Source organism: Pteronotus mesoamericanus, unplaced genomic scaffold, assembly GCF_021234165.1.
Source record: "Pteronotus mesoamericanus isolate MK-2021 breed Mesoamerican mustached bat unplaced genomic scaffold, CSHL_Meso_final contig_166, whole genome shotgun sequence".
Lineage (NCBI taxonomy): Eukaryota > Metazoa > Chordata > Mammalia > Chiroptera > Mormoopidae > Pteronotus > Pteronotus mesoamericanus.
In genome coordinates this window covers 1,808,041-1,880,129 of record NW_026555066.1, presented here as the reverse complement: position 1 = coordinate 1,880,129, position 72,089 = coordinate 1,808,041, and the positions used below count along the sequence as shown (strand labels likewise).

At 41.1% G+C, this 72,089-nt stretch overlaps 2 protein-coding genes across 3 annotated transcripts; one reads left to right on the top strand and one right to left on the bottom strand.

The window, feature by feature from the left end:
- Positions 1–23,516: 23,516 nt before the first annotated feature.
- MAGEH1 (MAGE family member H1) lies at positions 23,517–57,918 on the top strand. 2 transcript variants are annotated; one of them, XR_008528506.1, is made up of 4 exons: positions 23,517–24,275; positions 45,119–45,246; positions 46,721–46,778; positions 57,864–57,918. XR_008528506.1 is itself a non-coding variant. In XM_054565745.1 (1 exon), exon 1 carries the CDS (start codon positions 23,730–23,732, stop codon positions 24,387–24,389), a length of 660 nt encoding a protein of 219 aa, XP_054421720.1. In that variant the 5' UTR covers positions 23,517–23,729; the 3' UTR covers positions 24,390–24,984. The 2 variants fall into 2 exon arrangements, 1 of the variants encoding a protein (XP_054421720.1); XM_054565745.1 differs by lacking the exons at positions 45,119–45,246; positions 46,721–46,778; positions 57,864–57,918 and having other exon boundaries at positions 23,517–24,984.
- On the bottom strand, positions 56,136–58,734 carry USP51 (ubiquitin specific peptidase 51). The gene has a single exon (XM_054565744.1). The coding sequence runs from the start codon at positions 58,732–58,734 to the stop codon at positions 56,503–56,505; it is 2,232 nt and encodes a 743-aa protein (XP_054421719.1). The 3' UTR covers positions 56,136–56,502.
- Between the last annotated feature and the right edge of the window lie 13,355 nt (positions 58,735–72,089).

The window sequence follows — 72,089 nt, the reverse complement described above, 5'->3', positions numbered from 1 at the left end:
CCTCCCTCCTTCCCTCTTGTCTCTGCTGATTTCTTTTCCTTTCAGTGTTGCTGGTCTTATTTTCCTTGCATCTTTGTATTGTTGGTTAGGTTCCACTTATAGATGAGATCATATAAATAGAATCTTTTAAAAAATGATTGAGGAACTAAACCAAATTAAGAGTTAATACTAAAGAATGATGAATAAGATTGTTGGCACAATGCATTCCTATGTGTTCTAGAAGTTAAGAGTCTGGTTTCCACCAAGATATCCCTGGTTGCTTATTTTTACATTTTCATTAAAGAATCTTACATAGATAAGAGATGAAGTTTGCTTTTTATTTTTGTGAAATTAATTTTTAAGCTTTTTATTGTAGGTCCTTTTCAGAAAGCTCTGCAGAGTTATTCATTCATTTATTCAACAAATATTTATTGAGAAGCCAGAAACTACGTTAGATGCTAGAAATACAAACATCCCTGTATTTCAGGTCCCACTGCCTATCAGTGCTTCTATCTAACACCTACCCCCACCATACTCATAGACACATAAACATTCACATAGCAACACATCAGATCTCACCCCATATTTTTTTTCAATCACCCATCTCAGCAAGTAAAAGTAGTATAGACCCATAAGATCCAATAAGATACGTTTCCTTTTACAATTTTAATTGATTTTGTCATTTTTATCCTCAAACACACCCATGAGTCTCCAATTCTCAATCTGTCCCTCATAACTTCCCTGCCCTCCTTCTCCTCCACCCTTCCCATTCTCCTCTGATCCCATAGTTATCACTGTTACTTCTCAGAACCCCATGAGTTTATTCCTATATCCTGCTGGCAGCTCTTTTCTGCCCATTCCCACTCCTTTGCTTCAAATATCAGGAAATTACCTTTCAGTTAACTAAATAATTTGATAAATACTTTTTTTCTCATTAAAGAATGATAATATTGCAATGGACATGGCATCCATATATCTTTTTTTTAATTTATTTTTTTTAATTTTTCAACTACATTTGTCTCCATTTACCTGTCACCACTTTTCCCTGCCCCATCCATCCCCACCTCCCATGATAAATATATTCTAATGGAGGGACTTTTTGGTTTCCCTCCTAGCATGTAAGGAGCTTAGAGAGTGCCACTCCATACTAACAACAAACAAAAGGCTGACCAAACTGAAAAATCCATAAGTCTTCCTCAGTTCATCAGAGAAGTAAGTCACAGGGAAAACTGATGCCCGTAAAAATTAGAGAAACAGACAGATACAGAGAATGATGATAACTCCTCAGAACAGAAGCCTCCACACAGAAACTGTATGGGAACCACTACTGGGGTAAAAAACCTGAATTGTAATTGGTAATTTTCTAGACAGGTCTGAGAGTTAAAAACTCCAGGGCAGCTCAGGCATAGAGGTCCTACACTCTTTGTTAATTTTACCTCCAGGAACTCTACTTGATCCTCACAGCAAGTAGCAGAGGAAAATATTCTCCTGCCACTGCAAGTGGGAGGGAGAAAGTAACCATGTTTAAGTAAAGCAGATTTTCTTTTCATCTCAACAAGGCCTGCTCTCAAAAGAAACTAATTTACTACAGCCTAACTTTCCAGGATTTTATCAGTGCCCCGCCTACCTGAGGAAAGGGAAATACCCAACTCCAGCCTACTCTAAATATCCTGTCCCACTTAAAACGGGGGGGAACCTGAGAAGCACTAGTGAAGTTCACAGTCTAGGGACAAATACTGAGACCTAATTATAGGGCTATAAATTAATACCCCACTTCCCCACACATTATCACCACATTCCTAAAGGCTTATTTATCAAAGTTCCTTTCACCCAGTACATAATATCTACCTTTCAACAGAAAATTACAAGGCATACAAAAAGACAAAAACACACACTTTGAAGAGACTGAACAAGGAACAATACCAGTCACATATGACAAAAATGTTAGAAGTACCCAACAGTGAATTTAAAATAACTATGATTAATATGCTAAGGGCTCTAATGAAAAGAGTATATAACATGCAATAACAGATAAGTGATGTAAGCAGAGATGGAAATTCTAAGAAGTAAAAAGATTAAAAAATACTATATCAGAAGTAAAGAATAAGTTGGTTTGACTCATTTAGTAGGCTGTACACAACTAAGGAAAGAATCTATGAACTTGAGGATATATAAAAAGAAGTTCCAAAACTGAAAAGCAAAGAGAAAAAGACCAAAAATATTAGAAAACACTACCTAACGACTGTGGGATAACTGCAAAGGGGATAACATATGCATAATGGGAATACCCAAAAGAAGAAGTAAAAAGAAAGGAACAGAAGCAACACTTGAGGCAATGGTGGCTGAGAATTTCCACCAACTTAATGTCAGACAACCAGTCAAGACATTTGGGAAGCTGAGAGAACACCAAGCAGGATAAATGCCAAGAAAAGAAAAAAACTACACCTAAGAATAAAATTTTCCAATTACAGATAATGATAAAGAAAAAATCTTGGAAGAAGCCAGGAAAAAAATACCTTATCTATAGAGGAAAAAAAGATAACTACATCTCACATCTCCTCAGAAGCCATACAACAAGAAGAGAGTGAAGTGAAATATTCAAGGTGTTGGAAAAAAAAAACCCACCAATGTAGAACTGTGTACTCTACAATAGTCACAGGGATGTAAAGTACAGCATAGAAAATATAGTCAATCATTTTAATAACCATGTATGGTTCCAGGTGGGTACTGGGCTTATCAGAGGGATCACTTCATAAGCCATATAAATGTCTAACCAGTATACTGTAAACCTGAAACTGATTTAATATTTAATGTCAACTCTAACTGAAAAAGAATAAAAAGAAAAAAATTAAAATGAAGGAGAAATACTTTTCAGACAAACAAAAACTGAAGTAATTGGTGGCCTATCAATCTGCCTTGCAAGAAATGTTAGAACATCTTCAGAGAGAAGGAAAATGATATCGATCAGGAATTCAGATCTAGATACAGGAAAAGAAAAACATTAGAGAAGGAACACAGGAAAATGTATTTTTTTAATTCTTTTTGATTTAATAGATAACAGTTCATTCAACATAATAGCAGCAATGTATTTAGTGATTATCGATTATGTATAAGAAATAAGTAACAGCAATGATACAAAATATGGGAAATAAACTGGGGTTATTTTACTATTATAAGTGCTTGCACTACCTGTGAAGTGATACAATGTTATCTGAAAGTGGACTTGGATTAGTGGTAAGTGTATATTGCAAACTTTAGGGCAAACAATAAAATATACTTAAAAATAAGTAAAATTGCCCTGGCTGATGTGGCTCAGTGGATTGAGCATCGTCCTGCAAACTGAAAGGTCGTTGGTTCAATTCCTGGTCAAGGCACATGCCTGGGTTGCAGGCCAAGTCCCAGCTGGGGGCGTGCAGGAAGCAACCTGTCGATGTTTCTCTCACACATCGATATTTCTCTCCCTCTCTTTTCTTCCTCTTTCCCCTCCCTCTAAAAATAAATAAATAAAATCTAAAGATTAAAAATAATTAGTAAAATACATAATACAAAATTCAAAAAATAAAATTATACAAGAGGGAAGGAGGGAGGGGTGGGTGGGGGAAAAGGAAGGGAAGGGGCACGTCAAGGAACATATAGCAAGGACTCATGGACAAAGCCAAAGTAGGGAAGGACTGAGGGGGGGGGGGGCAGGGGAAAGTGGTGGGGGGAAGGCAGAGACAAATGTATTTGAAAAAAATAAATAAATTTTAAAAAAAGACAATGGAATGAATTTAAATCACAAATGGCAGGAATAGTCAAAGATAAAAATAGGAAAAAATAAGGGAAATAAATAGAAAAGAGTAAAAGGTATGTTAGATCTCAATCTAACTATATCAATAATTACTTTAAGTGTCAATGTATAAATATATTAATTAGAAGACAGAGAATTTCAGAATGGATCAAAAAACAAGATCTGACCACATGTTTTTTGTAGGGGAAAAATAGTTTTCCTTAACCCTCTTAGTTACCATGGCTGGGTCTAAAAATTAAACTGACAAAGTCAAATTAGCAGGAGAAAAGCATACAAATTTTTTAATATTAGTTCATTGTGACACAGGAGCCTTCATAAGGAAATGAAGACTCAAAGAAACAGTTATACCTGTGTATTTTTTTCCTCTAGACCTGTGTATTTTATTTTCTCTAGACCTGTGTACTTTTATGCAAGGTTTGATGAAGAGTGGAGATTCGTGTAGAAATACAATAGGTTAAGGGGTATAAGGTAAGTGTAGTAAACTGGGGAAAACTTAGCAAGGCATTCTTCTTGGCATCCCTTTGTCTTCAAAGATAAGGATGCCCCTTTCTTTCCTCATATAGGGAGAGCACCATTCATAGGAAGGTCTGTGACCTCTTTATGGGAGAAGGGTGGAAGGGAGGCCAGAGTGACATTCCTGCTTTTGTTGTTTTCTCAAATTATTTCAGGTTAAAATATTGAATATACTAAGGTATCACATTTTGGAGTCGTGTATCCTGAACCTCATCATTGTTAACAATATACACACTTTAAAGACATGTATAAATTAAAGGGTTGGAGAAAAATATGCAATGCTAACATTAAACAAAAGAAAGCTAGAGTACTTATACTAGTTTTAGACAAAACAGATTCCAAGCAAGGAGAATTATCAGAGATAAGGAGGGACATTTACATAATGATAAAGAAGTCAGTACTCCAAAAATACATAACAATCCTTAATGTATATGCACCTAACAATAGAGCATCAAAATCAGTGAGGCAAAAAAAAAAAAAATGATAGAACTGGAAGGAGGATCAGATGAATTCACTATTATAGTTGAACACTTTAATTCTTCTCTATGATAAATAGATCCAGCAGGAAAGAAAAATCAGTAAGGATACAGATAACAGCAGTATCAATCAAATGGGTATAATCAATACCTATAGAATAGACTATTTCATTCAACAACAGAATACACATGCTTCTCAAGTTCACATGAATAATACAAGATAAGACTTTTTGGGGGGCATAAAACACACATTAACAAATTTAAAAGAATCAAAAGCATACAGTGTAGACTCTCAGACCACAGTGGAATTAAACTGGAAATCAATAGCCAAAAAATATTTGGAATATCTCAAAATACTTGATCAAGGGAACATAATAGAGAGCCCAGAAATAAACCCAAGTCTCTATGGTCAATTAATATTTGAGAAAAGGAGCAAGAGCATAAAATGGAGTAAAAATAGCCTCTTCAATATGTGGCGTTGGGCAATCTGCCAGGTACATGCAAAAAAAAAAAAAATGAAACTAGACCACCAACTTACACCATACATCAAAATAAACTCAAGATGGATAAGAGACTCAAATATAAATTGTGACACCATAAAAATATTAGAGGAGAACAGAGGCAGGAAAATTTCAGAGATCCCACAGAGCAATATTTTCACCAATATGTCACCTAGAACAAGGGATATAAAGGAAAGAATAAATAAATGGGGCTACATCAAATTAAAAGAAAGCTGTGCTAAATCTGCATGGCTGAAGAAAACATCAGCAAAATAAAGAGGGAACCAACTGCATGGGAAAACATATTTGCCAACGATACCTTACACAAGGGCATGATCTCTAAAACATATAAAGAACTCATGTGACTCTACTCCAGGAAGACAAACAATCCAATTAAAAAATGGTTAATAGGCCTGAACAGAGACTTCCTCAAGGAGGACATACAGAAGGCCCATAGGCACATGAAAGGATGCTCAACATCACTAGCCATTAGAGAGATGCAAATTAAAACCACAGTGAGATACCACTTCACACCAGTAAGAATGGTCATCATAAACAAATCAACAAACAGCAAGTGCTGGTGAAGTTGTGGAGAAAAGGAAACTCGTGTACACTTTTGGTGGGAATTCAGACCGGTGCAGTCACTCATGAAAACAGTATGGAATTTCCTCAAAAGACTAAAGATGGAACTGTCTTTTGATCCAGTGATTCCACTGCTGGGATTATACATACCCTAAGAATCCTGAAACACCAATTCAAAAGAACCTATGCACCCCTGCGTTCATAGTTACATTATTTACAGTAGCCAAGCTCTGGAAACAGCCTAAGTGCCCATCAGTAAATGAGTGGATCCCAAAACTGTGGTCCATTTACACAGTGGAATACTATGCAGTAGAGAGAAAGAAGGAACTACTATCCTTTGGGACAACATGGATGGAACTAGAGAGTATTATACTAAGTGAAGTAAGCCAGGTGGTGAAAGACAAATACCATATGATCTCACCTATAACAGGAACCTAATCAATGAAACAAACAAACAAGCAAAATAGAACCAGAGACATGGAAATAAAGAACAAACTGACAGTGACCAAAGGGGAGTGGTGAGGGGGATAATGAGCTAAAGAAGGGGAAGGGTCAAGTCACGAAACATATACAAAGGACACATGGTCAAGGACAATGGGATGGGGATTGCCTTTGGGGGCATGGGTTGGACAAGTCAGGGGAGAGAAAGGGGGTGGGGAATGGGGACAACTGTAACTGAACAACAATAAAAAGAAAGAAGTGAAAGAAGGCACATTACTACAGATCCCCTGATCATTAAAAGGATACTATAGGAATACTATGAACAACTTTATGTTCACAGATTTGATAATGTAGTTAAAATGGGCTATTCCTTGAAAGACACAATCTACCAAAACTCACACGAGAAGAAATAGAAAATATGAAAATGCTTATATAAAACACATTGAATCATTGATTAATAAACTTCCAAAACAGAAAGCACCAGATCCAGATGAGTTCCCTTGTGAATTCTATCATGTTTAATGAAGAAATTGTATCAACTCTCTATCATCTCCTTCAGAAGATAAAGGAAGAGAAAATACTTCCTACACCATTCTATGAAGCCAGTTTCATTTGGTACCCTAATACCAAAATCAGACAAAAACATAACAAGAAAATTACAGACCAATAGCCTTCATTAGCATAGAGCTAAAACACTTAACAAAATATAAGCAAGTCAAATCCAATAGTGTATAGAAGAATTATACACCATGATTTAGTGCGATTTATCCCAGCATTCAAGCCTATGTCAACGTTTGAAAACTAAAGTAATCCATCACAGCTGGCTAAACAAGAAAAATCACATTATCACATCAATAGGTGCAGAAAAGCATTTAACAAAATCCAACACGCATTCATGATAAAAAAAACTCTTCAAACTAGGAATAAAGGTGAACTTCTTCAACTTATTAAAGAACATTTACATAGAACCTACAGATAACATCATACTTAATAGTGAGCAACTTGAATCATTCCCACAAAGATCAGGAAAAAGGCAATATGTCTACTTTCAATACTCCTTTTTACTATCATTATGGAAATCTTAGCTAGTACAATAAGACACAAAAAAGAAATATAGTGTATACAGATTTGGAAAGAATAAATAAAATTGTCTTTGTTTGCAGTTGACTTGATCATCTAGATAGAAAATCTGAAAGAATCAATATAAAAGCAACTGGAACTAATAAGCAACTATAGCAAATTTGCAGGATACAAGGTTAATATTCATTAGTTAATAAATTCCTAATGTACCAGCAGTAAAGAAGTACTTTTTTAAAAAATTAAAAACACAATGTGATTTACATTACCACAAAAGAAGTATACAGTTAGGTAAAAATCTTAAAAATATATGCACAATATCTATATGAGTAAAACTTCAAACCCTGATTAAAGATATTAAATACCTAAATAACTGTTTAGTTATTCCAAGGTTATGGATAGAAAAAAGTAGTATTGTCAAGATGTCTGTTCTTCCCAACTTGATCTATAGATTCAATGCAATCCCAATCAAAATCACAACAAGTTATTTTGTGGATATTGAAAAACTGATTCTAAAGTTAGCATGGAGGGAGAAAAGATCCAGAATAGCAAATACAATTTTGAAGAACAAAGTTGGAACACTGACACTACCCAACATCAAGATTGATTATAAAGCCACGCTAATCAAGAGTGTGGTTTTGACAAAAGAAAAGACAAATAGACCAATGCAACAGAACCAAGAGCCCAGAAATAGACCTATATTAATATAGTCAACTGATCTTTGACAAAGGAGCAAAGGCTGTGCTGTGGAGAAAGATAATATTTTCAACAAATTGTGCTGGAACAACTAGACACCCACAAGCAAAAAAAAAATTCTCTCTCTCTCTCTCTCTAAATATATATATATATATAGAGAGAGAGAGATACTCAAACCTTACACCCTTCACAAAAATTAACTCAAAATGGATCAGGAACCTAAATTTAAAATGCAAAACTGTAAAACTCCTAGAAAATAACATCAGAGAATACCTAGATGATTTGGGGTATGGTAATGCCTTTTAGATGCAACAACAAAGATATAACCCACAAAGGAAATAATCGGTAAGCTGAACATCATTAAACTTTTTTTTAGAAACTTCTGCTCTGCAAAAGACAATGTCAAGAGGATTAAAATATAAGCCACAGACTGGGAGAAAATATTTGCAAAGACACATCTGATAAAAAACTGTTATGCGAAATATACAAAGGACTCTCAAAACTCAATAATAAGAAAAAAACTTGATTAAAGTTGGGCCAAAAATCTTTATAGACACTTTACCAAAGACAATATAAAGACAGTAAATAAGTATATGAAAAGATGCTCCACAATATAATGAAAGAAATACAAATTAAAACATCAACATACCACTATACACCTCTTTAAAAAGGCCAATATCCAAGATACATACAACACTAAATACTGGCAAAGATATGGAATGACTGGAACTCTCATTCATTGCTAGTGGGAATGCAAAATGTTATAGCCACATTGGAAGACACTTTGGTGGTTTATAACAAAACTAAACATTCTGTTTGGATTACCATGTGATACAGCATGTGTTTGTTGGCATTTACCCAAAGGGCTGAAAATTTATGTCCCCACAAGAACCTGCAACAGATTTTTATAACAGCTTTTTCATAATTGACAGAGCTTGGAAGCAACCAAAATGTCCTTCAGTAGGTGAATGGATAAATAAACTGGTACATTCAGAGAATGGAATATTATTCAGCACTAAGAAGAAATGAGTTATCAAGGCATGGGAAAACATAGAAGAATCTTAAATGCATATTACTAAATGAAAAAAGTCAATCTGAAAAGGCTACATATTGTGTGATACCAAGTATATGACATTCTGATAAAGTCCAAACTATTGAAACATTTAAAAGATCAGTGGTTGCCTAGAGCCAGGGAGAGGAAGGGATGAATAAATAGAGCACAAAGGATTTTTAGGTCAGTGAAGCTAGTCTGTATGATACTATAATGGTGGAAATATATCATTGTACATTTTTCTAAACTCATATACAACACCAACAGTGTAAACTGTGGAGTTTGGGGGATAACAATAGGTAATGTTGGTTTATCAGTTATAACAAATGTATCACACTGGTGTGAGGTGTTGATAGTCAGGGAGGCAGTGAATATAGATGGGGGGAGTGTAGGAAATACATGGAAACTCTCTACACCCTCTGCTCAATTTTGTTGTGAACCTAAAACTTCTATAAAAATAAAGTCTGTAAAAGGGAAAAAATTAAGGAGAAATTAAGACATTCCAGGGTAGAGAGGAGGAAAAGATGGCAGCCAAGTGCGTGGAAGCTGAGTCCACTTGCTCTTACCCCCAACTAGGATACTTGTCTGATCTTCAAAATAATAAACTGAATATTCAATGGACTCTTAGCTGATGTGAAGTTTGGAAGCCAAGGAGTACAGAAGATGGTTCACAATAGGTGGTAAGGAGGTTTTATAGATTGAAAGGGAAATACCCCATGCATTGCACCTGCAGCCACATAGAGCCTGGTCAGAGATTGCAGCTTTGCGGCTCCCTCACCTCCCAGGGCAGAAACCCCAAACCTGGGGCCAGGAGTGACTTGGGTACACAAAGTCAGGGAGACCCAGGCTACACATACAAACAGCAAGCAGTACACCCATAGCTGCAGTGGCAGATGCTAACCAAGAGAGTGCTAGAGAGAGAGGGATTCTATTTGCGTGGAGGAGGCAGGCCACGGCCAGCCACGACTGTAAGAGACTCTTGGCTTTTTGAAGAGGTGGTGTGTATGGAAAGCCAGGCAGTGACACAGTGCTGCAGTGGGCATGTCCAGAGAGACTTTTTAAAAGAGGGAGCTGATGTGTGCTAGGCAGGGACCCCATGCACAGCTGGCCTACCAGCAAAAGGAAAGGATTGAGCGTGCAGTTTGCTCCTACTGAATGCATCTGGGCAGAGAGATCAGAAAAGTGCAGTGAGGGGATTTCTCAGCCCCAACCCAAAGCAGCTGGTAGGATGGAGGCTGCGCAGAGTGGAGAGTTCAAGACTGGCTTCTGCAAGGGCAGTGGACTGGGAATTGGATAGGCAGGAGTTGAGCACTTGCAATTATTTACAGCCAGATAGAGCACTAGTGTCTGGTGGAGATAGAACCTCTGAACCTCCTGGAAGGGAAGAACCCACCCAGCCCCCACCTCCTGCAGGATTACAAGAACCACCAATGGGGAAGATCTGCAAAGCAGGTAGAACAGGCTCAAGAACCTCCTGCAGGGTGCATACCCACGAGAGAAAGACAGAAAGAGAAATGCCTAAAGGGCCCATTTTGAACTTCTCTCAGGGAGACAAAATACACTGGTTCCTAGGGCCCTATTCTACTGAGGCCAGCAAAGCAGGGAGACCAGAAATTGGTGAAGTGAGGGGGAATCAGGGCCCTGCCCAGCCTCAGTTTGCACACAGAGCTGCCATCAGCACCAAGCATGAAAGAGCAGACTCTCTTACACAGATTGGCCCCTCCCTTGAAACAGACAGCTAATTCATCAGAAAGTATACATTATTGGAAATAAGCTGGGACAGACCAAGACAGGTGGGGCAGGGGGAGAAGGAACACACCCACAATTTTCCCAGAAGACTGAACAAAAACTCAGGGCTCCCACCCTGCCGATTGCAACAGAAGCCCCCTCTAGAGGCAGTGAAGGTGATCCAGGCGGTGCTGCCAGAAGTTGGATGACCCACACTGGGACCTTGAGCTGATAAAAAGCCAGAGGTGGATCCAGAAAGAGAAGACAGAAGGCAAACACCAAACTGCTAAGACGAATTCCACCTTATTCTCCTTCAGTATTTGTGTTTTTTTCTTTCCTTCACATAGCCTTTTAATATTTCTTCTATTACTTCGATTGTATTACAACAAATTTGCTATTCTTTGTCTTTTATTTTTTATTCTTTTAATTCAGATTTTATATTATTTTTAATTTTATTGTTATTTCAAATCTTACATTGTACCCTTCCCTTGTCTTACTCCATTTTGCCTCCTTCCTGACCTTTCTTATTTTCATTGTAAATTTTACTTTCCCCCACACTATGCCTTGTTCCTATTCCTTGCTCTTATTATTTCTCCTTCCTTTATCCTCTCAAAAACATTCTTCCTTCCTTTAGTCAGCTCACATTCTTTTCCCCTTCCTATAATATTCTTATTTTCTTTCCACTTTTATAAACTGTACCTTGTTTGGTGTGGATATTATGATTATTGCTGTTCTTCTTCAATTGTATTCCTATTTGTTCACTGTTTTTATAATTTCAGATCTCAGAGGTTACTCTCCCCCTGTCTTACTCCATTTTGCCTTCCTCCTGCCCTTGCTTATTTGAGTTTGGGATTTTATTTTTCCCTTTCTTAGCCTGGATTCCTTACTCTTATTATTTCTCCTACCTCTATCCTCTCAAAATCATTTTTCTTTACTGTAGACAACTCATTCTCTTTTCTCTTTTATATCATATTCTTATTCTCTTTCTACCTTTATTAATCTTTGCTCAGCTGTCATTGTAATTGACCCTGTTGTGGTTCTTCTGCAATTTTGTTCCTTTGATTCACTACCATTTTAAATTTATTTCAAACCTCATCCTATAATCCTCCCTTTTCTTACTTCATTTTGCCATTGCCCTTCCCTGTTTTACTTAGGTTTTAAATTTTACTTTCTCCCTTTTTCCACTTTGTTTATATTCCCTACTCTTAATATTTCTCCTCCCTCTTCCAACTTGAAATCATTTTTCTCTACTTTAGTCATCTCATATTCCCTTTTTACGATCTTATAATATTCTTAATCTCTCTCCACCTTTATTAATATTAGATCAATTGTTGTTGATACTGCAGATGTTGTAGGGGGTATTTTTGCTGGTGTGGGTTTGGTTTTTTGGGTAGTGTTGCTTTGTTAACCAGCACTTCTGCAACAGCATGCAAGACATGGGGGAGGTTTAAGTCCCAGTAAGCCAGCTGGAGGGGAGAACCCAACAACAAATGAGCCACTAATAATTAAAGGCCAACTACAACAAGAGAGCCCACATAAATTTAATAAAGGGAAACCTTAGAGCATACAGATCCAGAGATCAAAGAGGCTGTACCACTAAGTCCCACAAAACTCCTACCAAAGAACTCTGCCCCACAAAGTCAGGCAGGCAAAGGAGAGCAATCTGAGACAAAGAAACAAACAAAAAGAGTCACCTATGATGGGGAGACAAAGAAATAACCTCAATCTAAAGGAAAGGAGGAATCCCGAAGAAAAGAGCTAAATGAAATTGAGGTAAGCAAGCTATCAGACATAGATTTCAAAATATGGGTTATAAAGATGCTCAAGGAACTCAGTGACAAATACATGGAATTTTTTGGGAGCTATGAGGAACTTAGTTCCTCATAAATACGTCAGCATGAAAAAGGATATAAAACTATGAATAAGAACGAGGAAGAAATGAAGAATACAATATCTGAAATGAAAAAATATACTAAAATGAATTAAAAGCAGGCTAGATGAAGCAGAGGACTGAATCAATGAGCTGGAAGAGAAGGTAGAAAGAAATACCCAGTGAGAGCAACAAAAGGAAAAAAAAGTGTCAAAAAGAAGGATAGTTTAAGGGAGCTTCAGGACAACATTAAATATAACAACATTCCCATTATAGGAAGATCAGAAGGAGAAGAAAAGGAGCAGGGGATAGAAAACCTGTTTGAAAAAAAAAAAGACAGAAAATGACCGTAACTTGGTGAGGGAAAAAGTCTTGCAATTTCAGGAAGCACAGAGGGCCCCAATGAAGATGATACAAGACACATCATAATTAAAATGCCAAATGTTAAAGACAAAGAGAATCTTAAAAGAAGCAAGGGAGAAATAGCTACTAGTATACAAGGGAGTTCCAATGAGGCTATGAGATGATTTCTCAACAGAAACACTACAAGCCATAAGGATTTGGCACGAAATATTCCAGGTAATGAAAAGCAAGGACCTAAACCAAGACTACTCTATCCAGCAAGCTCTAATTTAAAATTAAAGGTGAAATAAACAGCTTACCAAACAGAAAGTTAAAAGAGTGCATCTCCACCCAGCCAGCACTTCAAGGGATGCTAAAGGGACTGCTCTAAAAAGGAGGAGAGAGAGAGAGAGAGAGAGAGAGGAAGAGGGAGAGAGAGAGATGGAAAAAATGGCAATGAAAAATAAGCACCTATCAATAATAACCTAAAAATTAAAATTAAATGGGCTAAATGCTCCAATCAAGAGACATAGGGTAGCTGAATGGATAAGAAAACATGAACTACATATAAGCTATCTACACGAGACCCACCTAAGAACAAAATATTTACAACAGACTGAAAGTGAAGGAATGAAAAAAATATTCCAAGCAAATGGACATGAAAAGAAAGCTGGAATAACAATACTTTTATCAGCTAAAATAGACTTCAAAACAAAAGCCATAAAAAGGGAAAAAGGAGGTCACTGTATAATGCTTAAGGGAATAGTCCAACAGGAAGATCTAACGCTTGTAAACAAATATGCATCCAACACAGGAAACACCTGAATATGTAAATAAAATCTTGAAGGGCTTCAAGAAAGATACCGACAACAACAAAGTCATCATAGGGGATTTATCCACTGTCAACAATGGATAGCTCTTCCAAAAAAGAATCAACAAAGATATTCTGGCACTGAATGACACTCCAGATCATGGACTTAACTGATATTTATGGAACATTTCACCACAAAGAAGCAAAGTATACATTCTTTTCAAACGCACACAGAACATTTTCAAAGATGGACCACATGATAATACACAAGCACAAGCCTTAACAAATTCAAAAAAAATTGAAATATTATCAAGCATCTTCTCAGATCACAATGGTTTGAATCTAGAAGCCCACCTCAAGGGAAAAAACTCAAAAACATTCAAATACATGGAGTCTGAATAACATGTTATTAAATAATGAATAGATTAACAATGAGATCAAGAAAGAAATAAAAAAGTATCTGGAAAAAAATGAAAATGAACACAGAAAAAAGCCAAAACTAATGGGACACAGTGAAGGAAGTCCTGAGAGGGAAGATTATAGTGACACAGGCTTACCTAAAGAAGATAGAAACATTTCAAATAAACAGCCTGATCCTACATCTACATGAATTGGGGAAACAATAACAAACAAAGTTCAGAGTGAGTGGAAGGAAGGAAATAATCAAGATCAGAGCAGAATTAAATGACATAGAGATTTAAAAAACAATTCAAAGGGTCAATAAATCCAGGAGCTAATTCTTTGAAAAGTTAAAATTCACAAGCCTTTAACCAGACTCATCAAGAAAAAGAGAGAGGACCCAAGTAAATAAGATAAAAAATGAAAGAGAAGAAGTTACAACCAATACCACAGAAATACAAAGGATTGTAAGAAATTGCTATGAACATCTATATGCCAAGAAATTGGACATCCTGGGTGAAATGGACAAGTTTCTAGAAACATACAATCTTTCCAAACTGAACCAAGAAGAAGCAGAGAGCCTGAATAGATTGAAAACAACTAGTGAAATTGAAGCAGTAATCAGCCATATATGCCAAAAGCGGCAGGGTTGCTCTCTGCCAGAGATAGGTGGCTGGAGATGCAAAGAGCTGTTTAAAGGGCCAACACATACATTTTTGTCTGCAGCCACTTACCCTGGTCTCTGGCAAAGGTGGGTGCAGAGTGGGCTGGAGACGGCTGAGGAGAGACTGGGGAAAGAGGCTTTGGGGAGAGAACTGAGAAAGTAGCTGGCGGAATCCCGGTGCTGACTCATCCCCCATGCAGCAGCAGCCATCTTCCTCAGGCAGACTACTCCCCTAAACAGAAAAAGCATGAGAGTACCCAATAGCCCTGCCCCCAGGAGGGATTCTGTCCCACCCTGTGGTGTCTCTTATCTGGCCTGCAAAGTGCAGAATGACTAGATCAACAGTTGAAGGAGACAGCCACAGACAGTAGATTCCTGGAAGTCTCGAACAGACTGCCTAAGGTCAGACAGGGACAAGATCTGCTATCATCAGAGGCAGATCCATTAGGAAAGAAAAACAGCGGTCTCCTGCCATAGAAGTTCACACGATGAAGTCAGGAAATCAAGACAGATCAATTTAAGAAGCAGAAGCAAAAAAGAAGGGTGTCACAAATAATAGGAAGACAAATAAACACCTTCCAGTCAAAGGGAAAGGAGAATCCCTAGAAAGAGAACTAAATGAAAAAGAGGCAAGTAAACTATCAGATATTGAATTCAAAACAACAGTTCTAAGGAAGCTCAGTGAGCTCAGAAAGAATTACAAAAAAAAAAAAAAAGACAGAGAAACTACAAGGAACTTGCTGTAAACTATATCAGCATGAAAAAGGACATAGAAACTATCGATAAGAAACAAGAGGAAATGAAGAATACAATGTCTGAATGGAAGAACACAGTGGAAGGAATCAAAAGCAGGCAGCAGAGGAACAAATCAATGAGGTGGAGGATAAGGTAGAATAGAGCTCCCAGAAAGAGCAAGAAAATGAAAAAAGACTCAAAAAGAATGAAGAGGCATTGAGGGAAATGCAGGACAACCTGAAACGTAGTAATAACCAGATAATAGGGATACCAGAAGGAGAAGAGGAGGGAGGGATAGAGAACATCTTTGAAAAAGCAGTGATGGAAAACTTCCTTAATTGGAGGAGAGAAAAAGGCACACAAGTCCAGGAAGCACAGAGGGTCCCATTCAAGAGGAACCCAATGAGGCCCATTCCAGGACACATCATCATTAAAATGGCAAATATCAAAGACAGAGAATCCTAAAGCAGACAAGGGAGAAACAAGTAATAACATATAAGGGAGCCCTGATACGGCGAGCAGCTGACTTCTCAACAGAAACACTACAAACCAGAAGGGAGGGCCAAGAAATATTCCAAGTCATGAAAAGCAAAGGCCTGCAACCAAGACTGCTCTACCCAGCAAGGCTCTCAATTAAAATGGAAGCGAAATAAGGAGCTTCTCAGACAGAAGAAGGCTAAAAGAATGCACCTCCACCAAACTAACATTGCAAAATATGCTGAAGGGACTGCTTTAAGAAGATGAAGAGAAAGAGTCTATGAATACCCAGTTCCTTTCACAGTCATCCGTACTTGATATTACTAATATTTTTAATACTTACCAATCTGATTGTGACAATGATATGTTATTTTAAGGGTTACTTTATTGTTTTTTTAAACTAAACCTTTTTTGTATATTTCTTGCCTATTTCTATTATTTTTAAAGCATGCTTTAAATGACTTTTTGGTATTCTTTATCCATTTTTTTATTAAAATTTTGTATAATTTTTCCCTAAAAAAACTATTAACCCTTTTATAGATGTGTTACAAATACTTTCTTATTCTATTACTTGTCCTTTAACTTTTTTTACATGAATATTACTGTACAGTCTTAAATGTTTAATATAGTCATATTGTCAATATTTTACTTTATAGCTTCTGGGTTTAAATATTTTACTTCAGGGTAAGAAAAATACTAGTTTGTATTTTCTCCTAATACTCCTTTGATTGTACATATTGATTTATAATGCACCTGAATATTTTTTGTATAATGTGTGGAATAGGGCTCTCTATTTGTTTTATTTCTAGTAATAGTGGTCCATGTGCCTTATTTGTTGAATAAGTCTTAGTTATCCCATGGAGTTGAAATATCAATTTAATCATATATTACACTGTTAGATATATTCATTTGTTTCTAGAATGCTCATTTTATTTCATTGATCTACTTGATTATTTCTGTGCTGGTGTCATGTTTTAGTTGCTGAGACTTAATAATGGATTTAAATTTTTTAGTATTTTATATTGGATTTTGACATTTAAAAAAATAAATAAAATCAATCTGCATTTAAAAAAAAAGAAAAAGAAGGAAGGAACTCCTACCTTTTGTGACAACATGGATGGAACTGGAGAATATTATGCTAAGTGAAATAAGCCAGTTGGTGAAAGACAAACACCATATAATCTCACCTGTAAGTGGACTCTATTCAACAAATTAAACTAATGAACAAAATAAATGACAGGCAAGGAAACATATAGCAGACTGAAAGTTACCAGAGGGGATGGGGAAGGAGGACAATGGTGGAAAGGAGGAGAAGGGACTAAACAAAGAACAGGTATGAATGACCCATGGACAGGGACAACAGAGTGGGAATTGACTGTGGGAGCGGTGGGGGGGGAGGAGTGGGATGGGTGGAGAAGGGAAAAGTGGTAAAAATTCAGACAACTGTAATAGAATAAACATGATTTTAAAAATCAAAATAAAAAATAAATAAATAAAAATATGACCCCCAAAAAACAAAAATGGAATTGATAATTATGTGCAGAATGACCTGTCTCTATGTTGAGAGAGTAATAAAGTAATATAAGGTCCCAAAACTAATTAAAAAGCGATAGAAAGGAAAAAAAACCCACAATGAGATACCACTTCATACCAGTCAGAAATGCCATCATTAACAAATCAACAAACAAGTGCTGGCAAGGTTGTGGAAAAAAGGGAACCTAGTACACTGTCAGTGGGAATGCAGACTGGTACAGCCACTCATGAAAATAGTATGGAATTTCCTCAAAAAACTAAAAATGGAACTAAATATAGTCTATCTAACCACATGTTCATCTCTAACACTGTCCACTGCTTTCCATCTCTACTGTCTCCACTGTAACACAAGTACAAGAGGATATTAAATGGGACATTTACAGTTGGAAATTAATTCATTATTAATAATCCAGTGATTTCGCTGCATAATCCAGTGATTTCCCTGTGGGATTATACCCTAAGAATCCCAAAACACCAATTCTAAAGAACCTATGCACCCCAATGTTCATAGCAGCATTATTTACAATAGCCAGGTTCTAGAAACAGCCTAAGTGCCCATCAGTAAATGAGTGGATCCAAAAACTGTGGTATATTATACAATGGAATCCTGTGCTGCAAAAAGAAAGAAGAAACACGTACCCTTTGGGACAGCATGGATGGAGCTGGAGTATTATGCTAAGTGAAATAAACCAGGTGGTGAAAGACTTATCATATGATTTCACCTATAAGTGGAACTTAATCAATAAAACAAACAAGAAAAATAGAATCAGAGACATGGAAATAAAGAACAAACTGATAGTGACCAAAGAGGAGTGGGGAGGGTGATAACAGGGTAAAGAAGGGGAAGGGTCAAGGAACATGTATAAAGGACCCAAGGACAAAGACAACGGGGTGGAGATTGACTGTGGGAACATGGGGTGTGGGAACATAGGGTGTGGGAACAGGGAAGTGAATAGCAACAGGGGAGGAAAATTGGGACAAGTATAATTGAAAAACAATTAAAAAAAGAATAAGTGTTGTTTCATTTAACAGCTGGGGGAATCTTGATGTAATTGCATACTTTATTTTCGGGAGGCAGATATTCCACTCCCTTCTCAGTGTCATTCCAACACTTAAACAAAAAGCATGAAGGACTAAGATTCCCAATGGAAAAAGGTTTGGGCATGTCTAGCAGTAACCAGGGAGAGACCCTAAAGCCTACTAGTGGTATGCAACTAGGGTCCACAAGAGCACATGGGCTGATGTCATGGGTATTTTTGGCACCTTTTGTTCATATTATCCCTGATAATCGCTCGAGGTAAGTCAGTACCTTGAAGACATCAGAGAAACCAGGGTGAATTTTATGAAGCTCCATTACTCCTGTGATAATGCAGAGTTTGCTAGTGTTCTCACTTTGGGGTTTTGAGGGGACTTATGCTTCTGAGGAAGAATCTGTGAGAAACCCAGTATGGGATTACCCTTGAATCTGTTACAAGACATAAATTCCATGGACAATATCCAGTCTTCCCACAATTCTGAGGGCTGGCCACACCTTTATTTACTCTGTGGTTAGTGTGTTAGGAAAGGCTGATTAGAAAAGCTCCTGGAGGCATTTCAAATCCTGTCATTCTGCAGAGAGTGGCCCAAAACAAAAGAGCCACTGCAGGAGGCCAAGGCACCTAACCATAGAGAAAGACGGCCAACCTGCATCTCCTCCTGCATTCCTCATCTTATCACCTGCCAATGCCAGAACCCTGAGAGGCCCACTTAACCTGTTTCTTTCCTTCACTGCCCAAATGCAAGCAGTCATGAAGACTTGTTGATCAGCTCTGATATCCATTCCCATCTCATGATCTTCACTGCCATCACTCTATTTCAGGCCACCACTAACATTAGCCTAGATGAGGGCAACAGCCTCTTAATCAAATCTCCCATTCCACACTCTCTCATCCCCAACAGTCCATTCTCCATAATACAGCCGAACCTCTAATCAGACCAGTCCCTTGTTGGAAACCATTCAGTAATGTCTCATTCAGTGGCTTTGGTGTAATGTTCAATCAACCTTATATATCATAAAATTATTTAGTCAGGCAAGATGTTGCTTCTTGTTTAAGATTTAGGAAAATGTCATAAATTACCTTGGTTTCAACTGAAGAAGGAAGAATTTTAAATTGTTCATCATAAACAGAAACTAAGCTCTCATACTCAGTTGAATAAATTGCTCATTTTTTAAAATCCATGTAAACTAACAACTGAACATTTATTGCAACATTGTTTGTAGAGGGGGAAATGATTTGGACATACATTGCACCCAGCCAAAAAATGGATCCCTGAAAGATTATTGTAAAACCACTGCATGGAACACCACTCAGCCTATATAAAAAAAACATTAGAGGTATGGGTTGAGGAAATTTTGTTGTTGATTAGAAAAAAGAAAAAATGGAAATTGTGTGTAGAATGATTCAATTTTTATAAATGGAACAAAGCACATGTATGAAGATATACCCAGAGACTCTACTCATAGATGGTGATCCTAGATATCTAGGCACATGTTCTCAGGAGATGGGTACAAAAATACTAATTGTTTGTTCTGTAAACATGGAAATGGCAAAACCCCAGAAGATCAGGAGAAACATAAATTCCAAATACTAGAAGATATCATAACAATATTAAAATGAGCTAGCTAAATTAACCAATTCAGTTAAACAACAGGTGAAAAAGGTGAAAGGAATTAAGTACAAACTGCTAGTTATAAAAATAATTACAGGGATGTAAAGTATAGCATAGATAATACAGTCAATAATATTGTAATAACTCTGTATGGCATCAGAGTTATCTGGTGAATATTTGTAAGATGGATAAATGTCTAATCACTATGATGTACACCTAAAAAATATAATATTGTATATCATATATAATTGGAAAACAAATTAATTTATAACATGAATATAAAAATAAATTCACTAAAAAATCCTATACAATATTTATGGACACAGAAATGTCACCTATCCTCAGTCAGCTAGTTGGCGAGCAGAGGCAATCCAGCAACAAGCATGCACTGCCCCAGACTGGATTATGGCTAGGCTTTCCCCACAGGAGGCCTTGGTAGGCTCTGGATATAAAAAAACACGGCAATTAGAAAGTGACTGTTGGGAAGAAAATTAGTTTGCTGCGTTCAGTCCCATAAAATCCCGTCAGAACGGAGAAGCTATTTGAAAGAACACAGGTAATTTCGCAGTCCTCTAGGCACATAGATTTGCAAGCAGCAAACGTAAAACAAACATCTAACAAAAAACAGCTGAACTCGAAGGAACCTGCTCTAACCCAGGGTCACTGGTATGTGCTGTTGAATTCCCAGAGAGCCTCACAACAAGCCTGGCAGACAAGACTGGAGAAATTAGACTTTTCATTTTTGTTTTTTGTTTTCCAGAGGACAAATGACAGGACACAGAGGCTAGGAAAATCATCAAGGTTAAGGAGCTTGTAAGTGACACAGGCTGGGCCAGATCTCATGTTCCCAGGCCTGAGTTCCCAGACATGTTCCCCGGTCTATACGAGGCATCCTCCTTCTACACATGTACAGAGGACTTGGCCTCATTGGGTGCAGTTCAGCTGGCAATTCTGCTTTCCAAAGAGGTCACATTGCCCAACCCCAGAATTAGTTCACCAGGCATAGAACTTATTCCAGAAACCCTACCAAGTTGGGCTGGGAGACATCAAGGGGCTAGACAAGAATCTTTCCCTCAAGTAGGATTAGTCTTCGGTTCTGACAGGCAAGCATTTAATCTTTTCCAGCAAAATGGTAAAGAGTATTCACTTGCTTTTAAAAGTTCGGGTGAAAACACATGCAACGTCTTTTCCATCGTGTATTCTTTCAACGTGCATTTGTTAAACGCCACTCTCACACATTGCTGAAACACCTTGAGTGGCAAAGGCTGTGCTTCCTACATGATAAGCACTTTTCACTTGTTATCTCATTTAATTCTCACAATCCTATGAGACCAGCTCCTCAATTAACCTCACTTTAGAGATGAGGAAAAGGAGGCTCACAAACGAATAAACTAAATAGAACTATGATCTCACCTATAAGTGGACTCTATTCAACATAATAAACTAATGAACAAAATAAACCACAGGCACGGAAACATGGAGCAGACTGAAAGTGACCAGAGGGGATGGGGAAAGAGGACAATGGTGGAAAGAAGGGGAAGGGACCAGACAAAGAACATGTATGAATGACCCATGGACATGGACAACAGAGTGGGAATTGACTGTGGGAGCGGGGGTTGGGGGTGGGATGGGTCAAAGGGGATAAAGGGGCAAAAATTGAGACAACTGTAATAAAATAAACATGATTTATAAATGTAAAAAAATAAAAATAAAAACATAAAGATGAGGAAAAGGAGGCTCACAAACAAATAAACAAAATAGAAACAGACTCAGATACAGAAAACAGACTGACAGTTGCTGGGGGGTGTTTGATTGAAGAGCTTAGCTAAAAAGGTGAAGGGGTTAAGCAAAAAACAAAAACAAAAACAAAAAACCTTCCTAGACACAGACTACAGTGTGGTGATTAGGAAAAGGAAAGGAGGGTGAGAGGAGGTAGAAGAGGGTAAAGGTGAGGATAAATGGTGATGGAAGGAGACTTGACTCTGGTTGGTGAACACAAAATACAAGATGATGTATTATAGAATTGTACACTTGAAACCTATATAATTTTATCAACCAATGTCACCCAAATAAATTCAATAAACTTTTTTTAAAAGAAAGATGCACAGTACTTGCCCTAAATACTCCTTCTCAGGGAAGCAAAAATTGACTCATTGCCCTTTTGGTCAGACTAAGACAAGCTTCAGGGACAGAAAGGCCTGTGAGCAGGCAGATGGAATTTAGGTATTTGGAAATGAGAAGAAAGGCAATTTGGGCAGAGGAAACAGTGAGCAAGACCTGGAGTGGATCAAGTTCAGAATATGCTCTGAATTACATTCAGATTACCAAACGAAAGAAAGAAGTAAAATAAATCAGGTATTTGGGTAGACTGGAGCCTAGAAACCTCAGAGCCAAGCTACACTCCTCCACCTTCTCCCCATTTTCTACTTTCACCCAGACTCTAAAGCCTGTCAATCATCACCCTTAAAATGCCTTTCTGCCTCTCCATCACCATGGCAACCACCTTAAGGCTCATTTTCATTCCCTCTTTCTTCTTATTCTTTGAAGTTCTTAAGTGACCTGCCAGACAATAGTCTGCTTCTCTGTAAGGCTATACAAATGCAAGTCCCTTCCAGTCTGTGCCCTGTTTAATAATCCCGTGAATATTCTTCAGCACTAGGCTCTGCACTTCTTGCATGCTGCTCGCTTTTGCATTTCCACATCTCCTTTTGTTGTCCAGCCCATCAACCATTGCCATCTTATCTGGGACCTAGATGGGCCCTATAATTGATTAATATACACACGAATTTTTTTTTTCTGAAAACATGGCGAGTGAATGAATGTGCTGTGTAAACCAAGACAGGAAAGGAAAGCTGGGACTAGCTGAATCCATCCACGCTCCCTCCCTACCTCCACACAAACACACCCAACCTGCCTTCCATGGGAATGGAAAAAGAGACACATTCTTTCCCAAGACCCGAGAGCAAATCTTGTACTACACTAAAAAATACAGGAACCCTATGCATTTCTTCTTTGTATACTGCTGACCTTGCCAATCCCGAGCCGTCATTTAGACTCAAGTCCCACCCCTGCAGTAGCCAGTCCCTTTTCCTATGTGACAGCGGAAATCTGGGTTAAGAAACCACCCACTTCCTTTCGAGAGTTATGGGAGTGCGTGGCAGAGGAGGCGGAGCCAATTCTGCTGAGCAACCTCGCGCGGTTGCAGTTGGGGCGAATGCAGGTAGCAGTTGCTCACTCAAGTCAGCTTGCGTGGGAGTGAGCGCTTAGCAGGAAACGTCTGGCTTCTTGATGCAAAGACTGTATTGACGTTGGTGGCTTCAGCAGTAGCCTCTTAAGGTAGAGATAGTTGCTTTCTGCAGAGGTTACAGGCATCTTTCCCTAGGACTGCTGTAGGCTCAGCGCCCCTAGCAAGAAACATGCCACGGGGACGAAAGAGTAGGCGCCGCCGTAACGCAAGGGCCGCTGAAGAGAACCGCAACAATCGTAAGATACAGGCCTCGGAAGCCTCAGAGACCCCGATGGCTCCCCCTGTGGTCCCGTGCACCCCTGAGGACGATCTTAGTGGCCCGGAGGAAAACCCAAGCACTCCAGAGGAGGCCTCCACTACCCCTGAGGAACCCTCTAGTATGGCTCAAGCACAAAAGACCTCGGTAGCCCGGAGCAATTTTCAAGGTACCAAAAAAAGTCTCCTGATGTCCATATTAGCCCTCATTTTCATCATGGGCAACAGCGCCAAGGAGGCTCTGGTCTGGAAAGTGCTGGGGAAGTTGGGGATGCAGCCTGGCCGGCAACACACCATCTTTGGCGATCCAAAGAAGGTCGTCACAGAAGAGTTTGTGCGCAGAGGGTACCTGATTTACAAGCCGGTGCCCCGTAGCAGTCCCGTAGAGTATGAATTCTTCTGGGGACCTCGAGCACACGTGGAATCCAGCAAGCTGAAAGTCATGCATTTCGTGGCAAGGGTGCGTAACAGATGCTCCAAGGACTGGCCATGTAATTATGATTGGGATTCAGATGATGATGCAGAAGTTGAGGCTATCCTCAATTCAGGTGCTGGAGGTTACTCTGCCCCTTAGGGAAATCTGGTGCAGACCCTTGGGGGAGAGGGGTTGTAAAGAGCTTCACAGGTACCCCAAGGAGTACAAAACCTGGGTTCTCAGTTGAATATTATGGTGAAGGAGGTGCACTAGTTTGGTATTTGTGATCAGTGCTACTAGTTTAACTGCGAAAGAAGGCATTTGCTTTAGATATTGTAAAATTTTATTAATTTTAATATAGTGTTCATTAAGGTCACAATATGTTTAAAATATTTGAAGAAAAGGTATTTTTTCTCTTTTTTCCTCTCACTGAGATTTAGTGTAACAGTATTGCTAATGTTATAAAATGAAATCTTTCCATTATTTTCCATGCTGGAGTGCCTATTTTATATCAGTGACTAGGCTGTTCTTTGAAACTTTGAAAAAAAAAAAAGTAAAATGTGAAAGGAGGATGGGGAGGAATCATTTCTGTCTGACTTTTTGAAAACTTTGTGTCTGCCGCTGTGTAAAGAAGACTTAAAACTACCATGACATTGCTAAGTTACTGCAAATATAGGGGGAAAATAAAAGCATAATGACGAGGACACCTTGTTCATTTCTTGACCACCAGGTATGTGTGAAGCACCAGCGTATATTCTGAAAATACTACTTAGCACACAGCCTTCGGTACTAAAGAATGTCCTAGATTACACGGGAGAGAAATATGTAAACTGGCAGGTGGTAAGTGCTGCAGTAGGGATGAGCATGAGGTACCATGAAATATAGAAAAGCTAATGTGACCTGCCTCGGGGTTGGGCCAAGAAAGAGGACATCGTAGGGTGCTATGAAAATCCAAGAGATGCTTAAGTAAGCTTGGGGAGATCTGAAAGGGGCATCAGAGCATATTATGGAAATATTGTGTATTAGGTATTTTTGAATACTTAACCCAGGTTGAGGGAGGGGACATGGGCAAAGGGAAAGGAAATTCAGGGTGCAGTGGAAATAGAAAATACACTTAAATCAGCTTGACAGGCGGGCAGAGGGGAGAGGGGCGGTTGCAGGCAAATGGACATTGTGAGGCCGTACAGAAATTAAAAATATGTGACTGTGAGGAAATTCTTGGTCGTGTGACACGAGGTCTGAAAATAGTATTGGAGTAGGGAAAAGAGTAAATAGGGAGACACTAAAGGCAGCATGGACAATAGGGAAAATACATCCTTCCCTGAACTATTAAGCTTATGTCAAGGGAAGTGGAGAAAAAGAAACGAGATGGGGAAGAGGCGAGCAGGGTCTAGAACATCAAAGGGTGGGAGTCATGGCTGGTTGTAATGAGAGCACTAATGATTAATAATAAGGATAATTCTGGAATAATGAAAAAAATGGCCACGGCAAAGCATAGACGGAGCCTTGGATGAGGCAGAGACAAGATTTGACAGGATGGGGCATCTCTGAAAGGTAACCTGGCCTTTTCTGCCGGGACTGTCAGGTTTGTTAGGGTGTACAAACTGTTTTGAAAGTGCCGGGTGTGTGAGTCCAGGGGGTGGGGCAGAATTAGCACTTTGACTGTCTCCCTCAGCCAGTGTGGTAAGTACAGAGGGCTATCTGGCATGGCGGTGGCCCATGGTATATAGTAAGTCATGTGGTATCAGGTTTCTTCCCACTTCACTGTACCAAGGAGTTCAATGCTTTTGTCCTCACCTCACTGTACCAAGGAGTCCCATGCCCTTTCCATCCATTCTATCACCAGGGCCTTTGGAAGCCTCTACCTCACCCTGCAGCAAATGTGGAGATGTGGGAGTCACCTCTTCACATTGGCATTGGCTACAAGCAAAGAACACACATAGGAAGCTCTCGCCACCCCCAGAGTGACCACATTCACCCCTGGCACTCAACACGTTCTGAACTAAGTGCACTAATAGGGAACACCAAGGAAGGGTGCCTCACCGAGCTTTGTGGTGCTCACAGGGAGCAGCTATCACACGTGAAAGAGTGGCCAGGGCACTCTGCTTCCAGCTGTGTGCAAGGTAGAGGGTTGGCTAACAAATGGCTTCCTGACAAAGGCTCAGACACCCATAGACATAAGCCTATAAGTAAAAGAGGCTTCAAATAAATGTAGGAACTGCGGCCTCTCAGCAGCTTCAAATTCATTCAGCCACCAGGAAAATAGAGAAAGCCTTCTATGATTCAGGCACAGTGACAGAAATTGGGCTGCAAAAAAATCAAAAGGCGCATGTCTGGTCCTGGAGGGGCCGTATTTGTCAATACCACCTCCAGAGGTGGACAGGTGTGAGTCTGCGGTTCAGATTACCAAGTGACTTTCCTGTCTAGAGCCACAGGGGTGGCAACTGACCTATCCTAGACGAGACTCCGAGTCTGTTCCCTGCAAATCCAGAGTGCTTTCCTATAGGCCACCCTGTAGTCCCTCTCTGCCTGCCAATGCACTCACAAGGTCTCTGACTTCAAAAGAAACTGGTGAAGTCAGTGAAACAGGTCTCAGTAACCCCAACTGCAGCCTCAAATCCTCTTGGAGACAAAGCTGATGTTAAATTCTCCCTCTTTTATAGGAAGAGGCTCATAGAAGTCAGACAGCTCCAGGTCAGTCAGTGAGTGGGAGAGCCTACAGAGCAAGGGTGTACTGAGCATCTCCTCTGTACCAAGGGCTTGCCACATACTATCTCTGCTAGGTCAGTAAAATTACATCCCCTTACCCCATTTTATAGGAAGCACCAGCTAGCTCAGGGGAAGAAATAACGTCCTTCCAGAGCCTGTCAGAATCCGTTTTCTTCGGCTCTGGTGGGGAATAATTGTCCAATGGTCTAAAATGGTTATTTGCTAGTGTGAGTCGAGAGGCTCAATGCAGCCACAGAGCCAGTATAAAGGTAGAAGGGTGGGAGCGTATGCCAAGCTACACTGTAAAATGATGGCTGCTGGAAATCTGAGGGCCTCAGGCAGGAGGCTCCACAGGGCAGCACAAAGGAGTGGGCGGCCTGGCCTAACCCAGCCAGAAAGCAATCAATGCCCCAGGCTCATTCTCCCCCACCCCTTGGCCTGGAGGTTTAGTATCTCCCACCCCTCCCCAGCCCCCAACACACTGCATTGGTAGTGCAAGCAGTTAATTTTCATTTGATTAGCTCAACACTAAACAAGGGCTGGCTTTCCAGTGGCTGTAAAATGGATGACAGGGCTGAGGGAGAGGCAGGTAAAGGGGCTTCTGGGAGGTGGTGAGAGAAAGAATATTCATCATTTCTTTTCCATAAATTCTTTGAGCTTTGTGCAGTAACTAGAGGGCAAACAGGCTGGGGGCCTCTTGCTGTGTAAATCAGCAACCTGAGCTGCCCCCACCCCCCAGCAGAGTTCCCACAAAGTGAGTTTAAAAGCTGCAGTTGTAGTTGGCCAGCACTTCTCTAAAGAGAGTTGAGTTTCTGGGTCCTAGAATCCCCCAGTTGTTTAGGAAGCTCAAGAATGCAGAGCCCCAAAGTCTCCGGTGCATAGCAAGACTGGCAGCTGCCATTTGCTGCATGCCTAAATTATGCCGGACACTTCGATGTTGTGTCCGGCTGCTTTCATGCATTGTCTCTAACCTTTGCAGCAGTCTGGCAAAGTAGGCGCCACCAGGCCAAGTTTACAGAGGAGGAAACTCAGGATCAGATATGAGAAGCAGGTTGCTAGGGTCACCTGGTTGGTCACTGAAGCCTTGGACATCAACTCAGGACCAACCAAGCCTGAAGCCAGCACTGTTTTACTAAAACAGCAGGCTGCATCACCAGGACACCCGGGGCTCCGCCCAGCCTTGGGGAAGACTTCTGTCTTCAAACCCCACCGCAACCCAAGGTGAAAGTGAGAAAGAGCATGCTGGGGTGGGGTGAGGAGGCTTGGGAAAATAAAGTTAGTAATCCATTTGGGGATTAGATGCGGATGTCCCTTCATGCTGACCTGTTGCAGCCCCCATCACCACGTATCCTTGAGGGGTTGCTATGTGTGGGATGAGTATTTCCTTCCAAGACAAGCGTGTCTTTCCCATCACAGCACATTGCTCAGAAACTTGGCCACCCCAAGCACTCCATCAATCCTCAAATTCTAGGTCCTGGCTGTCACACAGTGTATCAACCAAACAGCAAACTTTCTGGGCCTGCAACATTGTTCACTGATCACATTTTCAATCCAGAAGGTACAAGGGCCAGCAGAAATCTTACCTTGAACAGAGCAGAGTGCCTGGGTCCAGACACAGGCAGTGAGCAGTGGATATCATAAAGATAGGCTGAGGGGCGTCTTCCTGGGACCCATCGTTGGGGCCTTGGCCTCAGCAGTCAGGGGCAGGGCAGAGCAGACCAAAGCCATGGTGAAAGGCAGATATGGATTCTGCCTGGGCTCTCATGCACCCCTGTGAGGTGGGTAGCATCCAGGATTCCTCTGTCTCCTTCTTTTGGCAGAAGCACAGCATTCCAGATCTCTGAAGGAAATGATTTTGACGTAGTGGTGGTGTTGGAGAATACTGATTGGTATGAGGGTGCACTGAGCTCTGTACACAGGTTACTCCAGGGCTTGCAATCCGTGAAACAGTTAAACATCGAAGAGCCTTAAAGAGGAATAACTGTGGAGCCATCCAGGGTTTGGAGGAAATGTTTTGGAGGAAAAGTGGACCCTAGGCTTGTACCACTCATCACCCAGCAGGCATGAAGCTCACACAGGGTAGTTTAAAGTGGAAGGCAGAGCCCATAACTAGCTGGTGAAAATGAGGCCTGGTTCTTGACTGGTCAAATTCTGCCTTGGCTTGTGACTAATGAACAACACCCTTGCAAACGTTATCTATCCCAAAGTAAGCGATACGTGAGAAGTGCCTGAAATTCCTCCTGTAACTCTGACCGAGGAGGCTCTTGGGTCATTCTTGGCCTGCGAAGTATCAAAAATAACTGGGTCCACATTATTTTGGATGTTGAGATTATCTGACAATTCACCCATTCACTCATTCAACACATGCTTTCAAAGGTCTGTTTGTGCCAGTCACAGCTCCAGTTGCCTGGGAAACATACATGAACAAATCACAAGCTCTCTTGTGTGGAAACAGAAAATAAAAGGTAAATCTTTTCAATAACAAATTATACAGTGATTAGAAGGTGATAAGTACTCCGGTTGGCTGGAGTGGGAGTAGTAAGCCCACAGAACACAAAGAAAGGCACACTGGAAATGCCAGGAAAGAAAGGGAGTAGTATTACATTCAAAGCTACAGGGTGGTCAGGGTTGTCCTCATTGGGGGGGGGGGGGCATTTCAGCTAAGAAAGGAAGAAGGTGAGGGGGTTCACTTTACTGATATATAAAGGAAATATTGTTCAGGCAGAAGGACCAGTGAGTGCAAAGGCTCCAAGGCCCAGAAGCATCTAGCAGGTGTGAGGAATGTTGGAGAGGCGAGTGTGACTGGCATGTTATGAGCAAACAGGACAAGAGTTGGAGATAAGGTCAAAGAGATTAACAGAATCCCACATTACTTAGGGCCTAGTAGACCATTTTAAGAAACTTGGCTCCTGATGGAAATGAAGTGTGGGGGGCAGGGGGAGGGAGGCAGTGTGGGATTGAGCAGAGGCGTAGCACCATTTGACTTACCTTTTGACAGGACCACTTTGAATACTTACTATATTGAGAATAAAGTGGAAGCAGACAATGGTGGGGGCAGGGAGACCAGTAGGAAGCCATAGCTGTAAGTCCAGCCAGAGATGATGGTGATTTGGATCATCCTGGTCACAGTAGATAGGATGAGAACTGCTCAGTTTCTGGATATATTTTGAGGTTGACCCAACAGAATTCCTGATGGTTTGGATGTGGAGTGTCAGAGAGGAGTCAAAGATGACTCCAATTTTTTTTTTTTCTCTCGAGCAACAACTAGAATGGCATGACAGTCAACTAATATGGAGGAAAGCTGTGGTTGGAGTAGATCTTGTAGTTGGGAGAGGGGATCAAGGATTCAGTTTGGATGTGTTGAATTAAGCAAATGTCTCTTTGGCACTCATCTGTATTGAAAAGCAGTTGTATACAATTCGGTTGTATAGAAGTCGGGAATTTGACTGAAAGTTTGTGCCTAAGAAGCCGTGAGGCTATAGGTCATCAGCTAGGGGGTGAGTGTATATAGAGAAGAGCAGAAGATCATGGACAGCTGCCTGCAGCATAAAGGGGTCAGGGGGAAGAAGAGGCACCAGCTGAAGAAAGTGAGAGGTGTCACCAGTGCTATAGACTGAGAGTGAAGTGCCCCGGGAGCCATGTGAAGCAAAGTGTATCAAGGGAGAGCCAGTGGTCAGCTAATGCACAAAGGGCTGATGCCGGGTGGAATAAGGGGGAGAGTGAGAAGTGACCATTGGACTTAGTGAGGCACAGGTCCCAGGTGACCTTGATGAGGGAGCAGCTTCATGGGAAGGCTGGGTGACAAAGCTTGCTTTGGACAGTTTAAGAGAGACTAGGGGGAGAGGGGTCAGTGAATATAGACATGTCTTTAAAGGAGTTTTGCTGCAAAGGGGAGGAATGAAATTGGGCAGTGTCTGGTGGAGGAAGAGGCAGTCAGGGGGAGATGTATTTCAGATGGAAGAAATAGCATTGTGTTGAAGGGCGGTGCTCAGTGCAGAGGAGTGAAATCAACAGCACAGGGGAGGCAGAGGGGACTGTTGGAGGTGTCACTTTGGTAGACAGAGGGGCACTTGGACCTCGCATAAAGAGGAGGGCTACAGCATGCACAAGGAGTTGCAAATCATGTCGTTGCTGGATCGTGGGGAGCTCAGCCAGGCTTTTTGGCCCCCCTGAACACCTCCAGCTGAGGTCAGGCACCTGCCTATTTGATGTGCCTCCATGTCTGTTGAGCATCTACTATGTGCCAGGTACACTTCAGAGCACCTTAGTAGCATTTAATATTCCCAACAACGCAATGTAGGTAGTATCGTGATCCCCGTTTTACAAGCTAGAGATGTGCTGCACAAGGTGGTCAGATGGACTGGCAAGGGCACTTAGCCAAATGATCAGAGGAGGAAAGTTTTGAGCCCGAACAGGCTGATTCTCAAGGCAGACTTATGACCACAGGCTCGGGCCTGCTGGCAACTCAAAGTGCGTGGTTACGCTTGCTGGCCCTCACCGCTGGTAACAAGGCTCCCCACTGAACCACAGCTGTTTTGGATGACCGTGCGATAGGCAGCCTGTATGTCTGAGCACCTGCCTCAGGTGTCTGTATGGCAAGGCCACTTCAGTGCTGGAGCTCTGTCCTGGGTCTGAGACTGAGCGCGGCATAGCCCCTGTGATCTTGACTTGCTTAAACCAGACCCTTCGTCTGAAGGCTGGCCCACCTGCAAGTGGAATTGACATCCCAGAACCACAAAACTGTCCTCTCCTTGACTTTTAGAACATACTTATCACAGGAAGGCTCATTGCCTGACCAAGCCAAGACAGGAATTCCCTGGGAACATTAACAACTCTGATCAAACTAAAAGCCACTGTGCCATTTGGGGCACTATCCTTTAGACTGCTGGGGACACACACACACACACACACACACACACACACACACACACGCATGCACGCACACACACGCACGCACGCACGCATGCACGCACGCGCACACACTCTGTGTTCACCATTCGGGGCTTTCTCCCATTGGCTTCATCCTGTTGTCTACCCACTCCCTTACCAAATCTGTCTGGCAAAAGATCCCATCTGATAGCACCTCAAGCATGAGTTTCAAGATGGGGGAGGCCCATCTGCAGGGTAAGCCTGAGGCTACATAAGGCTTTCACAGGATTGGATCTCGGGTTACAGGGTCTAGGCCTATCCCGGGAGAAGAATAATGACGCGGCTGACCTGAGCCAGTGAGAATGAGTTCAGACTCTATGACAAAGAAAGGAAGAAGAGATGGCATTGGGACCATTGGAGACCCAGATTGGGAAGGCAGCTTAGTTTATAGATGAGCTCCTGCAAGGCGCTCACCCACGTTCTACCCACCCCAATAGCCCTGACCCAGAAATGGCAATCAAAGGCCTGAAGGTGCCCACTCTGCAAATGGACATTTAGTATCTTCTTACTGTGTTTTCCACTCAAACAGTGCTTTAGCTAACATGTTTGAAACTGTGCGCCTCTTTCCAGAGAAGAGCTCCTCCGAGATGCTCCCCAGCCCTGCAGCAGTGACTGCAATTTAGGCTATGGTCGAACTGATCTTGAGGGCATCACTGCCCTGTATGATGTTGTGAGGTGGAGAGCAGCCACCGGGATTGTGTAACAGGCACTTTTGAAGTCCCATTCAGAGACATTCAATTGGTGGTTACTATGGCAAAGGAATTATTACAAAATATGGCTCTTATAGTGAAGATGGTTAAATAACAAGAAATTGCCAGTAAGAAGAAGAAATATCAAGTAATTCGATTGCTGACGAAGTGTCGAGTTATGTGCACAAGAAGTAGTACAGGAGCTCAAGAAAGAAGATACCGCAGGGGCCGAGACTTCTGCTGAGCCATGGCGGTCAAGGAAGGGTGAAATTTATTTAGTAGCTTCTTGTTTTTCATGATTGTAGGGAAGCTTCATGCTCATTGCACACTTTTCTGCAAGCCCTGAAAGTATAAAGAATTTGGGAAATATCTAGCCTTAATCCCCACATGCAGAGGTTACCTGTGCTAACATTTGTGTGCATACTCTCAATGTGTAGGCAGGAAGATAGTAAAAATTAATATAGTAAAATTATAATAACAGCTATATGTATATACCCTGAATGCTATACATACATATTTATAAACATTTATATCAGTTTTCTGTATATTGATACGAGTATATACCATGATTCAGAGCCTCCTCTGTTATCACTGTTGACCTCATCAGCCCTCTTGGCAAAGATTCCCACAATTGTTGAGTCTGGGAGTCCCAAAAGGGAGACACGAATCGCTCTCAAGACCTATCTGTTCATCACAGTCTCCAACGAGCAATATTGAAGTCCCCGAGAGAGCTTCAGTGTAGCCTCCAAGTTAGGGTGATGACTCTGCTGATGTGGACATTGTCCCCAAGCATTTGATACAGCTGCCAGTGGCCAGGTGCCAGTGCCGAGCTCCATTTTGTGTGGAGGTGAGTGGCATGGCCCTGTCCAAGACCCTGTACAAAAACGTAGACCCTGAAGCAGCTCTGCCAAAGCCACACTGCCCCTCTCGATACCAGTCCCCGCCTCCCCTCCAATCAAGGCTATCTGCAAACAAGCCTCCAGCCTCTAACACGATGCACTACCAGACAGGTGAAAGCTCTAAACCTCTGATCTGGGGCAGTTTACAGCGCGCGCACCCACGCTCCTTCTCTCATACATACGCATATTACTGCCTCGCTGAGAAGGAACTGCCCAGTTGTGGAGAGAACAGTTACCACAGCTGCCCCTTTCCACATCCACCCCGGGAAGTTCAGAGGAGCTGGCTGCTCCCAAACTCTGGTCTCCCCACCCTTGTTGTAGAGGAATCCCCTCCCTCCTCAGCTCATAAAGGACAAAATTATTTGCTTCAAGGGACTGTACTAAGCGGCAAAAGGAAAGACCAAACAATAAGTAAAATAAGACCCTGCAAACACCGAGATAGCATTGCTCTTTGTCCCAAGGCTGATCGCCACAGTCAGTCCACATGTCACTTTAGGCTGGTGAGCATCTCAGCCACACAGACTGAGGACTTGGCTTGGGACTAGTCCATGCAAGTTTGATCCTCAGGCTGAGGTTAAGTGAAAGGCGGCACCACAGCCCAGCCTGTGTGTTTAGGGGTGGGGGGAAATCTACTTTTCCTCACAACCTGTTTCCTTTTCTGCTCTTTGGAAGGGCCACGCCTCCCCCACTGCTCCTCTGCACCTTGTCTACAGCACATCTTCCTGTCCACTGCCCTGTCTGACCTTTCTTCTGGGTTACCCCTCTTACTCTAGTCCCTGAGGCAACTCACAGAAGCCAGGATATCATGGGCTGCTCTAGCATCGTCACGCTTTCTCCTGACACGGCTGCTCTGTGCTCCCAGTCCTGGAAGACTGTCTGACTACTCTTATTTTTATGTGCTCCTCTGACCCTGTTGACTCTCTGATGTCTCTTCCTGTTTCAACAGCCCCAGCTCTCATTCTCAGCTGATTGACGAAGGAGTTCTGACAGGCATATCCTGGGCTCCCAAAATGAGAAAATAAGCCTCCCTGCCCCAAGAAGGTGACATCTCTACCTTGCCTCTGAGGCCATACTGCTAGGCATCAACCTCTCTGTACAGGTGCACACAAAAACCCCCATGGCCGCAGACAGCCAGATGTTCAGATTCTCCTAGAAGGCACATTATCCCGTTCTCCACCTCTGAATGTGTGCTAACAGGCTTACATTCTCAGGCAGACAGAAACATACCTAGGTGCACACACACAGTCATAGGCCCACTCACTACATGTACACCCTATAAACACCTGACGTACATTTCCACACCCACAAACATACCTAATAATGCACAGGCACCTTCTAGTTACACATATGACACACAAGCACACAAATATATACATGTGTGCACACGAGGAGAGAGGGAATCTCAGTGGGTTATGATGCCTGGAAATATCCCTAAATGCACACATGCCTAGAAACTAACACACATTACAAAAACTAGTAGCAAACTTAGGGGCAGTCACTTCTTGTCACTTCCTAAAGCAGAGAAGTCAAGGTTGGACTGGCTGCTGAGAGTTCCTTGTCCATATCTACCCCCTAGTCCCACCCCCAGCTCTGGCAGACTATAGAAGACACTCATTTCTTAACAAGGATATGAGTAGGAAACAACTATCCTTCCCTGTTCCACAGATTTCCAAGTGTGGACCTTACTGCCAGTGACATCTCTGCACAGCAAGAGTAAGCCTTGGGTTGGGCACAAATTGTGGTGCTTGGGAATGGAGGTCTTGGGCCACTTACCCTCAGACTGGTGGAGCCAACCAGCAGGACATCAGGTATGGTACTAACTTCTTCACCGTGGGTGGGAGCCCCTGGAGCCGAGGAAACATCAATAACTGCACTGAGGCAACCGCCTTTCATTCTTTGATAAACAATTTCTCTTTTGGCCAACACACACACACACACACCCTGCTCACAACACTCTGGTCTATGATCATCCAGTTTCTCAGTCCTCATGGGTTGGGGCTGCTAGTACTACTTACATCCTTTGGGAAAGATTGGGACTTGGCATCAGAAGGTTTGACTACCTCACTTTCGCCGGGCTGTGTGACAGTGGACAAACCTTTCACTTTTTTGAGTCTCATCATCCTCAACTGTAAAGTGGATGTAACAATGATAATACTTACTCAACGAGATGGCTAGGAAGATTAAGCGAGGGGCCGTGCATGCAACTGCCTTGTAAAGTGCAAGGGGGAGCTGAGCAGATATTATGAGTCTTATCATCGCTAAGTATAAAAATAGACAGGAAAGAGCACTGTGATGCCGGTCCACATTCTCACCAAGGTGGGAGAAAGTCTGTCTGTCCTGTCTGATTCCTCTGGAAATCACAGCAGAGTCTGTGGCCAGAGGGTGAGTCTAGGGGTCAATCCTCTCACCATCATTCTACTAGAATGCAAGCTCCATGGGATCAGGCTTTTGTTGTTTGTTTGCTTTATTCACTGATATAACCCAGGTGCCTAGAACGGTGCCTCGGGCATATTCAACAGTCCAAAAATACTAGGCGTGTGAGTCAATGAGTCCTTTTGAGCATCTAGTGAAAAAAGATGTCAATGACAGTGATAATAAGTACTTTCAAGTTGCTGAGGTATTCCCACAAAGAAATCAGATGAGATGACAGCAGAATATTACCTCACTCATGTTTAAATGAAGGATACGGAATTATTTTAAAATATAAAGACCACTGAAGCTGAGGGGGCACGTGCAATGAATCATTCATCTAAGGGTCAATTGTGCAATTGTGCAAAAACAGGGATGTTGCTAAGATGCTCTGAAGGTGGTCCGGGATTCTTCCCCTGATCCCGGGACAGATTCTTGAATGGGGAAGGAATGCAATTCATAGCTACAGCTTACAGTAGTCAGTCAAGCACCTATGACGTTCCGGGTGTGTACTTTTATTACTTACATTATAAAATGTCACCCTCACCACAACCCTGTGTGATAGGGTTTATAATCCCCCATTTTCCAGGAGACATGCCTGGAATTCAGAGAAGTTAGAGAACTTATACAGGGCCATGCAAGATTTCTATTAAATGGCAGAATGAAGATTTAACATCACGTCTCTCCAAGTCCAAAATATGTACACTGCTCTTAAACCTTAAATGGCACCACCCTCTATTGTCTGAGAGCTGGTTAAAAGTGCTAATAGGGGGAATGCCAGTTTTTAGGTGAAGTTTGCAACCGCAAGAGGGATTTAGACGCAATAAATTGATAGGGAGGCACATTTTCACAGACTACCTATTAACAAAATCTCAAACTAACACAGGGTGCTCCATTGTGCAAAGACAAGACTACTTCTTGGCTTTCAAAAATAACCCTACTTTGCCAGTACACGCTTCAATGGGTACTAAAGGGGCACAGGGGATGACCACTTACGTTCACGATCAAAGATTCTTCAGGCCCTTCCAGTTTGGCTGCTTCATTTTAGGCAATTAAGGAGTCAATTCAAAGTTCTACTTACTTCTCCTTCTCCCCAATGAAACGACGCTTGGGGATTGGAAGGAAGGGTGTGGCTTACGTGGTAGTGGCATGATGGTGGCAGTACAAAGACGCCTTCAGTCTCAGTGCTATCTCTTTGGGTTCTGCTTATGTGGCTATGCACTTGGAATACTGGTTTCTTACTGGACTGTTCTCTTGCTAGACTTGTGGGTCCCCCTGATATTTGGTTGCAACTCAGAGTTGACTCCAATGTGGGTGCCCAGTGTAATGTTCATTACAACAAGGACCTCTGGCCATTTTCCCTTACCCATCGTACTGGGTTGAGTAGCGTGCCCCCAAGAGTCATGTCTATCTGGCACCTCAGAGTATGACTTTATTTGGAAATAAGGCCTATGCTGATGTAATTAGTTAAAATGAGGCCATGCTGGACTAGGGTGGACCCTAAACCCAATACAACTGTTGCCTTCATGTAAAATAAAGGACACACAGAGACACAAACCGACATGAAGGATACAAAGACAAAGGCAGAGATTAGAGCGACGCATGTACAAGCCAAGGAACACCAAGGATGGCGCCAACCACCAGAGGCTAAGAAGAGCAAGGTAGGACCCTCCCCTAGAGGCCTCAGAGGGAGTGTGGGTCTGCCAATAACTTGCTTCAGACTTCTAGCCTACAGAACTATGAGAGAATATGTTTCTGTTGTCCTAAACCACCCAGTTTGTGGTACTTCGTTCCAGCAGCTCTGAGAATCTAATACGTGCAGCCAGTTATCAAAGACTTTGAGCACATACCTCCAGTGTATGTATATTTAACTTACCATTTATATGATGGTGACACTATATTAGTATGAGTATGCAATGCTCTTCATAAAACATACACTAAAATTAGAAATTGAAAAGGATGTGATAAAAAAACAAATATGCTGAGAATTTCTAATATTTTCTTCCTACACCTCAATAGCCCTTCTTACCCACCTTGTTGTGTGCACAAGCTACTTTGTAGACCAACGTGCTCCAAGATCTGTTCATCCCAGTTAGGGTGACTCTGGTGTGCTCAACAACAAACACTCAGCTGCCTTCAGACACTTACATGAGGCTGCTGACATATTCTTGATCTCTTTTAAAGCAAATGGCCGCCGTGGGAAGGCTCAAGAGTTCAGGGTCTGATCTCCCCATATTCACTCTGAGTAAAGTGCCTTCAGAGACTGCAAGAAAGCTTTTGTCTTCCAACAGTCATAATGGCCCCATTGCTGTTGGCACGTGCCAACTCTTTGTCCAGCTTTACCATCCACCTAAATACGGCCACTTACAGGAGTTGTCAGAACATGATATCAGGACACACATATGTTAACTAATTTTCTTTTCTTTCTCCATCTCTCTCTCCCTTCACCTCCCCACACTTCTGAGAAAAATAAACACTTTATTTTACTTTTTCCCCCTAAGACTCAATGACCTAATTCTCCTGTATACCAAGTCATCCTTCTTCCCAAGGCTACATGCACACTTTCCCTCACCCCAGGGCCCTTAGGACTGTTGGAAGGCAAAATATTTATTGAAAAACTAATGGCAAATACTTATGTGTGTTATTTCAAACTAGTACCCCCATTACACAACATTGCTTCTGGAAATTACACCATCCAGAAAGAAGCAGATGATGAGACCATCTCTTAGATTGAAAGTGTCAAGATGGGACTGCTCCATTCTTGAATATAATACAAGAAGAGATGGCAGGAAGCCCCGGAAGTGAAGATGATAAGAGATACACTAGCCTCCAACTTCTACTATTGTTTCCTGGAGAACCCAGTAGGATCCTCATGGAGTGGGTCCAAGGGGGCCTTTATTTCCTGGGGATATGCAGGGGCATGTTTAAGAATCTTCCCTCTTGGGCAAAGAAGAGCAACCTTTCCAAGGGATCCTGCCAAGATTTACCAGTTCTTCTGGCACGCTACTGGTAAGGAAGGAAAGTGACTGAGACAGTTCCCAAGGCTGGCGTGTATGCTTGCAGGTCAAAAATTGATGAGGAGAGACAAACCCTAGTTCCTATGAATGGAATGTGGAATATGTGCCCATTCTACAATGACAATAAAAACCAGAGCACATCTGATTGAGGATCTTTGTTTCTATTTACTTTTTTATTTTTCATTGTAAAAGTTATACCCATTAAGCACATTGAAACAAACTTTTAAAATAGAATAAAGAAGATATGACCCAAAAGCTGCCCAGACCCAACCCTCTGGCCAGGAAAACCACGACTGTCATTGCACGCCAGCCGAGTTTCTAAACTAGGACCCCTTTGTTTCTCCAGTCCTGGCAAGAAGTGAGCAGATTATATTTTCTTCAACAAAGAAATGGCCCAGAGGAGACGAGTTGGGAAAGGTAGTATGTTAAGAGACTCTAAGCGACCTATCAGCCACATGCAATATGTGGAACTTGATCAAACGAGTTGTATAAATACATTTAGGAGACAAATTGGGAAAATGGAAATGTTATTGGGTAGTAGATGATGCTAAGTCAGTCTTAGTCATTTCCTTGGGTGTGATATTGTGCTGTGATTATGATAAAATGGGTCCTTATCTATTAAAGTGTGTTTCTGGATGAAATGAGTTGATGCTTACACTTTGCTTCACAGTACTCCAGAAAAAAAATTTTGTGTAATGGGATATACATGAAACACCAATTGAAAAAAGTTAATGATTGTTGAAGTTGATAGCCCTTGAACTTTATGGCACACGGAGTGCATTATACTATTCCTTCTGCTTTCATGTGTTTGAAATTTTCCACAATAATAAAATAAATGAAATGCTTGAATTACTAAGGGTAACATGGCGGCAAGGGATGAGGAACAGAAAAATATAAAATAGCCACATTCATGGGAACAAAATAGCAAGTGAAATATGAAAATGGCTGTGAGCTCTCAGTCACACGTTCATAGGTGTCATGCCACTTCCAGATTCTGGCAGATATAAGCCATCCTTAACATCCCTAAGCAAATGGTGCTGGAGATGATTCTGAAATTTGAAACAAAGTTTGTTTACCCAGAGAAAGAACTTTGAAAGAAGGGGTTATCTTCCCGACTTCTTAAACATGTGTTATTTCTTAAAAATCACTTTTTTTTGTTCTTGTTAAAAGACATATAAGCAAATTATGTGTACAATAACACACACCTCTGGTAAGAATGTTGAGGGCAGTGTGCTTGAAATCCTCTTACCTAGAAAATACCACACGACAGGAATTGCTAACTCTTTTCTATGTATGCTTAGTAGAGGAAATAATTGAGGTGCAGAGAGACTTTGAGGTGTCACAACCAAGGGCACATGTCTTAATCAAAGTCATCACCATCCACAAGGCAATAGCAATATAGTAAAGAACCTTTCACTCTTTAGGAACTTCTGCCCAGGGGATCCTCTGTCTCTGGGGATCCATAACCCTGGGACAGGAGGTGACAATATTTCCATGGTGCCCCACTATATGTATATCACACCTCTGTACATTGCTGTGGCACTGGTAGAACAGAATGCTGAGACGGTTCCCAAAATTGTGTGTGTGCCTCTGTGTGTGTGTGCATGTGTGTGTGCGCGCACGTAGAAGGGATGGGCCCTCGCTGGAAAGGGGAGTTGAAAAGATGTCTCAGTCTACAGAAACTGTATTTTCAAACAAAAATAGAGAAGGGTGATATAAAAATGGGTGTTACTATTTTGTAATCTTTCATTGAGTATAAAACACAGGCAAAGCTCTGCTTAAGGAACCAGCAAAGGTGGGACCACTCTCCTGTCTCCCTCCCTTCAAAAAGAGACAGACAGACAGAGAAAAGGCCAATCTTTACCTACTTATCCAGGATTTTGACATCAGAAATTGGCATTTATATTTTAGCATATTATAGGTTTGGGGACTATACACTTGTTTTGTATGATGTTTGTGCGTGCACATGGATATGTAGGTCTCTGTAACCATGGGTGGGAGGACAGTGTGGGGTGAGTATGCATAAGGGCCCATGCGTATGTGGGTGTGTGTGGGCATGTGCGTGTGTCCCACATGTAGGTGTGTGCACGCATGTGTGGCCAGTGTGCTTATGTATGTATGTATGTACGGGTCAACAGAGCACTGTAGCCTTCTTATTGACAAAGGTTCTTAAAAGTCACGATGTGGCCTGAGATTCAGCCTCTGGTGCTGTGTCTGTGACCAGTATCAGTAACAGATAAATTCCACTCATGGCGGGAGAGAGCCTCCTGGAGCTAGGTGCTTTCCACACATCATTTCTGAAAGTCCTCACAGCACCACCAGGTGTCCTCAGCTATTTACAGCCGTCCCAAGTCACAGCTGAGGAAAGTGGGATCCGTGGGGCTCCAATTCACAGAAATATTATGCATCCATTCAAATATAAAGCAACTCTTAAACTCCTTCTCCTTCTTTCTCTTTCTCCTTCTCCTTCTTCTTTCTTCTTCTTCTTTCAAATAAAAAAATCTGCCCTGGCTGGTGGATTGAGCTCCAGCCTGCAAAGCAAAGGGTCACCGGTTTGATTCTAGTCAGGGCACATGCTTGGGTTGCCGGCCAGGCTCCCAGTAGTGGCGCTCAAGAGGCAACTATACATTGATAGTTTAACACACTGATGTTTATCTCTCTCTTTCTCTTTGCCTTCTTCTCTATCTGCAAAAAAATAAATAAAATGAAGTAAAGTAGAAATCTGAAAAAAGCAAAATATGAGGAAAGACAGGTCCAGGTAGAGTAAGGAGCATGAAGACCCTGAGATGAAAATATGCATAGGTTTTGTAAGGAGCACAGAGTTTACATATATTTAGCTTTTAGTATGTAGCAGGCTCTGCTTTCAACACTTGATATTTAGTATCTGTTGATACTTTTCCACAACTGTAAAAGTCAGGTGCTATTATTATAATTTTTCTCATCATAGATAAGGAATTCAAGAGAGGGTGTCTAAATAACCTGATTAAATTTATATAGCCAGTGGTGGGTAGTTGGGATGAAAACACACGTTTGAATCAACAGGCTGTGGTCTTTTTTTAAAAATTAATTAATTTATTTTTTCAAATACATTTGTCTCTGCTTACCCCCCATCACTTTCCCTTGCCCACTCCCTCCTTCCCTCCCTCCCTCAACTCCTCCCCTTTGGTTGTATCCATGAGTCCTTGCTATATGTTCCTTGACTTTCCCCTTCCCTTCCTTTTCCCCCGCCCCCCCCTCCCTCCTTCCCTCTTGTCCCTGTTGGTTTCTTTTCCTTTCAGTGTTGCTGGTCTTATTTTCCTTGGATCTAGGTATTGTTGGTTAGGTTCCACTTATAGGTGAGATCATATGGTATTTCTTTCGCCCCCTGGCTTATTTCGCTTAGCATAATGCTCTCCACTTCCATCCATGCTGTCGCGAAGTTTAGTAGTTCTTTTTTTCTTTCTGCTGTGTAGTATTCCATTGTGTAAATGTACCATGGTTTTTTGATCCAATCATCTACTGATGGGCATTTAGATTGCTTTCAACGCTTGGCTATTGTAAATTGTGCTGCTATGAACATTGGGGTGCATAGGTTCTTTTGAATTGGTGTTTTGGGATTCTTAGGGTATAGTCCCAGCAGGGGAATCACTGGATCAAAAGGCAGTTCCATTTTCAGCTTTTTGAGAAAATTCCACACTGCTTTCCACAGTGGCTGTACCAGTCTGCATGCCCACCAACAGTGGACTAGGGTTCCCTTTTCTCCACAGCCTCGCCAGCCCCTGTTGTTTGTTAATCTGTTTATGATGGCCATTCTGACCGGTGTGAGGTGGTACCTCATGGTGGTTTTGATCTGCATTTCTCTGATGGCTAGTGATGCTGAGCATCCTGTCAAGTGTCTCTGGGCCCTCTGTATCTCCTCCTTGGAAAAGCATCTGCCCAGGTCCTTTTCCCATTTTTGATTGGATCATTTGTCTTCTTGGAGTGGAGTCGAGTGAGTTCTTTATAAATCTTGGAGATCAAACCTCTATCTGATGTATCGTTAGTGAATATATTTTCCCATAGGTTTGGCTCCCTTTTCATTTTGCTGATGTTTTCTTTAGCCGTGCAGAAGCTTCTTATTTTGATGAGGTTCCACTTGTTTATTCTTTCCTTTATGTCCCTTGCTTTAGGAGACATATCAGTGAAAAAATTGCTGTGTGGGATATCTGAGAATTCCCTGCCAATGTTCTCCTCTAGGACTTTGATGGTGTTGCGACTTATGTTTAAGTCTTTTATCCATCTTGAGTTTATTTTTGTGTATGGTGTCAGCTGATGATCCAATTTCAATTTTTCATATGTAGCCGTCCAGCTCTCCCAACACCATTTGTTGAAGAGGCAATTATTGCTCCATTTTATCCTTCTGTCCCCTTTGTCAAATATTAGATGCCCATATAGCCTTGGACTTATTTCTGGGCTTTCCATTCTGTTCCACTGGTCTATGGGTCTGTTCTTGTGCCAGTACCAGATTGTTTTGAGTATAGTGGCTTTGTAATATAGTTTGATGTCCGGTATTGTGATCCCTCCTACTTTGTTTTTCTTTCTCAAAATTGCTGCGACTATTCGGGGTCGTTTATGGTTCTATATAAATTTTTGAAATGTCTGTTCTATTTCTGTGAAATATGTCATTGGTATCTTAATAGGGATTTTGTTGAATCTATAAATTGCTTTGGGTAGTACGGACATTTTGATGATATTAATTCTTCCAATCCGTGAACACGGTATATGCTTCCATTTATTTGTCTCTTCCTTAATTTCTTTCTTCAATGTTGTATAGTTTTCTGCATACAAGTCTTTTACCCCTTTGGTTAAATTTCTTCCTAGGTACTTTATTTTTCTTGTTGCTATATCGAATGGTATTTTTTTTCTGATTTCTTCTTCTATTTCATTTTCTTCCTTTCCAGTTTGCATGTCTTTGATTTCTTCTTCTTGTCTGATTCCTGTGGCTAGGACTTAACAACACTAAGTTGAATAAGAGAGGTGAAAGCAGGCATCTCTGCCTTGTTCCCAATCTTAAGAGGAATGCTTGCAGTTTTTGCCTTTTTGAGTATGATGATGTCTGTGGTTTTATCATATATGGCCTTTATTATGTTTAGGTATGTTCCCTCTATTCCCACTTTGCTGAGAGTGTTTATCATAAATGGGTGCTGGATTTTATCAAATGCTTTTTCTGCATCCATTTACAAAATCATGCAGTTTTTATCCTTTATTTTGTTTATGTGGTGAGTCACATTTATTGATTTGTGAATGTTGTACCATCCTTGCATTCCTGGAATAAATCCCACTTGATCATAGTGTACGATCTTTTTGATGCATTGTTGTATTTGGCTTGTTAATATTTGGTGAGGATTTTAGCGTCTATGTTCATCAGGGATATTGGCCTATAATTTTCTTTTTCTTTTTGTAGTGTTTTTATCTCGTTTTGGAAATAGGAAAATAATTTTGGGCGCTTTCCCTCTTCTTGAATATTTTATAAATAGTTTGAAAAGGAGAGGTGTTAGTTCTTCTCAGAGTCTTTGGCAAAATTCACCTGTAAAGCCATCTAGTCCAGGGCTTTTGTTTATTGGGAGTTTTCTTTTTTTAATTATTATTGCTTCAGTTTCAGTAGGTGTAATCTGTCTATTCAGATTCTCTGATTCTTCCTGATTTAGTTTTGGAAGACTATATATTTCTAGAAATTTATCCATTTCTTTCAGGTTGTCTAGTTTATTGGTATACAGTTGTTCATAATATTTTGTCACAATTTTTTTTATATTTCTTTGGTGTCAGTTGTGATTTCTCTTCTTTCATTTCTGATTTTATTTGGGTTCTTCTTCTCTTCTTTTTCTTCTTCTTCATGAGTCTGGTTAAAGGTTTGTCAATCTTTTTTTAGCTTTTAAAAATCTCTATTGTCTTCATTGATGATTAAATTGATTCACACTCATAAAATTAAAATACTATAAAATAATAATGAGTTGATATATGAGGTCTTTCAGGAAAGAGTTGAGCCATTTTTAATATAATGAGAATGGTTTGCGTGACATGAGAACTTGGCAGCCAAGGAGAGTGGACTGGAATATGCATGCATGAACAATGATGACTTCACCGTACAAGTCAGTGGGGGCAGTAGTCGCCACTGGGTGAGCATGTGTACTGTGTGGCTATCATATTCAAAATGTCTGAGCAAGCAGAGCAATGAATCTGCATCAAATTTTGCATTAAGCTTGAACATTCTTCCACAGAAACTATTTGGATGTCTCAGAAGGCCACAGCTATGGGCAACTGGTGATTGGCAGCTTCATCACAAAAACGTGCCCACTCATGCATCATGTCTCATGGAGAGATTTTGGTGAAACATCGAATCACCCAGGTAACTCAGTCCCCCTACAGCCCAGATTTGGCACTCTGAAACTTCTGGTTTTTCCCAAAAATAAAATCATCTTTGAAAGGGAAGAGCTTTCAGAGCATCGATGAGATTTCAGGAAAATATGCCAGGACAGCTGATGGTGATTGGGAGAACTGTGTGAGGTCCCAAGGTGCCTACTTTGAAGGAGACTGAGGCATCATTGTCCTATGTACAATATTTCTTGTATCTTGTATCTTCTTCATTAAATGTCTCTATTTTTCATATTACATGGCTGGACACCTCTGGACAGACCTCATAAACTAGTCATTTACTAAGGTACTATGCTAACTATTGTACATCCATAGAACTATTATTTTTTTTAGGTTTTATATTTTTTCTACTTTATATTTATTGTTTATTCTATTATAGTTGCCCAAATATTTTTTCCCTCTTGCCCCCCTCAGGCTGGCTCACCGTTCTCTCCTATAGTCAATCCCTTCTCCGTTGTCCATCTCCATGAGCCATTAATGCATGTTCTTTGATTAAAAAAAATAAAATAAAAATGGACTGCCTTATGATGCAGGGATTCCACTGCTGGGAATATGCCCTAAGGATCCAGAAACACCAATTCAAAAGAACTTATGCACCCCTACATTCATGGCAGTGCTATTTACAATAGCCAAGTATTGGAAACAGCTCAAGTGCCCATCAGTAGATGAGTGGATTAAAAAACTGCAGTACACTTACAAAATGAAATACTACACAGCATTAAGGGAGAAGGAAGTCCTGCTTTTTGCAACAGCATGGATATCACTGGAGACTACTTTGCTAAGTGAAAAGTGCCAGTCAGTGAAAGACAACATATGACCTCACTTATAACTGAAATCTAATGAGAAAAATAAACTAACAAGAAAAATAGAACCAGAGACCTGGAAACATGGAACAGATTGATAGCTGTAGGAAGGGAGGAGGGAGGGGGAATGGTGGAAGGAAGGGTTTGTCAATATTGCATACCTTTTCAAAAAACCAGCCCTTGGATATGTTGATATTTTATATCATTTTTATACTCTATTTTGTTTATTTCTGCTCTGATCTTTTTAAAAAATATTAATAATCATATGACTTCTTTTTTTGAAGATTTTATTTATTTATTTTTAGAGAGGGGAAGAGAGGGAGAAAGGCACAGACAAACATCAATATGTGGTTGCATTTGACGCACCCCCTGCTAGGGACCTGGCCTGCAACCCAGGCATGTGCCCTACACTGGGAATCAAACCTGAGGACCCTTTAGTTCACAGGCCGGCACTCAATCCACTGAGCCATACCAGCTAGGGCTGTTTCTGCTCTGATCTTTACTATTTCCTTCCTTCTATGTACATTGAACATTGTTTGTTGTTGCTTTTCAAGTTCCCTTAACTGTAAAGTTAGATTATTTATTTGAGCTTTTCTTGTTTTTTGAGATAATCCTGTAATGCTGTGAATTCCTCTCTTACAATAGCTTTCCCAGTGGCCCACAGATTTTGGATTGTTGTGATCTCATTTTCATTTGTTTCAAGGTATGTTTTGTTTTCTTCTTTGATTCCATTGTTGACTCATTCATTGTTTAATAATAGGTCATTTAGCTTCCATGTCTTTGCATGTTTTTCAGTGTTCTTCTTGTGATTGCTTTCTAGTTCCATAGCATTATAGTCAGAGAAGATGTTTGATATGATTTCAATCTTCTTAAATTTATTGAGACTTATTTCGTGTCCTAACATGTGGTCTATCCTAGAAAACGTTCCATGTAAACTTGAAAAGTGTGTATATTCTGCTGCTTTGGGGGTCAAATGCTCTGTATATAGAGAACCCCAAAGATTCCATGAAGAAACTACTAGAACTCATAAATGATATTAGCAAAGTAAGGGGATACAAAATTAATATCCAAAAATCAGTTGTATTTTTATGAAAATAACAAACAGGAAGGGAAATTTTTTTAAAATCCCATTCACAATTGCTTCAAAAAGAATAAAATACCTAGGAATAAACCTAATCAAGGATGTAAAAGACCTGTACTTGGAAAATGGTAAGACTCTAAAGAAAGAAACTGAAGAAGATATAAATAAGTGGAAGCACATACTGTGTTCATGGATAGGAAGAATTAACATCATTAAAATGTCCATACTACCCAAAGCAATCTATAGATTCAATGCAATATCTATCAAGATTCCAATGATGTATTTCACAGAACTAGAACAAAAAAAATATTTCAAAAATTTATACGGAACCACAAAAGGCCCATAGCAACAGCAATCATGAGAAAGAATAAAAAAGTTGGAGGAATCATGCTACCTAATATCAAACTATACTATAAGGCTATAGTAATCAAAACAGTCTGGCACTGGCATAGAAACAGACACATAGATCAATGGAACAAAATGGAGTCCAAATATAAACCCACAACTTTATAATCAATTAATATTTGACAGAGGAAGCAAGCACATACAATGTGCTAAAGACAGTTTATTCAATAAATGGTGTTGGAAAAATTGGACAGATACATGCAAGAAAATGAAACTAGACCACATTACACCTCACAAAAGAATAAATTCAAAATGGATCAAAGACTTAAATGTTAGACCAGAAACCATAAAAATCCTAGAAGAAAAGATAGGCAGCAAAATCTCAGACATTGCTGATAATATTTTATCAGATATATCTTCTCAGGCAAAGGAAACAATAGAAAAAAACAAATGAATTTAACTACACCAAACTAAAAAAATTTTGCACAGCAAAGGAAAACATCAACAAAATAAAAAGACAACCCACAGAATGGGAGAACATATTCGCTGATACATCTGATAAGGGGCTAATATCCAAAATTACAAGAATCTAAAAACTCAACCCCAAAAAACAAGCAACCCAGTTAAAAATGGGCAAAGGATCTAAATAGACACTCTCCAAGAAGGACATACAGATGGCCCATAGACACATGAAAATGTGCTCAACATCACTAATCATCAGAGAAATGCAAATAAAAACCACAATGAGATATTATCTCACACCTGTCAGAATGGCTATCATCAATAAATCAACAAATAAGGGGTGGCAAGGATGTAGAGAAAGGGGAACCCTTTTGCACTGTTGGTGGGAATGCAGATTGGTGCAGCCTCTGTGGAAAACAGTATGGAGATACCTCAAATGATTAAAAATGTACCTGTTTTTTGATCCAGTGACCCCACTTCTGGGAACAGATCCAAAGGAAGCCAAAAAAACTAATTCAAAAGGACATAAGAACCCCTATGTTCATTGCAGTGTTATTTACAATCACTAAGATATGGGAGCAGCCCAAGTGTCCATCAGCAGATGAGTGGATAAAACAGCTATGAGACATTTACACAATGCAATATTATTCAGCTGTAGAAAAGAAAATTGGACCCTTTGCAACAGTATGGATGGACATGGAGAACATCATGCTAAGTGAAACAAGCCAGCCAGAGAAAGACAAATACCATATGATTTCACTCATATGTGGAATCTAATGAACTGAACTGACAAGGAAAATAGAGACAGAGTCATAGATAGAGAACAGGATTACAGCTGACAGTGAGAGGGTAGGGGGTGGAAGCATTGAGCAAAAAGGAAAAACAACTTATGGACATGGACAACAGTATAGTGATTGTGGGGGGTTAGGGGGTATAAGGAGACTAAATGGTAATGGAAAAAATACAATAAAAATATGAATTAAAAATAAATAAATTAAAAAATACAATAATTTTTTTTTTTTTTACAATTTGATTGGCAATTGCTCCACCCTTAGCCCCAGTCCCTTTTTTAGTGTGGCATACCCTCCCAGTGTAAGAAAAGGGGAGCATACACAGAGTGGTAGCCAACATGGCAAAATTAAGAACTTTGAAAAAGTCAATCATTTTGAACTCACTCAAGAGTAGTTTCAATAGAGTGATAAAGGCAGAAGCCATGTGGAGGACTAAAAATGGTATAGGAGGTAAATGGAGCCCTGCCTGTGGTTCAGTTTGTTGAGGGCCAGCTTGTAAATGGAGGTAAGTGGAAATGACATAAGAAGAATATGTCTAGAAAACTATGGCAGTGAAAGGAATGAAAGAAATAATATCAGTACAGCACCCATTTATGATGAAAACACTCAGAAAAGTGGGAATAGAGGGAGCATACATACCTCAACATAATAAAGGCCATGTTCAAGAAACCTACAGCCAACATCATACTCAATGGGCAAAAACTAAAGGTTTTCCCATTAAGTGCAGGAACAAGACAAGGGTATCCATTTTTACCACTTCTATTCAACATAGTATTGGAAGTTCTAGCCACAGCAATCAGACAAGAAAAAAAAATAAAAGACATCCAAATTGGAAAGGAGGAAGTAAAATTGTCACTGTTTGCAGATGACATGATAGGGTACACAGAAAACCCTATAGACTCCACCAAAAAATGACACAACCTAATAAGTGAATTTGGCAAAACTGGGATACAAAGTCAATGTTCAGAAATCAAAAGCATCTTTGTACACTATCAATGAAGTATCAGAAACAAATATTAGGGGGAAAATCCCATTTGCTATAGCAACAAGAAAAATAAAATACCTAGCAATAAACTTAACCAAGGAGATAAAAGACCTGTACTCAGAAAACTACACAATACTGAAGAAAGAAATTAAGGAAGACACAAATAAATGGAACCACATACCATGTTCATAGATTGGAAGACTTAACACCATTAAAATGTCCATACTACCCAAAGCAATCTGTAGATTCAATGCAGTCCCTTCAAAATCAATGACATATTCCACATATACAGAATATTTCAAAAATTTATATGGGACCATAAATGATCCTGAAAAGCCTCAGCAATTTTGAATAATTTTGAAAGAAGAACAAAGTAGGAGGGATCACAATACCTGGCATCAAACTATATTACAAGGCCACTACCATCAAAATAGTCTGGTACTGGCATAAGAACAGACACACAGAACAGACACACAGAACAATGGAACAGAATAGAGAGCCCAGAAATAAACCCATGTCAATATGGTCAGTTAATATTTGACAAAGGGGGCTGGAGCATAAAATGGAGTAAAAATAGCCTCTTCAACAAATGGTGTTGGGAGATCTGCACAGGCACATGCAAAAAAAAAAAAAAAAGAAAAGAAAAAGAAAGAAAGAAAGAAACTAGACCACCAAGTTACACAATACACAAAGATAACCTCAAGATTGATAAAAGACTTAAAAATAGGTCATGATACCATAAAAGTCCTAGAGGGGAACACAGGCAGGAAAATTTCATATCCCATGCAGCAATATTTTCACCAACACATCCCCTAGGGCAAGGCATATAAAGGAAAGAATAAACAAATGGGACTACATCAAAGTAAAAAGCTTCTGCACAGCTAAAGAAAACATCAACAAAATGGAATGGGAAGCAACCACATGGGAAAACATATTTGCCAATGGTACCTTGGACAAGGGTTTTATCTCCAAAATATATAAAGAACTCACATGACTCCACACCTGGAAGACAAGCAATCCAATTGTAAAATGGGCAGAGGACCTGAATACACATTTCTCTAAGAAAAACATACAAAGGGCGCATAGACACATGAAAAAAGGCTCAACATCACTAGCTATCAGTGAGATACAAATTAAAACCACAATGAGATACCACTTCGCACCAATCAGAATGGCCATCATTAACAAATCAACAAACAGCATGTGCTGGCAAGGTGGTGGAGAAAAGGAAACCCTTGTATACTGTTGGTGGGAATGCAGACTGGTGCAGTCACTCATGAAAACAGTATGGAATTTCCTCAAAAGACTAACAATGGAACTGCCTTTTGATCCAGTGATTCCACTGCTGGGATTATACCTTAAGAATCCTGAAACACCAATTCTAAAGAACCTAGACACCCCAGTGTTCATAGCATCATTATTTACAATAGCCAAGTGTTGGAAACAGCCTAAGTGCCCATCAGTAAATGAGTGGCTCAAAAAACTATGGTACATTTATTCAATGGCATACTATGCAGCAGAAAGAAAGAAGAAACTCCTACTATTCATGACAGTATGGATGGAACTATGAAGCATTATGCTAAATGAAATAAGCCAGGCAGAGAAAGACAAGTACCATATGATCTCACCTATAAGTGGACCCTAATCATCAAAACAGAGAAACAAGCAGAATAGAACCAGAGACATCGAAATAAAAAACAAACTATAGTGACCAGTGAGGGAGGGGGTGGGGATAACAGGGGAAAAAAGGGGAAGAAGCAAGTCACAAACATGTATAGAAGACACACAGGCAAGGGCAACGGGATGGGGATTCCCTGTGGGAGGGGCTGTGCTGGAAAATGTGGGATAACTGTAATTGAACAATATATAAAATAAAGAAAGAAAGAATATCGTGGACAGAATCATCATGCAAATACTATGAAATGTTTTAAATGTGAAACCCAAATCAAGACCTTGCACAGATTTTTTGGTCTCTTCTGGGGACAATGTACACTGCAGGAGGAAGTATTAAGATTTGGGGGACATTTCTAATAACTTATAGAGATGATGGGACATTGTTTTTGAAGAACCATCATAGAAAGTCTAGGATGTCTAGTTGCTGAATATAACTGTCTAGAAAAAAAAAAACATGGCTGCTGCTGGAATAGACAGAAAAGTGTGGGAGCAAGGCCCCTTGACTTGCAGGAATGGGTCATAGGAAGGAGGCTAGTGGTGCAGCATCAGAAAAAAAGCAGGATTCTTTTTCCTCTGAAACCACAGTAAAAGTGTGGAGGACGGATGCAGACAGAAGTGTGTTAATATAGGTGGTGGGGGTAAATCAGGCATTCTTATGAGTATTTTGACTTCAGGTAAAAGGAAATGAAGTCAACTACTGAAGCTGAGTGAAGAACGGAATTTATTTTTATTTATTCATTCATCCATTCATTCAGCAGCACGTTAAGCACCTACCATATACTGTGATAGGCCTGAGAGGTTTACAAACACATAGTTCCAACCCTGGCCCTAGAGTAGCTACTACTGTGTTAGCAAGGCAATCAAGATAAAGGTACTGAAAATAGTGCAGAAACAACAGAAGTTGGACATTGCAAATCAACACTGAATCACCTAGGGACCAAATCCTAATAGGCAAGCTCCTCCCCAACAGGCATGTGGGAGGTATCTGTGGTTAAGGGGCTGCTATTGTGGGCACTCTTGTAAGACCATATGGAAGGTGAGGGGTGAAAGTGACACCGAAAGTACTGGTCGTAGTACTGAAGCTAGAAAGGAAACCCAGCGTAACAAGAGAACTGATGGTTTCACAGACAGTAAGTAGGTGGTATCTTACAGCCAGGTCTTGGTGCTCTGGCGAGTATATGGTATTGGGTGATACTGTCTAGTAATGGAGCAGGAGTTTTGGCCTCATCCACCCTGGGTATCTTAGGAAAGTCATATAGCCTGATCTATTGCCCATTGGCATAGAGGCACATTCACCTGTAGCATGGGCAATTTTGTGTTACCAGTTGACAGGTCTCTCATTCCAGGTTATCTACATCCAGATTTCTCAAAAGCTGTCTGCTTTCTACACCATTCTGGTATATGCTCTCTTCCATAGCAACATCAGAAAAAGCAAAAAAAAAATTGTATTCTGTACTGAAGTGTAATGAGCTTCATGGGCTGCACTGAAGTTCATGGGCTTTGGGAACTGTGGTTTGAATACTTGCTCCACTACTTAAAATACTACAGTGAACTAAAGCAAATCACTTTTCCATTCGGTTTCCCTTTCCCAATCTGTGAAGTATGTTCAGTAATGATTGTCTCCCAGGATTGTTGTATGGACTCAGTGAGGTAGTACAGGTAAAGCTGTTACCATAGTGCCTTGGTACTCATGAAACATTATTACGCCTTTTTCTCTTTAATTGGGAATAACTACATCATTTCTCTAAGGTTTAAAATCTAGCACAGATCAGTGGCTAATATTTATTTCTCAAAGGCATGCAAGGACCTGCTCTGTTTTGTCAATCATATGTGATGGAGTCCATCTGAGGTCACTCTTCCTTACCTTCTCTACCTTTGTGGCCTTAGGAACAGGATGCACCCAACTTAATCATATAGCTTAGCTAATATAATCAAAACCCTTGGCTGCAAGTGACAGGATCCCAACTCTAACTTCAGTGAAACAAAGGGCTTTATTGGCTCACATAACTGAGAACTTTGGGGCTTCAGGAACAGGTAGATCCACAAGGTTCAAACGATGCTTTCAACTTCCTCCCCATCCAGTCCTACTTTTCTCCTCATGGTATGGATATAGAACTATCAGAGTCCCAGATTGCTGCCATTCTAGACTAAAGACTCCAGAATGAGGTGTGGAGTGGGGAGCAGAGGTAGGGAGCAAGACACTTCTTTCTCCCAGTGTCTATTCTTATCCAATTTAGCAGTGGACTCTGATTGCACAGGACCCTGTTGGGTCCTATGGCCATCCTCAGAAGAATCACTCTCATGGGAGGCGTGTGGGTGGAGGAATCGGGGAATTGAGAACTCTAATCAGGCCTAGCATGAGTGATATGCTCAAATCTTGGGAGGGGTGTGAGGAGCAGGGCAAAGTGATTCATAGCTCCACTGGAACTACAAAGGAGGACTACAGTGCTAAGCAAATTATGCGTCTCTTCTAAACACAGGCACTGCACATCACTCCTCTGTTGCACAGTCATGTGCTGTGACATAAAACACTGTGAAATGGTGAGGTGCACTCTCCTGGGAAGGTAAACTAATGTGGTACACCATGGAGAGGTGTGGTACAGTTATAAAAGACACTGTGAGGAGCTTAAGAACACTGGGGTGAGGAGCAGTGTTGCCACACATTCACCAGAGAGCCCAGCTCTGTATTTCAGCTGCTGCTCCCTCCCCTCTCCCAACCTCTCATTACTACCAATTCTTAGGCCTGTGTTCTTTTCCTTGCACTGTTCTCAAGACTCCCAACATACAACATGGCTACTTCCTCACTGAGCACCTTCCTTCTTAAGCCATTCCCTGAAGCTGAGTAGGATGTGATACACTGTCTTAGAGGAAAATACACTGATCACACTGTATTAGAGCACTGGGCACCTAATGAGGACTTGATGGATGAATGGGTGAGAACACATTACTGAGTGTGAATAGCACAAATAACTGAACTCATCTCCATATTCAACAACAATTTATTAACACAGAAATGAATAAGGCTTGGCCCCCATTCTCAGAATGCTTGGTGCAGAGGGGCAGACAATCACAAAGCTGCAGTAGAATCACAGTAGAATAAGTACTATCACTGAGGTACTCACAGACAAAGTACTTTGGAGGCACTGTGAGAGGGATACACAGGTGAGGGAGAAACAATTTTCCAATTTATACCTGCTTACAGCATTCAGGGAAGACTCCAGAGAAGTCACTTGTGAGTTGAGTCTTGAAGGAGGAGTAGAAGCCACCAAGTGAATAGTGAAGGAAGGAATCCTACAGGCTGGGACTCAAGAGGTGTAGGTAAGGTCAGGTAAGGGAGGGTTTCAGGAACCAGGCATGAATGATGGAATAATGGGAAAAAGAGAGAATGAGGAATGAGAATACTCAAACACAAACTCACAGCTCCACTGTGGAAACTTAAAGGTCTTGTTTCTCCATAGAGAGGGAAGAGGGGGAGAGGAGGGTGGGAGCTCCTAAGATATGGAACCCTGCCACTTCCTGAATCAGGCCACTGGGTTCCAACACCAAGGCTAGAAGCTTCACAGTTGTAATCTAATCCTTAAGCCACTAAATTGTCAAAAGGCCCTTTTCAGAAGGGAATCATTTGTATGAATGCAGTTCTAAAAGGGAGAGTCCCTGCTATATTCATCTTTCTCAGATGCTGTTGATTCTGCTTAAGAAATAACTCTACTTCCTTCAGGAAATCAGATGGGGTGTGGAACCTAAAAGAGGAAGGTGGGCTAGGGCTGAGGCCTTGCAGTGATCTCACAACTTAATTGTAAAAAGATGGTTATTATAGTCTCCATTTTTTTACAAAATTGTTTATGTGTAACATAAAACTCAAAAATATATTTACAAATACCTTTGTCTTATTATTCTTGTCTCCTCCATTTAGTTCTTTCATACCCGTATGTACTTTCAAATGCTTAAATTTAAAAAAAACCTTTTAAGCTTTTCAATTTTAGCATTTTTCTATTTAAATATATTTAACTTTTTCATTTTATTTAAATGTTATTTTTAATGGTTTTAAATTTTTATCCTTTTTAGTGTTTTTATTTAAAACTCTCAAATTCAATTCTCTAAAGTTCATGTTTTTAAATTCTCTATTCTCTAATTATTCCTTCTAGATTTTAAGTTTTTAAATAAATTAATTTTTGTCTTGAATTGTCTTAAACATCCCTTTTAAAACTTTCAACTTAAATTTGTTTTTATTCCAGATTTTTAAAAACTTTCTTAATAAACTTACTTGAATTTTGCTAACCTTTGATTTTCAACACATATTTTATGCTCTAATTTTAAAAGATTTATATTAACATTTTATTTCATTTAAGCTTTTAAGAGTTTCCTTCTTTTATAACTTTTGAATTTTAAAGCTGATTCTCTAATTTTTTTAGTAAACTTTTATATTTTTTTCGTTTTATTCATTTTACCTTTTTAGAACTAAGAAATTCTAAAATGTTTTTAAGCCTTATTTTAATAATCTTGAAGTTTTAAATTTAAAAAACTTCAGTTGTAAAACATTTAAAAATATCTAACTTAAGACATTTCAACATTTAAAAACTTTGTTTTAAAATAAAAATATGTTAAATGTTTTCCTTTTAAAGCTTTTAAAATTTTCTTTCAAAATATTATCTTTTTTCCCCAAACTATTTGGTCAGCAACAGCTGGAACACCCATCGTGAAGCTTTTTGCTGATAAATACCCCAACTTCCCACAATATTTTTGTAGGACAAATGACATATAGTAGCGCCAGAACATGTCTATTCACAATCTCCCCATCTAAAACATTATTTTCATTATGGTTTATGTGACCATTTTTGACCGTTCCTCCCTCCTCCATTTAAGGCTGAATGGTCACTAGTTAGTATTCATTTTTCCCACAGGCCATGGTAAAATATGTTCTTTATATCAAGGTGCTGTTATATAGGTGTTGTTGTCATTGTCCATTTCAGGAGGTTTTTGTGATATTTGAAGAGGTGCTCATTGTTATATAGGTAGGCAGGTTTGTTTCACTGCAGGATCCTTGCCTATTTATTTCTTTTTCTTTGTTCTGGTAAGTGGTCTGGTAAGACTAGTCTTTCTCTAGACCCTGTTTGTGATAGAACAGTAAATACCCTTCACTGTAGAGTAAGTCCTCGATGGTAGCCTTGGTGATGACAGCATCATCACAGCTGAACCACTGGTCCTTTTGTTGCCGGATAAAGCTGGTATAGTGTCCACTTTCCAAAGTTCCATGATGATTAATCACTGCAAACAAGGAATACTTATTCTCATTGGGCACACAATCTGTTGGTGGTTGGCCATCTTTCATTCTGCTCTCTTTAGTGGAGGCCAAAAATGGAGTCATGTCCAGCTCCAAGGGAAAGGAGATAAAAGTATTAATCTTTCGTCTTTGTTTGCCTAAATGTTCAAACCGCTTTAGATGAAAACAGGCCACAATGGGTAATTTCTTCATTGTGAGCTGTTTGGTAGATTCCTGGTAGCTTTGGCAACTACTACATTTGATTTTGGCACTGCTTCCTAGATGTTCTGGCCTTGTAAACCACTGCAAGCAGTCTGTGAGTGAGGGGATTCCTGGTATATAGTCATTCTTACTCACTGTGCTGTCAGCCCTCTCTGGACTCTGGGAACTGAATGTGGCACAAGAGCCAGGTAAGTCCAAACTGATGTCCCAGCATGGATCTATTGTGGTGGAGACGCTGTGGCAAGCTTGACATGTGACATCTGACTGCAAGCCACCTGTAAAAATTTGGTCTATAATGCAGTTACAGCAGTTGGGGTTACTGGCTTCCTGCCCAACACTATCATCTTTGCTGTGTCTATGCAGCACATCTAATATTGCAATAAGGAACTCATGGGCATCCTGCTGCCTGTACCCTGCTAAGTGTTCTGCATGAATCCATATCAGGTGCAGTAACTTATAGGGAATGTGAGGAGTTCGGCTCCCAGAGTACATTGCATGAAAAAGTGAAGACATTTCACAAACAAGACACAAGCTGGGGCTTGTCATTATACATTTGTGCTTGTCAGAGAGAAAGAAATCTTTCAGTAGAGGAATATGGGTAAGTGCCTGGACAATACAATTCATAAAGCAAGTGTTCCCAAGATTGATTAGCCCTCTCAGGCCTACAGTATAGACTGACTTTTTTCTCCTCTTTTTCTTGGGCTTCACCAATTTTGGCTCCTGTTCCTTTGACTCACAGGTTGATTGCTTCTCTTCAACACCTGATTCCATACATTGTTGTTGAGAAACATCTGTTGAGGTGGAAATTAATAATTTCAAAATTTTCTCTTTTGTTTCTTTGGCAATCTGTTCTATGTCTTTGTCATATACATAATCCTTACACATAAAGCAATATATAACCCCATGATAGAGGTCTACAGCTAAATTGTGCTGTTTTGTTTCTGCATGTTTATGAATATGTTTTTCAGTAAAGCAGCCAAAAAAGACACAGGAGAGACAAGAGTGGAGTCTGTTCATATGGGTACTACATACGTGACAGATGCACGACTTTGCCTTACGCTTCCTAGTTTCTGGGGTCCCACTCCAGACGAAACGCTGGTAGATCAGCCGAAGGTTCTTCTGCCAGTTCTTCACTACTTTAAAGCTCTCCACGTGACAGCAGCCTGCTGGACCCTGTTCAAACTCCACCTCCAGCAGCCAGTCGCCAAAGCCACCTCGATCCCCAGAGCCGCCTAAGTCACCAAAACAGCTTTGCCGCGTCTGGGGCCTGGGAGCCTGCCGGGATCTACGCAGAGGTCTGCGCCAGGGCCGAAGCCCTGGAGGTAGTGGAGGAGGATGGGCAGGGGGCGGGGTTGGGGCCGAAGGCCCGGGCGGGCCTCGGGAGCGGGCCCGGAGCCGGGGCCGAGGGCGGGGCTTGCGGCGTGGGCAAAGGGACGAGGAGCTGCTGTACCAGCGAGGGGGCTTTGAAGGGAGCACCTTCTCATCGCCGCAGTTGTTGCTCCACGTCAAGTTTTCCTCAGGCGCGGGCTTACGCTCTTGTAATGGCTCCAGCTTCATCTTCTCAGCTTCCTGGCCTGCACAATCCTTCCTTGCCCCCACCGCCGCCTCCTCCTCCATCTCCCCCGCCTTCTCAGATGCCTCCTCGGGCAAGGCTCCTCCCCCACCTCCCGAGCTCCAGCAGACCAAAGAGGCGGAGGGTAAGGAAGCTTCTCGAACTTGGGCCATCAGCTCACCGCCAGGCCTGAAGAGAAAGGCGTCTGGAATCGAGCTGCGACTGTAGATGGAATGAGACGGATTGCGGTGAATGATGTGCCTAGCTTCACAGCTGCGGCGGGCCATTAGTTCCCCGGGACCCTCCCACAGGCTCTGGAGCTCAACCGCGGATGCGGCGACTCCACCCCCTCTATTCAGAGATTCCCAAGCTAGTGTGAAGACAGATGGAGGCGGTTACCTGCTTTAAAGGCGATCGGACGGTGCCCGGGGCGGAGGGGGATGGTGCAGGGTGGCTGGGGGGGGGGCAGAAGGAGGGTGGAAAAGGTGGGGGCGGGGGTACGACCTGAGTTTTAGGGTGGAAAGACATGGAATCTTTAAAAAAGGCGCCACCCTCTGACTGCCTTTCCTGCGCCTTTTAGTAGCCTCACTTTGGTACAGCTTCCTCTGACGTTAATTCCTTATATCCTAAAACATACTTGGGCCAACATTTTACCTTAAAAATGGCTGAAAGGGGGGCACCTATGGAAAATAGACTTGGAAAAGAAAATGGCACCCTGCTCCCACCTTACCTATGCTTCTGGGGCTGTGTTCCACCTTCGGCCCTCACCTCCAAGCGGTCTTTTGGTCAGCCCCGCTCTTGCGCCCTCTCACGCTTCTTCGCGCTTGTGTTCCCTCTTACACCTCGTTTCTTGCTTCAGCACCCTCATTCCCTATGACTCCTCCGAGAATTCGGGATCCTTCACACGCCGTTCACACGTTCGCCGCCCCCATTCTCAGTGTTCAGTCCTCATAAAATCCCTGCCCCTTCCCGTCCCCGCCCCCGCCCCACCAGGCGCCCCCAGTCCCACTGTTTGTTTAAAGGTCTGGGTTACCTTGGGCCCCAGGCGCGTGATTCACAACGTCAGCAGCTGCTGCTGTCCAGGCGCTCCTCAGCCAGCCTTCTCTCCTGACCTCTCCTCAGGGCTGGTCACAAGGGGGCCGCCCCCTGGCCCCTCCCCTCTCAACGTGCGGCCCCCAGCCCCGGATTCTGCCCTCCTGTAATGATGAATGGCGCTGCTGTCCCTTGCAGACAAACCTCTTCCTGAAACAGATTCTGCTGGAAGTAACCACAGCAACGGATTCTAGAGAAAGCCTCTGAAACGGAGGTTCTGGCCTCACCTGGCTACAGGCCGGCGTTTCGCAGAAAAAAAGATTCATTGCGGGGCGGGCGTGGGGGGCGGATGCAGAGATGGCAACTGCCTGGCAGGAATCCCTCAGGGATCCATCAGAGTCGGATATCTGGGAGTTAAGTGGAGAGAGGAATGTTATTCTGGAATGTGCAGAAGGGAAGAATAAGCAAGGACTTCAGGAGAGAAACCAGGCACTTGCTAGCTGTTTGAGCTCAGATAAAACACCTAGCTTCTCTGAGGCTTAGTTGTATTATTTGTTAAAAATAATACTAATCTGTTATGAACAGTAAATTACTGTATATAAACTAAAGGATCTTTATGACAAGCTTTGTCTTTTACACATCTCTTTTTCAATCCCCTCAAAATCAGCCTATAGCATAATGCCTGATACTTAAAAGTATAGAAGAAAAGAACATTTCTCTCTTTTGAAACTGTCAAAAGTTATTTTACAACAAACGTATGTGGATCCCTTAACTGTACTACTGTGAAATGCAGAGTAAAACAATTTGTAACCTCCAGGAGTTCATAGCTCAGGAGATTTTTTCCTTCCTTTTAACAAATCCAAGGACACAACCCCCATGAAACTGTTAAATACATAGTTAGTAAATTAAGATGGAGGAGGAGGGGAGCTGTGTCTAGCCCATTGATTCAGCAATCCTGAGCCTGGTTTGATGAGATTGCCTGGTGTTCTGAATATCACAAGCAGGGATAACACTAGTGGAGGGGAGTCTTGAGACTGTGCTGGGAAAGGGAGCCTCTGTAGCAATTTCACTAAGTCAAAGAGCCTTTCCTAACTGAGAAAGGCTTTGTAGCTGTACATTATTCCCAAGATTTAGAAGGGGAAGAAGGAGGGGGTTCTAGAAGCTGACTAAGGTATATAACCCCATGAACCTCAATTGTTTGTGCACTCAGGTTAGCTGAGTGCTCACTTGTAGCCTTGGCTCAAGTGTATGACACAAACTTACCATCAACTTTATTTCCTCTATATGTGGGGCATTCAGACTAGCCAGGTGCCTGCTTGCAGTTTCGTGCTTGTATGTGTTTCATAAATAAACTTGCTATCTCATTTCTACTATACATGTTTGTCTCCCACTTGAATTTGTCTCTTGTGAGTGAAGCAGAACTGGAACAAGCCCGAGGGTTGCGGGGGGCGGGGGGTCTGACTCAGGTCTCTCCCCAGTAACAGAACTGCTACCTCTAGGACTCGTTACCCTCCCTGTCCAATCCCAAGAATAGTTCTGTTTATCAGTGAAAATGTTTAATGTTACATTTAATCTTTCTGGGACAGTTTCACACGACCTTTCTAAACCTCACGATTATGATTCAGTTTTCTCAGGCTTGAGAGTAGTGTCTTGTAGGTGTCTTCCTAAAATGGATGTCAGTGATTTTAGGAGGTCAAAGAGAATCTATATGAATTTTTAGAGTAAGAACAGATCAACATGATCTTGGAGAAAAGAACTACCCAGAATGTCTACAGGTTGAGAGGTTCACATAATAGTCTTCAGAGGAATGTGTTTTCAGGAACATTTACGTGGGTGACGAGAGCAATTCTCATAATTTTTTTTTTAATCATTAGTAGCTATGTTTGTAACTTGAAGCAAGCTACACATCATTATTTTTTTAAAAGATTTTATTTATTTATTTTTAGAGAGAGGGAATGGAGGGAGAAAGAGGGGGATAAAGAGGAGAGAAACATGAATGTGTGGTTGCCTCTTGCACGCCTCATACTGGGGACCTAGCCCACAACCCAGGCATGTGCCCTTCCTGGAAATAAAATCGGTGACCCTTTGGTTGGCAGGCCGGCGCTCAATCCACTGAGCCACACCAGCCAGGGCTCATCTTTGGAACTCAGTTTCCTCAAGTCAGAAAAGAGATGGTTTGACCTGTTAGCCGTTCTTCCCGTAAACTCATGGCAACTTAGAAGGAATCCGGAGGTTTCCAGTTCATAGACAGTTGGGCCCTAAGTGAGCCAAGGGTCATGTAGTTGACTGGAAAGGCCACTGCCACTCTCATGGTTCTAACTTCCATAACCTCATAACAGAGAAGGAAGGCCTACTGTTTCTGGGCTAGAATTTTTAGTTCTCTGGATGCAGGTAAGCTCTCAGGACAGGAGCCTTGAGAAGGAGCCTCAAAAGCTGGAACAACGCGATCAATCTGCAGTGCCTTTTGACACATTAGTTTTTCTTCCTCTGGAGTTTTCAAAGGACTTTTGGTAAAATAATAATTGTAACAAGGACAGCAGTGTTTTCCAACACCATGGAATTTGGACCTGTGTAAATACTAGCGATTTAGATGTGGGATTTAGAAAGATTACACCAGAGAGTAGAGGAGCACACATACAAGGTGGCAGTGAGGTGAGAGAAGGAGAAATGGAATCACCAGCCGGTGCTCAGGATGACTTTGAGGGGAGGCAGGGTCAAAAGGAGGAAATGGCATACCCTCCTGCTATTGAGTGGGTAGGTGACACGGGAAGGTGAAGAATTCTAGTAACCAGAGGGGCAGTCACTTCTACCTCCCTGGCTTCCTTCCCTCCTTCCGAATTACCCTTTGTTTTGAGTGGCCCTCCTTTGGCAGAAATCTGGAGCGGGGTAAGGAAAGCTCAGTGACCCTGGGAGTCCTAGCAGTGCCACCCCTGGTGAAAAAGAGCCAGTCATCACCACCACATTCTGGCTTACTCCATCCAGATCGAACTTTGTGAATCCAATTCACTTCTTGACAACAGAACTCTCAGGGCTACCTACAACAGGGAGAGGAAACAGGTCCTCAGGATCCCATGATGATTTGGGAGTCACCCAACAGGTCCTGCTCCAGCTGCATCCCCAGAGTTGGCTTTAGTCTAGACCAATCTCCAAGAATATGGCCTCCCTCCTGGTTTTCCCCTGCTTTATACCCAACTCAAGTGTTACCTCCTCCAGGAGGCCTTCTCTGATCCCCTAGATCTGGAGGGGGTCCCTCAGAGTATAGCAGCACTACACAGGCAGGACCCTGCTGAATCCAGCCTCCTTAAGAATGGTCCTGTTGATCTCCTCAATTTAGACCCTACCCCCAGCCCCCCACCCTGTTCTAACCCTGACCCATTTTTCAGCAAAAGGAAGTTTGCATGAAGAGATCACCCACAAAGAAAGATGTCCTGTGAAAGTGTTGCTGGAAAACATGTCCAAATCTCAATCCTATAGAAGTGCCTGAGTGCACTCTTGGTGGGAATGCAGACTGGTGTAGCCACTGTGGAAAACAGTATGGAATTTCCTCAAAAATTTAAAAATGGAACTGCCTTTTGACCCAGAGATTCCATTGCTGGGAATATATCCTAAGAATCCCGAAACACCAAATCAAAAGAATTTATGCACCTTTGTGTTCATAGCAGCACTATTTACAACAGCCAAGATTTGGAAGCAGTCTAACTGCCCATCAGTAGATGAGTGGATCAAAAAACTGGGGTATATTGACACAACAGAATACTACACAGCAGTGAAAAAGGAAGGAATCTTGCTGTTTGTGACAGCATGGATGGAACTGGAGACTATTATGCTAAGTAAAATAAGCTGGTTAGTAAAAGGCAAATGACATATGAGCTCACTTATAACTGGAATCTAATGAACAAAATAGACTAATGAGCAAAATAGAACCAGAGGCATAGAAATATAGAACAGACTGACAGCTCTAACGGGAGGAGGAAGGTGAGGACTGGTTGAAAGAAGGTGAAGGGATTAGTCAAAGAACATATATGAACGACCCGTGGACATGGACAACAGTGTGGGGATTGACTATGGGAGAGGAGGCAGACTGAGTAGAGGCGGGCAATGAGGGAAAATTGGGACAAATGTAATAGCATAAACAATAAAATATTTAAATTAAAAAAAGAAGTGCCTGGAGGAAAAGCTTTTTGGAATTGGAGACTAATGTATAAGCAAAATACCTTTTTAAAAAAATTTAAGATAAGGGCATTTGCTGAGCCACAAGTAACACAAGAGCTGTTCGTTTTGGATTAACAGACCTAGATGGAAATGCTGACTCAGTCATTTGCTGGCTGTGTAACTAGAGTGAGGCCCAACCATTACTTTAAGTTTCTGACTATTTACCTCCTGATGCTGGTGATGAATGCTTGTGCTTCTGGTATGGGGACTGGACTTTGAGAGCCAGTGCTGTGGGTTAATGTATTAAGAACCATAGGTCAAGGCCGTTTGACCTTTTGGTTTTCTAACTGCAGCAGGTTTGGGGGTGGAGTGGAATAAGCAAGAAAAGGATATGGAAAAATCCTGCTTCTGCATTCCTGATTCCTCAGGACCTTTAAAACAGGTTCTCTGCAACCTTATGCAGCAACTTTCTTCCAACCCCGGGTCACTTCTCAATCACCTCACCTCTCTGAAGCCAGCATTCCAACAGACCAACTTGCAGCCATTGCCTTCCCCTGACTAGGTCTACAGGGAGAATATTGTGGACTAGGTTCAGGTCTTTGGGGACCCATACTGCCTGCCAGCCTCTGGCCCCTCCCCGTCTGGGTTCTTTCTTCTCCTTTACTTCCCTGTGCCCAACTCCTAGCTGGTCTGCTTCTAGCCAGCTCACTGACCCATGGTGACTCCCTTTGGCCTCTTGGTTTTTTAAAATACAAAAATTGCCCTGGCTGATATGGCTCAGTGGATTGAGTGCCAGCCTGCAACCCAAAGGGTCGCTGGTTTGATTCCCAGTCAGAGCACATGCCTGGGTTGTGGGCCAGGTCCCCAGAAGCGGGTGGGCAAGAGGCAACCACATATTGGTGTTTCTCTCCCTTTCTTCTTTCCTTCCCCTCTCTCTAAAAAAATAAATATTTTAAAAAATAAAAAATACAAAAACTGCCCAACTTATTCCAACTTCCCCCACCCCCAAATGTACCCAACCTCAACTTCATTCTTTACACTTCATGACTTTAGTGCCTCAACCACAGAAGCCTCTGTATTTTTCCTGTCTGTAAGATAACATGTGAAAACACCCAGCATGCCAGCTCAGTTCCTTCCCTTCCCCATGGATTCCGATTTCAAAACATCAAGCACAGGCATTCTCAAATTTTTGGCACCTTGGGTCCCTTTGGCACCTGGATGTAGCCTGGTTTCTTTAAGATAATAATACTGTTTTTAATAAATGCATAAAATTAAACACACATGATTATAATATTTATTATACTGAAATATGGTTTTAAATGCTTAAAATATATTGTAATTTGATAACATATGTACTTATTAATGCAATAAATAACAGTATCTAGTGGGTGACATAACTACCACAATTTCTAAGTAGTGATGAGCATAAATAATACTTTGAGAAATGTGGAACAATGCAATGTGAAATGAAAATCTTTATTGGTGACATTGTCACATGTAATACTAATATTACTGTGGTCTCTTTCATAGGTTCATAATTGCAGGACATGCTCAATTTAAGTGAAAAGCAGATGAAAATAAAGACAGGTCTTTTCCCCATCCATTTACACAGACCTCTCTGAATTACATTTTCTAACTGCTTTTGCCTCATAATGGCCTGAGAACTTTGTGTAGTGGGCAAATGCATTACAAAGCATCTATTAACTGCATATTATGTGCTCTTCTTTCTACACCCATTAAAATGTATTCTATTACTTGTTGTGCAAGGTAGATATAGTTATTCACACCCCACAGTTGGGAAAACAGAGAAATCATTTCACATCGACCCAAGATCCCACAGATGAGAATGAAGAGTGCTGGTCCTGGAGCCTCCAGAACTTTCGACACACTGTTGTATGTTCTGTGTCCTTATCATTTATTTGCTTTAGCTCTTTGTAGGGTAGGGTGTAATTGGGGCATGCGCTCGGTTTACAATATTTCCTCACAATTCTGAGTAAATTACTGAGTATTAGTGGGAGGGAGACAGGAAAACTTTATTCAAAGAAGAATATCCCAGTAGGGGAGTAGTAAGAATGCTAGAGCCATAACTGGAGGGTCACCTCAGTTCTGACTCTGGAAAAGGAGCTTCCCTGGGGACTCAGCAGAAGGGCAAGAATGCAGAGTTTATATACAGACAGTATACACCGGCAACCATACTTTATTTTAAATATTGAAATATTTACATGTCAGTAAGTATATATAATAGTACCTGTGAGTAGTGGTAAATTAATGATATGAATGATCACATAAATCATTATATGTCATGCTGACCTCTGCTAAATGCATATCCTACTACTGTGACATCTGAGAAACATCCACTGTGCTTATTGACTACAGGTTTGACCTGTCCCATGGTACCAAGTGCAGGTTTGTTTTCCATTCTTTATGAAGTACTTCAGTACTCTAAAACAAGTCACTACTTCATTATTCTTAAATTACATAATTGACACTACTAACTTTCTTTTTACATTGATTTTTTCTTCTTTTCAGTTATTGTTCTTGAAGTTGTCAATGGGTACAATATTTTGACATCTAAAATTTTAAAACTTTTAAATTAAAAAACCAAAACCATGCAGAATCAAGAGATCACCACTTTTGGATATTTATCTAAACTTTTATGTTAAATATAACAGCAATGAATCTTCTGAATTTCTGGGAGAATAAAAGAGATAAATATCAAAAATGAACTGCTGTTGGGCCCATCTCATAGCATTGTGAAAAACAATCAAGTAGCCTGTATCATCTTTTCAACAGTGTAAGATTCTGTAAAAAATAAGACACTGGATATCCCTGATGTGAAAGTCCATCGAATTATTTAATTTAAGGAAGCAGTGGATTACTTAATGTACCAGGTTTGAAAAAAATATATTTTAATTAGATAATATGCACAGGCAGAAAACTCAAAATGGACACAGTTGTATGTAGTGAAGTGTTTTCCTTCCTCTCCTGACCCCATTCTCCATCTTCTCCCTGCCAGGGACAGCCACTTTTATTAGGCTTCATGTGTATACTTCCAGAATTATTTTGTGGAAATACAAATCTAAGTGGGTAGTGTCTGGTTATTTTTAACAAAAATGAAAGCAATAATAAATGTTGTGCCTCAAAGTGTTTTTAAGCAATGTGTCATAGAAAGTATTCCAAGTCATATCATAAAGAATTAAAAAATTGCAGTGGGGTAGGATGTACAAGTTTGGAGATCTAATGTACCTGATAACCATACTTAATAAAACTGCATGAAATATTGGAAATTTGCTGACAGAGTAGATTACAGGTGCTCACATCACACACACAACACAACACACATTCACACATATGGTAACTGAGGACAAATGTTAGTCTGTAGTAAAAACCAATATGTGAAGAAATCAAGATGGCAGAGGGGTGAGTGGAAGTCACACTGACTTCCCAGGACCAACCTGGAATTACAACTAAATTGGGGAGAAATCGCCAGGAACAAATGACTGAACAATAGTGAGAGAGGAGCCTTGTAACCTCAGACAAATAAAAATCAGCTTTAGCACAACCTGACTGATAAGGAGTACGGTACAGACCTGAGAAGGCGGGCGGGGCACCCACAGGCAGCAGCACCAGAAGGATATTGAAATGCCCAGTTGGATCCCCCTGATAAGAGCGGGGTCTAAACCAAAAGTGGGAATCTCTAGCCCACAGCACCAGAGCCCAAGAAGTACACAGAAAACACCCAGCTGCGAAAAGTGGCAGGGTTGCTCTCTTCCAGAGACAGTCCGCTGGAGACACAAAGAACTGTTTAAAGGGCCAACGCAAAATTTTTATTTCCAGCCACTTACCCTGGTCTCCGGCAAAGGCGGGGACAAAGTGGGCTAGAGACGCCTGAGGAGAGACTGGGGAAGGAGGCTTTGGGGAGAGAACTGAGAGCGTAGCCGGCGGAATCTCAGTGCTGACTCAACCCCCATGCGACAGCAGCCATCTTCTCAGGCAGAGATCACTCCCCCCGAGTGGCAGCAGAGTGAGAGGACCCAATAACCCCACTCCCAGGTGGGATTCCACCCTGCCTGGTGCTGTCTAAGCTGCCTACTGTGTGCAGAGTGGCAGCCACAGACAGTAAATCCCTGACAAAAGGGGACGTAGAGAGGTCTGGCGATACTTGAGGAGAGACTGGGGACTGAGGCTTGGGGGAGAGAATGGAGAGAGTAGCCAGCAGGATCCCAGAGCCGACTCCTCCCCCATATGGCAGCAGCATGAAAGGACCCAATAACATCGCCCCCAGGAGAGACTCTGTCCCACCCTGAGCTGTCTAAGGTGGCCTGCTGAGTGCAGAGAGAATAGATTAAAAGCTGAAGGAGACAGCCACAAACAGTAGATTACTGGACTTCTGGAACAGACTGCCTAAGGTCGGACAGGGTCAACATCTGATATCATCAGAGCAAGATCCAGAAAGTAAAAACAGCGGTCTCCAACCATAGAAAATCACACCACAAAGTCAGGAAATCAACACAGATAAACTTAAGAAGCAGAAGCAAAAGAAAGGAGTCTCACAAATAATGGGAAGACAAAGAAATAACCCCAACTCAAAGGGAAAGGAGGAATCCCCACAAAGACAACTAAGTGAAATAGAGGCAAGTAAACTATCAGATAGTAAGTTCCAAACAATGGTGCTAAGGAAGCTCAATGAGTTCAGCGAGCTCAGAGAGAATTACCAAAAACTACAGGGAAACTATGAGGAACTTACTGCAAACTATATCAGCATGAAAAAGGACATAGAAACTATCAATAAGAGACAAGAGGAAATGAAGAATACAAATTCTGAATTGAAGAACACAGTAGAAGGAATCAAAAGCAGGCTAGATGAAGCTGAGAACCGACTCAGCGAGCTGGAGGACAAGGAAGAAAAAAGCTCCCAGAAAGGGCAAGAAAATGAAAAAAGACTCAAAAAGAATGAAGAAGCATTGAGGGAAATGCAGGATAATTTTAAAAGTAATAATATCCAGATAATAGGGATACCAGAAGGAGAAGAGGATGAGGAAGGGATAGAGAACCTGTTTGAAAAAGTCATGATGGAAAACTTCCCTATTGGAGGAGAGAAAAATTCACACAGGTCCAGGAAGCACAGAGGGTCCCATTCAAGAGGAACCAAATGAAGCCTACTCCAAGACACATTATCATTAAAATGGCAAATATCAAAGACAAACAGAGAATCCTAAGGGCAGCAAGGGAGAAAGAGGTAGTAACATATAAGGGAGCCCCGATACAGCTAGCATCTGACTTCTCAACAGAAGGGAATGGCAAGAAATATTCCAAGTCATGAAAAGCAAAGGCCTGCAACGAAGACTGCTCTACCCAGCAAGGTTCTCAATTAAAATGGAAGGCAAAATAAGGAGTTTCTTAGACAAAAGAAGGCTGAAAGAATATACCTCCACCAAACCAGCACTGCAAAATATGCTAAAGTGGCTGCTTTAAGATGAAAAAAAAGAGCCTATGAATACCCAGTTCATTCCAGAGCTGCCAATACTTGATATTATCAATATTTTTAATGCTCATTAATCTGATTGTGACAATGATGTTATTTTAATTGTTCATTTATTATTTGTTGAAATTAAACCTGTTTTAGTATATTTCTTGTCTTTCTATTATTTTTTTAAAAGCTTTAAATGACTTTTTGGTATTCTTTACCCATTTATTGATTAAAGATTTGTAGAACTTTAAAAAAAAACCTATTAACCATGTTTTAGATGTGTTTTAAATACTTTTCTATTCTATTCCTGGCCCTTTAACTTTTTTTATATGTATATTACTATGTAGTTAAATGTTTAATATAGTCATAATGTCAATATTTACTTTATAGCTTCTGGGGTTGAATATTTTACTTCAGGTCATGAAAAATATTAGTTCTATTTTGTTCTAAAACTCCTTAGATTCTACATATTCATTTTTAACTCACCTGAATATTTTCTGTATACTGTGTGAAATGGGGCTCTATATTTGTTTTATTTCAAGTAATAGCAGTCCATGCACCTTATTTGTTGAATAACCCTTATATTACCCATTGACTTGAAATATCAACGCAATCATATATTGTTAGATATATACGTTTTTCTCTAGAGTGTTCATTATATTTCATTGATCTACTTGATTATTTCTGTGCTAGGGTCATGTAGGTTTAATTGCTGAGCTTTATAGGGTTTTAAATTTTTTTTAATATAATTAACTTTGACATTTAAAAAAATAAATAAAATCAATCTACATCTAAGAAAGAAAGAAAGAGAGATGGAACTGCTACCTTTTGTGACAACATGGATGAAACTGGAGAATGTTAGGCTAAGTGAAATAAGCCAGTTGATGAAAGCCAAATACCATATGATCTCAGCTATAAGTGGACTCTATTCAACAAAATAAACTAACAAACAAAATAAACCACAGGCACGGAAACATGTAGCAGACTGAAAGTGACCAGAGAGGATAGGGAAAGAGGACAATGGTGGAAAGAAGGGGAAGGGACTAGACAAAGAACAGGTATGAATGACCCATGGACATGGACAACAGAGTGGGAATTGACTGTGGGAGTTGAGAGGTGGGGGGATGGGTGGAGGAAGGTAAACGGGTAAAAACTGAGACAACTGTAATAGAATAAACATGATTCATAAATTGAAAAAAAATCAATATGTATATGCAATTCAACCCATCCTATTTTAATCTTAAATATATAATTATTCATTTAACAAATCACTCTTTTTAAAAATGCAGCATGGTAATTATAGTTTTTTTTTTACATTTATCTTTCTATTTTCAGAGAGGGGAAGGGTGGGAGAAAGAGTGAGAATCAATGTATAGTTGCCTCTTGAGCGCCACTACTGGGAGCCTGGCCGGCAACCCAAGCATGTGCCCTGACTAGAATCAAACCGGTGACCCTTTGCTTTGCAGGCTGGAGCTCAATCCACCAGCCAGGGCAGATTTTTTTATTTGAAAGAAGAAGAAGAAAGAAGAAGGAGAAGGAGAAAGAGAAAGAAGGAGAAGGAGTTTAAGAGTTGCTTTATATTTGAATGGATGCATAATATTTCTGTGAATTGGAGCCCCACGGATCCCACTTTCCTCAGCTGTGACTTGGGACGGCTGTAAATAGCTGAGGACACCTGGTGGTGCTGTGAGGACTTTCAGAAATGATGTGTGGAAAGCACCTAGCTCCAGGAGGCTCTCTCCCGCCATGAGTGGAATTTATCTGTTACTGATACTGGTCACAGACACAGCACCAGAGGCTGAATCTCAGGCCACATCGTGACTTTTAAGAACCTTTGTCAATAAGAAGGCTACAGTGCTCTGTTGACCCGTACATACATACATACATAAGCACACTGGCCACACATGCGTGCACACACCTACATGTGGGACAGACGCACATGCCCACACACACCCACATACGCATGGGCCCTTATGCATACTCACCCCACACTGTCCTCCCACCCATGGTTACAGAGACCTACATATCCATGTGCACGCACAAACATCATACAAAACAAGTGTATAGTCCCCAAACCTATAATATGCTAAAATATAAATGCCAATTTCTGATGTCAAAATCCTGGATAAGTAGGTAAAGATTGGCCTTTTCTCTGTCTGTCTGTCTCTTTTTGAAGGGAGGGAGACAGGAGAGTGGTCCCACCTTTGCTGGTTCCTTAAGCAGAGCTTTGCCTGTGTTTTATACTCAATGAAAGATTACAAAATAGTAACACCCATTTTTATATCACCCTTCTCTATTTTTGTTTGAAAATACAGTTTCTGTAGACTGAGACATCTTTTCAACTCCCCTTTCCAGCGAGGGCCCATCCCTTCTACGTGCGCGCACACACACATGCACACACACACAGAGGCACACACACAATTTTGGGAACCGTCTCAGCATTCTGTTCTACCAGTGCCACAGCAATGTACAGAGGTGTGATATACATATAGTGGGGCACCATGGAAATATTGTCACCTCCTGTCCCAGGGTTATGGATCCCCAGAGACAGAGGATCCCCTGGGCAGAAGTTCCTAAAGAGTGAAAGGTTCTTTACTATATTGCTATTGCCTTGTGGATGGTGATGACTTTGATTAAGACATGTGCCCTTGGTTGTGACACCTCAAAGTCTCTCTGCACCTCAATTATTTCCTCTACTAAGCATACATAGAAAAGAGTTAGCAATTCCTGTCGTGTGGTATTTTCTAGGTAAGAGGATTTCAAGCACACTGCCCTCAACATTCTTACCAGAGGTGTGTGTTATTGTACACATAATTTGCTTATATGTCTTTTAACAAGAACAAAAAAAAGTGATTTTTAAGAAATAACACATGTTTAAGAAGTCGGGAAGATAACCCCTTCTTTCAAAGTTCTTTCTCTGGGTAAACAAACTTTGTTTCAAATTTCAGAATCATCTCCAGCACCATTTGCTTAGGGATGTTAAGGATG

Excerpts from the sequence above, each read along its gene's own strand:
- USP51 (XM_054565744.1), bottom strand. The coding sequence starts at position 58,734 with ATGGCCCGCCGCAGCTGTGAAGCTAGGCACATCATTCACCGCAATCCG.
- MAGEH1 (XM_054565745.1), top strand. The coding sequence starts at position 23,730 with ATGCCACGGGGACGAAAGAGTAGGCGCCGCCGTAACGCAAGGGCCGCT.